This window comes from Triturus cristatus, chromosome 1_1, assembly GCF_964204655.1.
Source record: "Triturus cristatus chromosome 1_1, aTriCri1.1, whole genome shotgun sequence".
NCBI classification, from domain to species: Eukaryota; Metazoa; Chordata; class Amphibia; order Caudata; family Salamandridae; genus Triturus; species Triturus cristatus.
The window spans coordinates 400,941,427-401,013,515 of NC_140579.1; the positions used below are offsets into that span (position 1 = coordinate 400,941,427).

Consider the following 72,089-nt stretch of genomic DNA (forward strand, 5'->3'; position numbering starts at 1 on the left):
AATGGGAAAAGTATAGCGATGAAGCCACAAACTTTCATTATATTTTTCTCTAAAAGCCACATAAAACTTGAACTGCCTTCTGGTGTTTGAGCACATTGGGCGAATGTTCATACTATGAATCTGTCAAGCGACTTTTAAGTGTTCTTAGCAACTACATCTTGTCAAGAGGGGGCTCTTTATATAACTCACTGGATACCTCTTCTACGACCATGATTGGTCTGAACGTTGCAAGCTCTGCTGAACCAAATACATTGATAGTACAGTCCTTATTTGTTGCACATTGTGTGGCCTCTTAAATTGAATCGTATGTACCTCTTAATCTTCAGTCTTCTGATGTGGCAGTCTGGGTGACTGCTGCGAACTGATACTTCCATGAGTATTTTAATAGTTTCAAACCCATGTGAGATCAAAACTACTGGGACCTCATGGAACCAGGAACGTATGGAGCTATGATTAAGGTACAGAGCTGTGGTCTAGGTCAACTTGGGCAAGAAAAGCGCTGCCAATATCCATTCATAATTAGAGGGAGTAGACAAACATCCTACATACTTCCCTATCATTAAAGGCTTAGAGTCAGATGATCAGGAGCGGAATGAAATGTTACCAGACGCTCAGCAGATGCCTTCAGCCGGAGTGTCCAACTGTAGACCACACGATTAAGCCTGTGTCTCTCAGGAGAATGCTGCTAACTCTCACATGGGATAAAGAAGAACTTAAATGAAGACCTGTGCAGAAAATGCCAGCTTTTACTCCTTACATCACTACCGGGTAAACATTTGTGCACCTATAGAGTATTATGCATTGGATTAAAAGAACTACTATACATTAACAAAATAATTAGAGTACTGTCTAGTTAGATTATGATTTAGTATTCTGGGACAAAACCTATAATTGAAAAGTTTTGAATCTATTGATGTCAAAATAACATCCTCTGTCCTATATTTTGTTTAAACTCCGCTAATACTTGCCAGTATCCTATTTATGGCCACAATTATGCTGATTCATGAACTGATGCTTCGACCAACAACTAATATGCACTTCCGACATTGAAACCATTATAGATGTGCCCAAGTTTCCTCACATAATCAGCTCCGGTCTCCTACAGGTAATAGAGTGTCTTGTTCATGTGACTTGCTTTCATATAAGTGGAAGTGGGACAAGGTACAACTGTGAGTTTCCTTTTCTGAATCGCTAGTGGTTGTCATATGGCATTGCCCCGGCCAGCAACTCGTGCGGGCAAGGATATCTAGATGTAACATGCCCTCTCCTAAAAGGGCTTTATGATCAAGCATCACAATGTCTGGATGTACATTTTTCGCACCTTTAGTCATCCCTAACTCTCAGCTCAGAATATCTCTCCCCCATGTACATATTAACATACAGAAAATGTGCTTTAATGTCCTTGCACATCTCATTTGCCTTCAATAACTTCAAACTGCCTCTTCCCCGCTTCACAGACATATAAATCTACACAAGTAAGCATGTGTAAGTGTAGCTACATATCTGGCATCTATTACTACCGGAATGCAATTCAGCGCTAAGCTTTACACAACAAAACAGCATACCAGAGAAATTGCGCTATCCATCTTCCACACTGTCATGCATTCTCATGCTGTCATATATTTGCTGAGCACTGATCAGAGACTGTTCCTGGTCAGAGAAAGATGTAATGTTTTACATGTCTTATATGTATTTTAAGACAATGTTAATTTCCAAATATTGACCCATGGGGGTTTTTAGAATGTTTACAGTTGATGTGTAGTCTTAAGTAGTTGGTGAGGAGTGATTGGCGGATGCGCCTGTGTGCTCTGTATAGTTGGCACCGAGCAATAAACTGGAGAAATATTTACAAAATCAAGGCTTCTTTTCATTATCATGTGGTAGTCACTCACTACATTTATATTGGCAATGGGCGTAAAAACATTTGGGTCGATATCGCCACAACAGGATCCATCCTATGCGTGCTAAAGTGTTGCAGTAACCAGAGGTTCGCTGATGTTAACCCAGACCAATGCATGCATAAAGTTATCCTCACTGCATAGAGGGTGAGTCACTCTTCCAAGAGTGTTTGCTTTCTTAAACAGGCCTATAAATTATGTTCGTATCTTGTGACATTTGCTGTGCATTCAAAGACAGACATCAAATGTCAGGCTTTGTCTTCCAGGGAGCTTGGTGTTCATTTTTCTTTCTCTGACTTCAAACTCAGAGGATTTGTGTGTCAAACCCTGCTGGCTACCCATGTGTGAGAAAGGCCATATGATGTTATTTACTCTAGCACATAACAAAATGTAAATATCTGTAAATAAACTTTGTAAATATTTCAGAATATATCACAATTAGGATAGCACAAAAGAAACACATTTGTTTGTACTTCTGAAGTGTGGAGGAAACAAACATTTTAATACTATCAAAATAAATCAAAACACTTGGTGAAGCCATTTCCACACATCATTGTTTGTGCACTGTATAGTTTTATGAGTCAAACTGTGTCCAAATTTAATGGGCATTTCAATTGAAAGTGTGTTGTCTTGAATGACTGTGTGCTATCACACCATGCATACTTCACTCTGCGCAACTCCACTCTACTACAATCTACTCCACTACATGCCAGTTCACTCTACAACCCTACTCAATATGGAGGTGAATCAGCTCAGGATCTGGGTGGGTGCCTCCCATGCCACTGTGAGTTCAGGGCCAAAGACACAGCGACGGAAGACCGGATGTGAGAAGTTGGTCTGGTATATATTGTCCACTAGTTATAGTGGGCACCTTGTACCAGTCCAAACAACCCCTTATTGATGATAGGTTAAAGACAACCTTTATTGAAAGCTATCCTAGTAGTAGCTATGGAGAGCAGCCTTCAGGCTAGGTCTTGAAGGAATGTAAAGCAGCTTGTTTTACCAGTCTATAATCTCTTGAATGGCTAAATGAAAGGCAACCACACCACGAATATATCTAAAATATATGTATTCATTTCTAAACACACCCTACTAGTCTCTTTATGAGGCTACAGGTCTAAACACATAAGTTACACTTCAGATATTACAGTAAAATAGCACAAATACAACTTAGGCCCTAGGGGCGAGCCAAACCATATACTAAAATAGTGGTATAAGAACCACGACTTAACTAGCCACAAGGCCTAGAGCCTGTAGAATCACTGGGACCCCAAGAAACCACCCAAGGTAGTGACACAGGGGACCCATGGGGGCCGTGTGCAGTGTGAGAACACAGCCTGAGCTCCCGTTAGCTTCTATGGGGAAAGTCACGGTTAGATTTTTAAAGATTAGGGACACTTAGAGATGAGCTAGTACCAAACCCTTTTTGTCTTAGGAAGTTTTAGGGACAACACCCACGGGAGCACCGGAGTACTCAAGTTACCTCACCCAGGGAAGCCGGGTGCATAGGTGTCAAATGGTGTCGGGTCGCATCGTCGTTTTCAATGGGAGCTTGTGAAGAAGTGCTGCTGCCGGAAAGATGCAAAGTGTCCGAAGAGATCCAAGCCTGGATCGAAGTCGAGAAGAACTTGAAAGCAGAGGGGACAGAGTCTGGGTCACTAGCCAGTGACCAGGGGCACGATAGGCGAATGCCCACCGATTTCGGGTGATTTCAGGTGAAGGAGGTGAAGCTTGACTCTTCCACCACAAGGACCAGGAGGCATCAAGGATGACCAGGAGCTGGATTCAAGCTCTTCTACGAAGGATGTCGAGTGCTACAGCGTCGGTGCCCAGATTGGACACAACAAGCCATGGCAACAGCAACCTACGCAGAAAGGAGAAAGATGCTTCGTGCAGACCAGCAAGGTCTGAGGGACTCACCACACGGTGGGTAGTCAAGGCCCATCTGGAGCAACCAGGGAAGCCCAAGGAAAATCAAAGTTGCCTTCACAGGGACCCACCAGTCAACAGACCAGGGATCGCAAAGGGGCCTCGAGCTGAAATGCAAGAAGCGGGCTCACGGAACATTCGTGGAGTGTAGGCCCACAATCTTCAGGGCAGATAGTGCTCGGGGCATGGGCTACAAGTAACCCAAAGCACGACTTCAAGAAATGCCAAAAAGTCAATGCACTTGTAAATGTGCACGGTGACCAGGACTTTCGGTTCCACTTTACTCACGAGGGCTGCGGGTCTCAGCTTTACTGGGGACTCGGGTTGGCCTCTGAGAAGTCTGGAAATTCTCTTCCTGGGATGCAGATACTTCGGAGTCCGGCGGGAGCTTCAGAGATGCAGACCAGCAATTGCTTCGTTGGTGCCTGCCAAGCAGGGGAGTCACTCCTTGACCCCAAGGGAGATTTCTTCAGTCCTCTAATCTTGAGTAGAGCGTCAAAGTTCCAGGATTCAGTTGCAGAGTTTCATCCAGGGATATCTAAGGTCCTGTTGCCAGGGGTTCCTTACTTATACCTAAAAAAGGGGTTGGACTAACTCAGGGGACCCACCTATGGGAGGGTTTGGATTGAGGGGTGGCTACACCCCTTCGCTTTGTCCAGTTTTGCGCTAGAGCAGGATCTAGAAGCCCCTAAACCGGTTTGAGCTGGACTATGCACAGGGACACCAAATGTGCCCCCAATGCAGGACTTCAAAGCACTCTGAGAGTGCTCCCACCCAGCCCCAATACACATCAGCCTGTCTGGGTGGTGGTTACACCTCCCTGTGACAGGAAACCTATCATCCAGGCCTCCCCTGCCAGAGTTTCGGTCAGCAGCAGGAGGCCAGACCCGTGTTTGTGGCTGCAGCATCCAGTTTGTGATGCCAGGGCTCTTTTAAGTTGGTACCGGGTATACCGGTGCTGTCATGTCTCTCCCTCTAGAATGGTGGGATCATACTCCCACATCAGTTACTGATGTGGGGGTATGATTCCAAGGTGTTTGAAACCAAACACGACATATTTCCGTGCAGCTAGTCCAAAGTTAGCATTAACCGTTTGGTTATAATGCACTTAAGAGTATATGGTCAGGCTGCCCCACTGACAACCCCAGAGAAGAGATTCCGAAGGCTGCAGTGGGGCTCAGCTCTTGCCTGGACACCCTCTCAAATATAACCAAGCACCCCACCTTCAGGATTGATAAGGCCTGTAATAGGGGTGACTGATAGGTTTCTATGTGCAGTGATAGGGGAGATATAGTGAACCTATATCTCAGTAAGTGGTGCATGCACCACCTTACCCAGGCTGCAGTAGCAGACCTGTGGTGTCATTTTGGAGGGCTTTCCAGGGGTGGCATAATATATGCTTCAGCCCCTGGTAGGCCTCTGGGTTTCCTATACACTGGGTACATGGTATACCATATACTAGGGACTCACAAGGGTACCCCAGAATCCAATCTGGAGTGTACCTAATGTACATGGAATCAATTTAGAGAGGAAGCAGCTAGGCTGGGGTCCTGAATGGCAGGCCCCAGCCAGACTAAAGTTGAAAAACAGTGTTACAGCAGCAAAAAGTGGGGGTAACCATGTGGAGCAGATCCTACTCTCCTACAACGGAGTCATGCTATCGCTTCCAGGACTGGTAGCATACCTGGGGGTAATCGCTGCTGAACTGTGGCATAGCGCTTTGTGAGCCCGTCAAAGACAGAGATACTGAAGTGGAGTAGTCCTCCTCCTGAGATCAGCCCCACCATGGCTCACGGGGTGGCAGACCTAAAACCCACAGTGAATTGAGGAGAGGCCAGGGACACAGTCCTGCAAGAAGGACCTGTTCCGGCACTGAACGAGATTGTAGCAAAATAACAGTGAGAAAAAACAGGAATGACCTGAAGAGATATGCCTCAAGAAAACATAACAAAGCTATTAAGACAGGAACATTGGATGATACAGGCTGGGTTGGTGGACAAACAATCTCTTCCTCCTTACATTACTACTTGACTACTACCACTAAGAACTGATGAGCTCCGATGGGGTCAGTTGAAGGCATAAATAAGTGTCACACTAGATATTACCAAACATGTGAGGTAATCAGCTGCAACACAGATACAATCAGTCACTGGTATCTTAAACCATCTTTGAGATATCATTCTCACAACGGTTTGTGACAGAGGTCAGGGAACTACCCAGCCTAACTAGATAAAGATTTACTTATTAGTGACCCCATAAGGGAGGTAACTTAACAAGACACATACGGAAATAATCCCATGCAGGTGGACTTGAAAAAACAATGTAGGCTAGGGTGAACATGGCAGAGCATACTTTGGAAGAACACCCAGATTCCATAAAAGTGCTTACAACGGAGGTCATCCACCTTAAATAAATTGCCCAACGCTTATATGTCAGTGCAGAAAATGCCGAAGGAATGTCAAAAAGGAAAGACATCAATCTAGTGGGCCTCCTAGAAAAGGTGGAAAGAAGGGCTGCAGAACAGGCACCCCGAAGCACTGGGGCAGCAGGTCGTTCTAGACTAGCAGCATGAGGCAGTAGGGTGGGTTTCTAATTGGGTTTGAGGGTGGAGGTCTGGCTTCTTTGGTCATAGTAGACTGCATACGTGACAGACGGTTCACTCTAAAAATGTAGAAACTAAGAATATGGTGCCAAAAACAAGGTAGGTAAAAATAGTCCTTAGAATATTAACATTGAATGTGAATGGATTGGGTCACTAACTAAAATGAGGGGTGGCACTGAAATTCCTGGCCAGACAGGACCTTGATCTAATAGCACTACAAGAAACACACTAGAGGCCACATTACACAATAAGCACATTTTCATTGTTTGCGCCTGATGCATATTTGAAGAGGTGCACCTGGCGAAAACAATGAAAATGGGCCCTATTACGATGAATGCGCTGCCCCCAGGGCAGTCACGTACTCTGGTTAAAAACGGCACAGCTGCTTTACATTCGCTCTGTGTTTTCACAGTGCTGGCGGCAACCCGCCTGCACTTTGAAGGGGGATTAGAGATCCCCCTGCAGGCAGGTGCATGCACGGGGATGTTTGGGGGGTATCCATGGGATCCCCTTTCCCCCAACAGAGGGCTGCTCTCAGGGGGCGACAGATTATTTGCCTCTGTGACCATGCTGTAATATGGCGCGAGCGCAGAGGCAAAGTGATTCCCTCATTTGGATGGGGCACGCTTTATATGCGACAGAACAATCGGTATTATAGAAGTGGCCACAAAAGCCTTTGTGGCCCCTTCTGTAATACCAAAGTGCCCCGAAGGGGCGCAAAGCAGGCACTTTCTGTAATACAGCCCTAGGTGGACAATAACGGTAGATTCCTAAGCAAGGGTAGAGTCAAAGTCCAGGGTTACTCAGGGTTCATAACTGACTCCCATGGGGTTCATAACCTGGCACATAGATTGCTACCTCTAACATTCACACAGACATGGCCAGACCCCATGGAAAGTTATGCGGCAATATGTGAGGTATAGAACAGTGAAAGAATTATGTTTTCAAGTTCAAGTTTATTTTATTTGTTTTGGTACTCTACTGAGGACCACAAATTTTATACAATAAAATTCAGTATCATATACTTTTAGAATTTTATACTAATACAAAGCTAAAAAAGGTTTTAAAAATTTATAAAAGTTATAACAAACTAGTTCGTTCGGAGGAAATTTGCATACTGTGATCAGATCCTTTACGGTGGTGATACGGCAGTTAATGTATATAGGATACAGATGTTTTATCCTAGCTGCCACTACTTTTGGGTTAGGGCATATGAATAAAAGATGTTCTACATCCTGCTCCCCTCCGTGGCAGAAGTTACATAATGAAGATCTGTTTGGGTGCCATCTTGATGTTGTGGTTAGCACTGGTAAGATGCCGAGCCTTAACAGGGTAATTGATCTCCTTGCTCCGTGCGAGAGATTGAAGTATATGTATTGTTGCACTTGCTTAGGTGCGATTGTTTCCGTGAAACTTATATACAGAGTCAATTTCGCACAGTGTGAAAAATCAAGGTCATAACTGAGTCTGGGGGTGAAACATTTAAAAAAAAGTTCCAGTTGTGACGGAGTACACGTGAGCAACAGGTTAGCATTGATCTCAGCTAGTTTAAATGCAGTGGACATGTTGCTGAAGAATACTTGTTTCGGAGCGTCACAGTCAAAGGTCTCGATTTTAAGTAGTGAACGGAGAGTTCCAGCCTTTGCGTACAGCAGATTATATGCCCACCTGATGACGTTTGCGATAGCTCTTGAGTAGGAGCACGTGATAGAAAATTCGAGGCGAAGAGCTTGCACCGGGGTGGAGTGTGATACCTTCAGCATTTTCCTCAGTATCTTCCCTTCTTTTTGGTCCAGGAATGATCACTGTTTTATTGGAATATATTCCAAAGCAAATGATAAAACTGGAGGTATCTTTGTACTATATACTTTGAGAAGGGATGAAAAATGTCTGTTGCCTGAAGCCGCGTATAGTCTTTGAAGGGCTCCGGCATGCACCTCGGATTTCCTAGTCAGGTTATTAACCTGTAAATTGTTTTATAATGTCTTAGTGAAAATCCTGCCCAGGTATGTGTATTTCTCTGTCTCTTCTATTGTTCCAGCGCCGAGTCTCCAACAGAATTTGGTGCTTCTTTTTCTTCCTGAGAAGGAGACTATTTTTGTCTTGGTGAGATTCGGAATTAAGAAGTTTTCCTGACTATATTTGTTCAGAGTGACTAGAAGTCTTCGCAGGCCAAAGGGCGTAAGATCTAACATTACGATATCGTCTGCATATAAGAGGGCGTGAATATTCTGGGCTGCGATCTTAGGAGGCAGACTTGGCGTTTGTTGCAGGTGCTGAGACAAATCACTAAGATATAGTGAGAATAACAAGGGGGCTAGGAGACACCCCTGCTTAAGACCATTTGCTGTTGGAATTATGTTGGTCAGGCCCTTTTCACTCCCCATTTGCACTTGACACCACATGTGCGAGTGCAGTGTAATTATAATTTGTAATAATTGTTCAGGGATTCTTAACTTCCTCAGTTTTTTCCAGAGTAATGGTCTGTCTACTCGGTCAAATGCGGTAGAAAAATCGATGAATGCTGCGTATACCGGTTGGGATTTTCCTACAACGTATTTGTCGAGGATTGTTTGTAGTATCGCGATGTTATCGATAACCGAATGGTTAGGCCTGAAGCCGGCCTGATATAAGGGGATTAGATCCTGAGAAAATGCCCAATTTTTAAGTTGGTCCAACACTTCGGCGGCGAAGATTTTCCCCGTAGCATCTAGTAATGCTATTTGGCGATAGTTGCCAGCCTGATGTCTTGACCCTTTTTTGAAGATCGGTATTATGATACTCCCCTTCCAGGATTTTGGCACTGATCCTGTTATAAAGATGAAATTAAAAAGGGGAGAGAGCATCTTACTCCAACCCTTAGGATCTGCCTGTAGGACCTTGATTGGAATTTGGTCTGGGCCAGAGGCTCCTGTGGGTCTCGCCTTTCGGATATGCATTTCTATTGAGAACGGGGAGGCGGTTCCGATCAGAGCGTTGTTTCCTTCGCTGTTATTCCCGGTGTTTACCGCCTCTTCATTAGTCGTGTTTGCTCTGTACAAAGCTGTCAGGTAGATTTCCCATTCTTGAGGTGGAACTGGAATGGGGTGCAGGGCCTTTTTTGTTCCGGTTTCCTTTGTGATTAATGACCAGTATGATCGTTGGTTGCGCTGTTTTGCCGCGATTTGTAGATCGACCCAGTTTTTGTCCTGTGTTATTCTTTTTAAGCGACGCTTTTCTCGCTTGAGTTGATTTTTCAGTTTGTTAATTTCTGCCTGTTTTATGATTGAGCGGTCCACATATTGTGCTCTGATAAGTTTGTTTAGTCTTTTTGCAGTTGCAGAATTTGAGGTTTTATTTTTGTTTTTATTCGTTACTGATACGACTTGTTGCAATTTGTTTCGAAAAAATTGCTTTAAGTTCTCGATAATGGATTCAAAGTTTGTTATTACATCAGCGGAGAATTCTATAGTTAGAAGATGATTTATATCGATTAGAGTAGTTATTTTATCTAACATAGATGAATTCCAGTAGAGCCTCCTTTGGTTTGTTTTTGCCTCCACTGTGCTATGTTTATACATAATTTGACTAGGAGAGGAGGTGCTTATCTTCCATTGGGTATGTAATAGGAGGATTGCATGGTCACTCTCTTCAGTGAAGTAAATGCGGAGGTGTGAAGCGGACTCAAATGACTCCATATTACTGATCATATAGTCTAGGATTGAGAGGGTACTGTTTCCCCGTCTGGTATGCGATGCTGGAATGTCACCTTCCACGTTCCCATTCAAAATAATTCCATTTAGTATTGGAAGTGACGCTAATAGCATTTTCCCCCTTTTATCAGCCCTGCTTCTAGTCGGGAATGTCGGCACCGGTATTTCTAGAGCTTCATCTTTATACCAGTTCGCCCAGTTGGAGATTTCGTTATTTGATATTTTTCCGTTGAGATCACCCATTATCAGGAATGGCGGATAAGATTGAGCTTCGATTATTTGTTGGATGGTTTCAAAGGTTTCCTCAAGTTGGACATCGTTCTTTGGTCCGGGAGGGACGTATACGTTAAAGAGTAGTAAACCTTTTTGGGGGTCTGAGGAGTGAATCTCCAACCTGATTTTTAGACACTGGAATTGCTTAGAATTGGTGTCAACGATCTCTTGAGCCCATAGATACTCTTCCCTTAGTAGGATAGCTATCCCTCCCTTAGCGTGTCCCCGTTTAGCTTCCTGCGCAGGGGTGTCATAGACGAAGTATCCGTCCTGGTAAAAAGTTTTTATGGACCAAGTTTCCTGTAATGCCAGTATGTCCGGTCGATTTTTTGTGACTTCCGTCATTTTTTCTGTGGTTTTCCCTGCCATGTTCCAGGATTTTATCGAAAGGCCATTGCTAAACGGGTTGAGTCGGGTACTTTGCATTTTTCCTACTATTAAGTGACTCTGAAATCCATGACCATGAGTGGAACGTTTATGCTGCTTCCTTTGCTTCTACATCATGGCTCCAAACTTCTCTTTCTCCGTTCTTTACTGAGATCCTTAGCTTTTGGTCAGAATTTGGGTTTGTTTCTGAGTCTTCAATGTTGTAGGTAGTTTTGTATTGAATTTGAGGGTTTTCCCATAAGGGTCCTTTGGACAATTTTTTCGGGTGGTTAACTGTGATTTCCTGTGTAGGGACCAGATCATAGCCACATTTTTGTAAGGTCTCCTGTTCTCTTAGGATGATCCCTGGTAACACCGGTGACCGAAATGCTACCACCGCTATTTTGGTATTTTCTTTGTCAGGGAATATTACTAAGTCGATCTCATTACTTGTTAAGGTTTGTAACGGAGTTATGCGTTGAATAAGGTTAACTATTCTGCCTCGATTTAGTGGAATGCTGTCTGTAGGAAAAAGCTCTGTTATTTGTAAAAGTTTTGACGATGTTTCTTCCCCTAGAGGGGCTTTTTTGTCGTGATCAACTGGCCCTTTAAAGCGCTCCCTTGACCCTGTAGTTGTTAGATTGAGGTGAAATTCTTCAGCTCTTGGGTTTAAAGTGATATATTGTCGAGAAATTTTATTGTCTGTGTTTTCCGCCGCGTTTCGGTGTGTTCCCTTTGTGGGAGTCGGTGTTTTTGTGCTTTCTTCGTGCTCGTACTGGGATGCGGGGGAAGTTATTACTTTCTGGAATTTGAGTCTAAGCGCTTTCTTCTTTTTGATTCTACGTTGCGGTTTTCCTCTTTTTTTCCTAGCTCCTTCTTGGTTCTTCTTGATTTCTTGTGAGTCTCCCGCTTGTTCACCGTCGAGGATGATGTTTGCCTTCTTTCCTTGGTCGTTCACCGAACCGGACGTTGATGATTTATTTTTGGTGTTTGTGAAAATAGAATATAGGTTGTGGGCGTCAATGGTATCTTCTCTGAAGAGTTTCTTTAGGGAATATATAGTTGGTTCCTGGTGGTTATTCTGAGTTCCCTTATTTGGTCTTCCTTTCGTTTGAGTACCTTTCGTTTGAGTACCGGTGTCGCTTTTTCCCTGGACTTGCAGCATGTTGGTGATATTATTATTATTACCTGTTGCCTCTTGAGAGTTTACAGGCTTTTCTTGTGTTTTTGTTGACTCGGTGTGATCTTTTTTTCTTTTTTCTTCTACTAGGAATTTTAGTATTCCTATTTGAACGTCAAGGGTTTGGTCTGAATTCTCCAGAATATGGCCTAAGAGTGAGAGGACTGATTCTAGAATTTCTTGCAAGATAAGGAGTGATTTGGACACAGGAGTGTTGTAATTAGTTAGGCTGGAGGATTTAAACATGTAAAGGTCTGGTGAGTATTCGAGTTCAACTACTCGATCCGGAGATTTTTGTGGTGTACTAGTAAGTATCTCCTCTGGCCTTATTTGCGATTCGAGCTTCTTATCGTCCTCCTTTTCTTCTGGGCATAAGTTGTTGCGATCAGTACTGCGTTGGATGTTTAATAGACTCGGAGTAATTAGACCAGGTAAGTCTGATTCCAGAGGGGATTCCTCTATAACAGAAGGGCTAGAATTTTGTTCTGGGTCAAATTCAGGGTTTGTTAGGTTTTGTTCACTTGATTGGTCGTGTAATACTCCCGATATGTCTTTACCACCCTCCTTGAATTCGGGTTTAGTTCCTTTATTTTGCAGTCGACTTTCTGTTTGATCTTTGGTGGTAAGTGTGGAAAAATAATTAGTTATTGCGGGAGTCCTTGTTATCCGTCCACTTTTCACCGCTTTATTGGAGGACTTCCTGATTGCCTCTTCAGTTCCCATTCGTTTCATAAAAATGGTTCGCGACCTCAGTTTCTTAAAAGCCATATCCTTATCCTGAGGCGGTAGATTGTTCCGCCTTTCCGGGGGGGTAGTTATTTTGGGCTTCCCCACGTATTACGAGACAAAGTGCGGGCTGTGAGGAGGCGTCAAAATCCCTCTTGGCGCAAGACAAATTATTGGATGGACTCTCTTTCGAGGGCGCAGGGCGTTTTTGGGGGGGGCACTGGGGCGGGGAATGGTAGCGCTGACCGCTCAAATCACCACCACCCCCTTCCCCGAAACCCAGGCACCCCTCTCACCGTCCCTCTGCCGGAGGCCTCCACTCAAACTGACCGCCTCCTTCCTCTGAGTCCACCGGTTCCCGGGGCTCCTCACTGACGCCTCTAGCCACTCCGGTGCTGGGGCTCCGTTGGCGTCTCTGGTCCTCTGCTCACACTCTAGTCCGCCTCAGACTGTTCCCTGATCTCCTCTGCTCCGCTGGTCGACGGCAGGCCTTTAGCTGGTCAGGCCGTATTCGCCGCTGCGGCCGCCGCCATTCTGCGTTTCACTCTTGGCCTCTTAAAACCACGTACGCTCGCCCCACAACCGACTGCAACAATCGCTCGATCAGAAGAATTATGTTCATATTCTTGTAATTCTACCTAGGCTACAAATGATGATGATGGAAAAAACGGGAAAATAGATCCTACATTCACCGAACATGATTTTTATCTTGGGAGGGGACCTAAAGCTCACAATGCTGATAGACCTGGACAGAGTCACAGGGACCAATCAACCAAGCAGGGATGAAAAAAGACTTTTTGATTTTGTGAATGGCCATGACCTGGCAGATCTATGGATAAATGAGTACTCCACTGAATGACAATATTAATATGCGGCTGGTCGGATGCGCTTGCTTAGCAGATTAGATTAGTTTCTAGTACCGCTTACTCAGGGCGCCAAATATAGTGATGCACACTACATACCAAGTAGTATATTCGACCATTCTCCACTGCCCATGAGACTAGATGCAAAGGTCATCCTGCAGGAGGATGGAATGGAGGCTGGATCCTTGGGAATGGAAAAATTGGGAGACAAAATAAATACCTGATGCACACTACGGAACTGTACTTGATGGAAAAATACAGGGAAAGTAATCTCAGTGTGACCCCATTGGAAGCATATAAAATGGTCATTAGGGGTCTCATTGTAGCCACTATTCCTGGAAAGCAAAGGAAGCAGCCAAAGCAGCGACAGCCCTAGAACAGTTATGTCAATGGGAAACAGAATGTATCCAGGACCCTAGCGCAGAGCTGCCTCATAGAAGAGCATTGACCAGAGAGCAATACAGACAATTGGTGGGAAGGGGTGAGAGCACTACATCGTGCACAGCAACATAAGCTATATAAAGTTGGCAATAGAGCTGGTAAATGGCTGACTTGGCTAGCATATTGAGAGACAGGCCAGAGGTGGGTGTGTAGAATTAAAAAGACTGAAATGGAAAATTTGGTTCTGCAAATCGGATTGCAGAAGCTTTTGCAAGCCAAACAAACATAGATGCTCAACTGAGGAGGTGGTTAAATCTATGGACGATATCACAACCCCTATTCTTTCAAGGGCGGACAGGACACAAAAGAAATGAAGGACAGAGTCTACAGAATTAGTAGAGCCCATGTAACAACTAAAAATTAGGGGAACACCTAGACCCAATGGACTTCCGTCCATTTTTAAAAAATATGTTTAATAGGAAAACTAGGCGAACCCCTTACAAATCTGCTGAATGAGGCACGGAAATAGAGAAGCCTGCAACAGGATCTCAGAACATCAAGTATAGTCCTTGTACATAAAAATGGGTAAAATCATTGAGGAACGGGTATCATACAGAGCAAGTGAGCTCCCAGCAATACACTGGGGGAATTTTTACCACATCAAGGCTTCTTTTCTTCATAGTGATGTAGTCACTCACTTAGATGTCTTTGCACAACTTTTGCCTTTAATAACTTCCAGCTTCCCTTTCCTCTGACTAACACACACATAAATGTACACATAAAGCATGGGTTAATGGATCTGCATGTCTTGGGCATGCTACTATCTGAACGCGAGTAAAATTACTAAACAAAACCCAATGCAACAAAGCAAATAAGCTGTCCATCTTCCACACTGTCACATATGTGCCCAGAGATCACCAGAGACTGTGGTCAGGGGGAGACCATGGAAGCACCCCACACACACCACATGTTGCAAGAAGCATGCCAAGCGCAGAGCTCAGTGGCCTTGCGCATGGTTTTACGATTATGGTCACTGGAGGAATGATCAGTTGGAGGCATTAGTTGCTGCAGGCAATGGTGGAACTACGGAATGTGGCAGAGAATAATGGATGTAAAATTTGCTCTTCTTCCTCACATGTTTAGCTAACGTCATGATTCTGCGGGAAGAGGCATGCTCAGCCTATGAACTATTCTCCAAAGATGGTAGATTGTCCAGAGAACTCTTTTGGAGGTTCCCAATCCAAAATAAAGCTCGAATCTCTAGGACAATGGGAGTTCCTGTGTGAACAATGGGGAACAGCCATTACAACGCGGTTTTTACCACGCGCAGCTTTTACATCGCATGCGTTACAACGCATGCGATGTTACAACGCAATGCCATTACAACGCAAGTCTTTACATCGACTTGCGCTAGATGGCGTGCTAACATTACAAATAGTGTAGTTTACTATCCCAACACCTTCCCTACTGTTACGTGGACTGGAGTTGGAATAGTAAATTACACTTTTCTAATGTTAGCACGCCATCTAGTGCAAGTCGATGTAAAGACTTGCGTTGTAATGGCATAGCGTTGTAACATCGCATGCGTTGTAACGCATGCGATGTAACTGCACGCGTTGTAATGACACGCGTTGTAATGTCATACATCCGTGAACAAAATATAGAGAAGCCATTCTGAAAAGGAAAATATCATTCCCCATTTTTTAAAATCACATTTATAGTACATTTTTTCTGTGATTTTAATTTTGGAGCGGGATTCCATTTGGATTCCTCTTGTGAAATCTCTGAACTAACCCTTCCCTCTTTAGGATGTTGTGGAGAGTTTAGTGCGTGGTTTATCCAGTGCTAAATAAATCTGCATTTTCAATCAAGCATTATTTGATTACAAATGATGATTTTACCTTTGTGCTTTTTTCCATCTAACTAGGACCCTCTTATGAAGACACCTGGCACCTTTCACTTCTGTTATAATGTGTAGGGTGACAGTGTGGCAACTGAAAGGAGTTGCCCTTTCCTTGGGCAATCAAAAAGGATGCCGGTCCAATCTCTGACACATACTTACAGTGATACAACCTATCTTCTGCATTCCAGGCATTTGGAAATCATAAGAACTCTTCAACTATTTATGATACATCTCTTTGTTTTAACAGTATTTTTTAGTGGTTACGAAAGTATTCCTACCTTCTTATCATTGCCTTATTCTGCAATAACCTGTGGTTCTGGGAGCCAGTATTTCCTTTACTGGAATATTAAACTTATTACATAGCATGCAAAGCGGCAGTTTAAAAAATGCCATTTCTTATCTAATTTCTTCCCCATTAAAATCACATACCCGACTACTAGATAGAAGCCCTTTGTACCAGCATGGCTGAAAATGGATTTTTTTTTAACTTTCCACTCACAAACATGCTGCATCTTCTATTGAGTGCTCTTCATGTCACTGATAGCACTTTAAATTGTTTATAAAATGGCTGTTCTTTGTCCGCTGCAATAGGCCTCTGAAGCAACCCAGAAATTGTCTATCCAGAGTTCAGAATGACTTATTTGTATGGTGTGCGTGCGTGTGAGGGAGGGTGGGGGTTTGAGGGGCGGGGGTGGCGACCTTTGACAGGAGTCCCATGGCAGACAGAGGTAACTATCCAATCACCTTTAATAAATCATCCAGAGCATAATACTGTATATCATCAGAGGGCAGCTCAACAGGTAAAGAGTTATCAGGTAATAATGATGATCGTTACAAGACAGCCTAGGCTGGCCCATTAGAACAGACTTTGGTAATTCTAAGGGAATGACTGAGTAAAGTTCATGGGTTGCTCTTCCAGGGCCTGCTGATCCATTTTAACAGGTGGAAGTCAATTATGTCCTACTGCAAGGTCTTCCCTCAAACTCCTCTCCACATTCTCAGCTGACTCACCCCTGCATAGTACCTTTTTGTGGTGGGCTTTATCCGCAGGGAGGGCCTGTGAGTGCCAGCAACTGTTGTTTTTGCATTTGTCACCCCGAGTGGGAAGGGTATACCCAGACGTGGGTCCCGTGCTCTCCATGCCACTGGAATCAAGCTATCCTGGCTGAAGAGGGCTGAAACCCCGAAACCGGTCCTAGGATGCTTGTTTCCAGTCCGGGGAGGGCCTGGCTTGGCAGTTCGGGCTGGACTGTTCTCATGAGGCACAGGGTCAAGACTGATTTGCATATGGCTGGGTTCAAACTGGAACGGCATGGTGAGCAAAAAAACAATGGATTTAGGCCCAGATCTCTGTACTGGGGTGAATGTATTACATTCTTCTGCATTCTGTCCATCAACTGTTGTTTTTGCATTTGTCACCCCGAGTGGGAAGGGTATGCCCCGACGTGGGTCCCGTGCTCTCCATGCCACTGGAATCAAGCTATCCTGGCTGAAGAGGGGTGAAACCCCGAAACCGGTCCTAGGATGCTTGTTTCCAGTCCGGGGAGGGCCTGGCTTGGCAGTTCGGGCTGGACTGTTCCCATGAGGCACCGGGTCAAGACTGATTTGCATATGGCTTGGTTCAAACTGGAATGGCATGGTGAGCAAAAAAACAATGGATTTACGCCCAGATCTCTGTACTGGGGTGAATGTATTACATTCTTCTGCATTCTGTCCATCAACTGTTGTTTTTGCATTTGTCACCCCAAGTGGGAAGGGTATGCCCCGACGTGGGTCCCGTGCTCTCCATGCCACTGGAATCAAGCTATCCTGGCTGAAGAGGGGTGAAACCCCGAAACCGGTCCTAGGATGCTTGTTTCCAGTCCAGGGAGGACCTGGCCTGTCAGTTTGGGCTGGACTGTTCCCATGAGGCACAGGGTCAAGACTGATTCGCATATGGCTGGGATCAAACTGGAATGGAATGGTGAGCAAAAAACATGATGGATTTAGGCCAAGATCTCTGTACTGGGGTGAATGTATGACATTGTTCGGCATTCAGCCCATCAACTGTTGTTTTTGCAGGAGGCAAGCAGCATCACTCCTAGTGGTGTGCCTCCTAACATGGTCCACTGAGCCCAAGGTGACGTTGCCGCAATCGAGGTCTTCTTCCTGTTTTAGCTGAACCTAGGAAGTGTCAGAACTGTTCTTGAAGAGAAAACACTATTGTCCTACTATTTTTGTGCCGATGGGGATCTTCCTCAGGCCCAAACACAAGCCCACCACCCAAAGAAAGGGAAGAGCCCATCCTGAATCACTGCGAGGATCAAGAGGTGTAGGTAGATGCTCCCCCAATGACTGTCAGGAGTCATTTCGGCCTTGGTACAACAGTCTACCTGCGTGCTTTGGTTCTTCAGGTGAGTCCACCAACTGTGGCACAGATCCAAGCAGTCACAGGCACCATGTCTTTTCGGTGGGAAACCTGTGAATTATGTTGGTAGTTTGCCATAATCACTGGTGCTTCTAAGCCTGTTTTGGGAGTACTCAGGTACTCACCCAACAACCTAGTGATGTTGGTCTTTTTCATGTGCCACAGTGGGCAGACTCGGGGCCGACCAAACAGTCCGTATGCACAACAGTGGGCAAGCCACTCCCCCCTGCCCTTGAGCAGGACCGCCCACTCTCCCTTTTCTCTATGTAGGCTGCTGCATGCAGCAGCCAGCATAGAGAAAATGGCCCAAGTGGGGCGCGCTCAGATTCGCCTCACCAGTTTTGATTGGCGGAGGGGAGGGAGGAAGGCTGCCTTTCCTGATGACACGAGGAGAGCTGCAGCCGGCCGGCCCGGAATTGAAAAACGCACGGCGGGAGTCGGGACCCATCCAGAAGATGGGGCGGGACGATAAGCTTTATTTGATATATATTTTTCCATTAAACCCCTCCCGCCTCCCCCCCAAACCCCCCGCGGCGCGACGATCCAATTTCAAATTCCAACCCCCCACCCGCCCGTAATGCAGGCTGCGACTGTTTTAGTGTGATATGAATGATACCTTTCTTAAAGGAAAATCAGTTGTCTTGCAGTGAGGGGTTGCAATGGATCGATGGGATTGGGAACTGGAGGTTCTTCATTAAATCAAAATCCTAATTGTTGTCAAAATGTGACCTGAAACTCTGAAACAGTATTTTTCAAAGTCAGGCCGGGAGAAGGGAGCACCCGTTTATTAATGCTTGTACGTTATTCACCTATGCAGCAGCACTTGTGAAAGTCTGTTTTAATTTAATTCTCGAGATTTTGTTGAAAAGCTGTTTCATAAATTAAGGAAGTGCTCGGTTACGAGGCTGACAGATTGATTTTCCTCCCGGTGGCTGGTCACAACTGGCAAGTGAGGGCCAACCAACAGAAGGCTCAGCAAACGCTAATAGCGCACTTTCTTAAAGGTGAGGCACAGATGTCATCAGTGTGCACAGCTTCCTCGGGAGTCCATTGATGATTTAGTTCTTTACACAATTGAGCTGTGAATTGCAATTAACGTGACTTGAACGAGGAAATTGCGATTCTCCTATTAACATGACTAGAGAATCTGGATTTCATTAAAGACACGGAGGCTAACATTATGCATATCACTTTTAATCCGTCTCCAAGCAGCCGCATACATCACAGAACAAGTGTTCCAAATAGAACGTTAATAACAACAAAAGGCATGAGACCACAACATCCAGCCTCTTTTAAATCGCGAAAACAGGATAAGTTCGTTTAAAATCCTTTGAACTTTAAGGAGTGAAGAGATGCAACCATCTTGATAAAACATCAGGGAAGGCAGGAAACTGAGGATGAAGAAGGGGAAGAAGTCGAAGTCCGAGTCCGAGTCCTGAAGTCATGAGAGATTGTCTGCAAAAAGTAGAAAGTCATGTGAGTAGATATTGATAAAATAAAGGATAAAACATGAGAGCAATCAAAGAGATTAAGACAAACATAAAAGCGAAAAAGAATAAAACTGATATCAAGTCAATCAATGTAAATAATATCTCAATTCATAAATAATAGATAAGCTGTACTGAAGAGTAAGAAATTTAGTGGGAAAGAGGAGGGAGGGATAATGTTAGCCTCCGTGTCTTTAATGAAATCCAGATTCTCTGGTCATGTTAATAGGAGAATCGCAATTTCATTACAAGACCGGAGGCTACCATTATGCATGTTGGTAGCTTTGTAAGACTACGTCGGACATATGAGGAATTGGTTTGCAATAATGCTGAGCAAATGTTCTAGCATTCGACCAGTCAGCAGCTTTAAGGATATCGTCCAACTTACCTCCAGACCAGAAAGACTTACTGGCCATTGCACCTCTGATAGAGTGAGCTTTAAAAATATTAAGATCAATACCTGCTAGGTTCATAACAATTTTAACCCACCTAGAAATAGAACTAGAAGAGATAGCTTTGTGAGGTTTAACAAAGGAGATGAGTAACTGAGTCACATCAGAAGGATGAAGAGAATTCATTCTAGAATCATATTCTTTCATACAATCAACTACGCAGAGTTTAGGACAGGAATCAAAACGAGGATAAAAGATGGAATCAGACATAGTCTTGGTTCTTTTAAAGAGATGAAAGGTGACTCCGAACATGTTGTAAGATCTATTCGATATTTCAAGAGCTTTAACATCAGAGACTCTATGACAGGAAATTAAGCAGAGTAAGGTATCGAGTTTGATAGAAAGGTTTTTATTGTTTAGAAGGATATTAATAGGCCAATTAGTGAAAAGGTCAAGAATTAAATTAACATCCCAGAGGGATTGATATCTGGGTCTTGGTGGTCTCCTGAGTCTGATGCTTTTGAGGACTCTACAAATAATAGCATTTTTGCCAATTGTCTTACCATTAACGAGGGAATGACCAGCGGAGATGGCAGATCCATCACAGTTGATCGATCTATAACTAAGGCCTTGTTCAAATTGTTCTACCAGAAAATTGATTATGTCAACGATAGGTGCTTCAACGGAATCCAGATTCCTTTCCAAGCACCAACGAACCCATGATTTCCAAATGATGTTATACCGGTAGTGTGTGCCGGGAGCCCAAGACTCTCCGAGGAGAGTTGAAGGTGTTGACGAAAGTCTTGAGAGATCATTGGATCTCCTGACACTTTCCAGGCAAGAAGGTTCAGTTTCCCTGATTGAACCATGGGGTGAAGATGACCGTCTATGTCTGTAAGAAGATCCGCTAGGGAGGGAATTAGGAATGGGAGGTCGTAACTCATTTCCAAGGCAGTTGGAAACCAAGCCTGAGAAGGCTAAAAGGGAGTGATAAGGACGATCGAGCATCGATGATGTCTGACTTTCTGAAGGACCCTCTGAATCATTGAGAAGGGGGGAAAAGCGTAACCGTTGCTGCCTTGCCAAGGTTGGAGGAAGGCATTCACTGCCAGAGCATCCGGGTCTGGCATCCAGCTGTAGTAATTCTCGAGTTGGAAGGTTAGCCTGCTGGCAAAAAGGTCTATTTCCAGGGGACCCCATAAAATGTTGAGGGAATTGAATACAGAGACGTTGAGTTTCCAGTCGCTGTAGTCTAAGAGGAATCTTGAGTTCCAATCTGCACATACATTTGTTTTTCCTGGGAGATATTAGGCTCTTAGAGATATTTTGTGTTCCAAACAGAACATCCAAACTTTCTTGGCTATGTTCGAGAGGTCTGTGGATTTTGTTCCGCCTAGGCGATTTATGTAGGCAACTGCGGAGATATTGTCCATCTTTAGAATGATGGATCTGCCCTGAATGGATTGTTTGAAGCTCATCAGTGCCTAGAGCCCCACCGTCAATTCTAAGAAATTTATATGATGTGAGGATTCTTCCAGAGTCCGCCAGTGTTCTGACCTTGGAAGCAAGCACCCCAGCCATGAAGGCTGGCATCTGATTCTAAAACAAATTCTGGAGCTGATCCAAAAATTGCTTTGCCATTCCATGCCTCCAGGTTGTCTAACCACTAGTTCAGTTCTAGTCTTGCTTCTTGATCTAGTGAGATAAGGTCCCCGTACCAGAGGCCCGATTGAAGGGCTCTGGCTTTCACTCTCTGAAGGGCACGATAATTTAACGGGCCTGGAAAGAGGGCTTGTATGGAAGAGGAGAGGAGGCCTAGTAACCTGGCTAGTTCCCTTAAGGGGAACATTTGAAGTTTTATAATATGTCTTATTTCTTTCTTTATTTTTGATATTTTCTTTGGTGGGAGCAAAAGAGGCATTTTATGGTATCTACGGTAAAACCCAAGAATTCCAGTTTTCTTGAGAGAGAAAGGATTGACTTTTCTTTGTTTATGATGAAACCCAGGTTTTCTAATAGGTCCATCATGGTTTTCAGGTCTTGAAGGATTTGAGAGTGATCTTGAGAGAGGATGAGGATATCGTCTAGATATAATATCATACGAATACCTTCTTCTCTTAGGGATGAGGCGATTGATCTCATTACCTTGGTGAAACACCAAGGGGCTGAGGAGAGGCCGAAGGGAAGGGCTTTGAATTGGAAAAGATGGTTTTTCCATAAGAATTGAAGGAAGGGTTGGTGAACTTTGGCCATGGGGATGGTAAAGTAAGCGTCTAGGAGTAAGTCTCTGAGGAGGTGAATTCCCTCCATTTTGAAGTGTCTGAAAACGAGGAATTTGTTGAGATCCCTTAGATTTATGACGGGTCTCCAACCTTTCTCTTTTTTTTTGACAAGAAAGAGGGTGCTTATAAATTTTAACGTCTCTAGAGGGACTTCTACTATAGCGCCCTTCTGAAGCATGGTGGAGATTTCCTCCTCTATTATCTTTTCCTGATCTAAAGTAAGAATCAATTCTCTTGGGAAAGAAGATTAGTAAGGAGTTTGGACAAAGTCTATCATAAACCCTCTCACAGTATTTAAGACCCATGGGTCTTGGGTTATTAGTTTCCAATTGTTGAAGAAACGTTTGAGTCTCCCTCCTACTTTGGGTAAAAGGGGGGGAGGAGGTGGGGTAGGGACTATACTCACTTTGAGTGTTGTTGTCGATGGAAGCACTCCGGGATCTGAAGTTTCTTGAACGAAATCCTCTTCCTCTTTGTGGAAAGAATTGGGGAGTGTTCGAGGGAAAGAATCCCCTTCCGCCATATCCTCTTCCTCTGGGGTAGGGCCTCCGGTTGAAGCGGCCGGAAGACTGGCCCCGTCTACCGGACCTCCCGAAAAGGTTACTTGAGTTAAAGACTCTTTTCATGTTTTGGTGGGCTTTATCTAGGGCCGTAAAGGTCGAGACATATTTTCCTAAAGTTTTGATTAAGTCTTTGCCAAAGAGCAAGCCCTTGGGGTTGATGGAAGGTTCTTTGTCGGCTAAGTCGCTTAATTTGGGGCTAATTTTTGTGAGGACTACTCTTCTCCTCTCTGAGTTGAGGCTGGCATTAGCATTGCCTAAGAGGACGAGAGCTCTCTGGCTAAGTCCTCTAATAATTTCAGTGTTTAGTGGGGTTCCATTAATGTGCTACCTTCAGTGATGTCGATGATTCTTGCGAGGGGGCCTAGGATATCTAGGACTCTATCTTGACATCCTTTAAGGGATCTCTCCATCCCTTTTCTCGGGTCTCTTCCTAGCTTGAAGAGGTACTTGATGAGCTCTGGGTCAAGGTTCAGGGTTTGACAGGTTTTAGCTCCAATGAAAGGTCTGGAGAATTCTGCTCTCAAAAGGTTTCTAGAATCTCTGTCTAGAGGGTTTCTTAGCCATTTATTGATAAATTTGCTCACGTGGTCCTGCGGGATCCATTCTGAGCTCCTTGGATGTTTAATATTAAGGGGGGAGAACATTTCTTGCCCTAAAGGGTCTAGGATGTTATCTTTAGAAGAGCGAGAGAGATCCTCATCGAGAGAGTTAAATTCAAGATCGTCTTCATCGAGATCTAAAATATATTCATCGGGGGAATTAGAGGCGTCGTCATTATCAAAATCATCATCATTTTCATCGAGGTCGTCATTCTGAGCACTACGATATTTTGTGCTGCAGGGGACACCCAGATATTTTGTGCCGCTGAGGACACCTTTATGCGTTGTGCCGCTAAGGACACCTTTATGTGTTGTGCCGCTAGGGACACCCAAGGTATTTGAGGTGCGGTGACCTCCCGTGTAAGATGAGGTACTAGGACCTTCAGTGCTCTTGGGGATAAAATCGAAATTCTTGCTTTTTTTAAGTCTCTTTTCCTTTGTATGAGAGAGATCTTCTTTGAGTGTATGTTGATCTAGAGTAATATCGTCCTCTTCACATAGGAGAGATCTTTTAGAAGTCATTACTTTGGAAAGAGTTTCCAACATACACAATCTCATTTCCTCGTGGATGATGTTTTTAAAAGCCTCATTACTTATGTTAGGGGTAGCTAAGCTAGCCTCTGCTTCGTCTGAATCAAAGTCGGACATGTTAAATGAGTAAAATTAAAGGTAATAAAATGTTCTCGTTTTTTTTTTTTTTAATAATATCAGGTTTAAATAAAATGTTCTATCTCTCTTTTTTTTTTATATTATAAGGGTTTGGAGATATAAAGAATATTTCTAACTAGATTAAAGCTGGATAGGCTTAAAGTTAATATTTTGCTGGATATGTCTCTTAAAAATTTATATTTTGCTGGGTATGGCTCTTAAAAATTAATATTTTGCTGGATATAGCTATTTTTCCGATGAGGAGCGTTTCTCAACTGTCAGCTGGTGCTAGCCTCCGGGGAATCACCGGAGGCTGCTGTAGCGGTGGTTGCTAGGATACTGTTAGTGCGTAGGAGCGAAGGCCTCGTAGGCCTTGTTTATGTTGCAAAAGGATATCGAGGAATGATCCCTGGCAACGCCGCTACGGTAGCGGTACGTTGCCAAGATTCATTCCTCAAAATATTGTCGGACGAAGCGTCTCTCTGCAAAATATATCCGGGGCGGTGCGTGGGAGCGTTAAAGGCAAGGGAAGCACCGTCAATCAAAGGAGGGGGAGCACCGTCAAAGGTCCGGTTGTGTGAGGAGGAGAGCGGGCGGAGAAAGACTCTAAACCGTGAGCTCTAATTATTTTTAAAAAAATAAAACGAGAAGAGCAGGGGTAAAGGGAGAGCGCGTACTTCCGTAAATTGGAGGTAGCGGTGACATGAGAGGGGAGGGGTGTCGGGGGTGGAAGGCGCCCGAGAAAAGGAGAAAATATTTATAATCCAATCGTTGATAATAATGAAGCGCATAAGAAAATCGAAGGGCACATAGGCAATATTACATTTCTAAAAGAGAGAAGGAGAAGTCAAATAAGGTAATAAAGGTACATGAAAGTAAGAGAAGTAAGGAAATAAACTTATCTGCCTGGAGCCGCATTTAAAAGAGGCTGGATGATGTGGTCTCATGCCTTTTGTTGTTATTAACGTTCTATTTGGAACACTTGTTCTATGATGTATGCGGCTGCTTGGAGACGCATTAAAAGTGATATGCATAATGGTAGCCTCCGGTCTTGTAATGAAATCATTTGTGACCAGTTGATAAAAAAGACAAGTAACAAGACATTTAAGAACAACTGTTATCCAGTGAGGATCCTAGTTTGGAGTTATCTTTAATCATAGCGAGAAGCATCGAACTATCTGACAAGCAGCCGCGGCCCGTGGAGGGAGTTCCGTGGGGCGGTAAGGCGGGGCGGGGGAGGGGCAGGGTGGGGGCTTCTAAAAATTGGAATATGGATAATTGCAGGTAAGTAAACAATTAAATAAATAAAACGAATTTCGTAGCGCGCCTTACCGCCCCACGGAACTCCCTCCACGGGCCGCGGCTGCTGACAAGTATGAAGGAACTGGCAGTAGTCTGTCCAGAAAGGATTATAAGGAACTGAAAAGGATAACAGTGACAAATAGCATTGTCTAGTACGGAGAAGGACATTCGTTGTTTTCGTTGTGGCAGTAAGGCACATTTAGGTAACCAAAAACAGTGCCCTCCTTTGAATCAAACTTGTTTATTTATTTATTTATTTGTAGATTTTTATATAGTGCTACTAGACCCGGAGGTATCGGAGCACTTTACATAGATGTGAAGTAAATCAATAGTTACATTAGTTATCTCGGTTACAAGAGAACAAGACAACATAAAAAACAAGTCACAAGGAACATAGAGGGAGGTGGCATGTTTCAAAGGTAACAAGTTGTTTGCATATGAGTAAAAAGGACTGGAAGTGGTGGATACATTTATGGCCAAACTGGAGTTTGATAGCAATCATGTGTTTGTTGTGAAGGATGGGTTTAATGTATTAGGCTTGGATGGTCAGGGGGAACTTAATATTATTTTGGATCCCAATCATCCTGAACTAGTGATGACCAAACCCAAAATATTAGCTTCATGCTTGAATGCTGTTGCTTGGAAACAGGACGTTAAGAGGAAAAATGGATTCGTGAGAATGCTGACATATTTCGTGATCGGTCGGGCAAACTGCAAGGTTTTAAACACCGTATTGCTTTGAAGAGTAATGGTGTTCCGTCGGTACATAAACCACGCAGAGTGCCTTCATGTCTTAGGTGAGAGTTAAAGGAAGAACTAGGCAAATTGTGTTCCTTGTCTAATATTGAACCCATAGAAGGGTCTAAATGGTTATCTACAATTATGTTGGTGCATGTTAGAAATGGGATTTCTGGTTGGCTAAGGCTTGCGCCAAAGCCAGGCAGAAACCACCACTCTAGTCAGGGCTGGGGAGTTACACGCCAAAGATAACCCCTGCTCACCCCCTTGGTAGCTTGGCACGAGCAGTCAGGCTTATCCCGGAGGCAATGTGCAAAGCGTTTGCGCGCGCACCCAGCAACAACACCCAAGGCCCACCACAAAAGAAACTCCACACAAGGTATTATATAAAAATAGCCTTTGTATTATACCAAAACACATTAGATCATAATCACACGATTTACACTGTGCCAACTGGCACTGGGCAGAATTTACAGGGGACTATTTACACAAGACAGGGCAACATGGGCCACTGTCAGAATTAGCACAAATCACCAAATTGTAAACATAGAAATGTAGAACAAATAATAAATGTAGCGCACAACCAGTAACTACTGGTAACAGGTAAGTACCACCTACGCAACCCTAACCACCTTAGGAAAGTATTACGCAGGGAACCATGAATTTACTAGTTGTAACCTATACTAGGAAAAACCCTCTCCTACGCATAGGCACAGTTAGCAATAAACATAGGATAAAGGAAATGCATTTTGCGCCAACACACATAGGTAAAAACAATCATGTACCCTAGGTGAGGGCACAACGCAAGAAAACTGTCCCCAGGCCAACCTGGCCTTTCAGGGGCTCAAACGCCCTTTGTCCCGCAGAGTCAGGGCAAGACTGCGCAGGCTGCGCAAGCCAAAGCGTAAAGCAACAGGGCACAACCTAAACGTTGCAGCTGCCCACTAAGTGCTGGGCAGCTGGGGAAAGGAACCTGGCACCGGCGTGCCTCCTGAGCCCTCTCTGGGCTCTGGGATGCCCCACGACAATGGGGGGGGGGGGGGGCCTTGTGGGCTCTATACCAATGAGGGGGCCAATGTTGGAGCCTCACAGGGCTCTAAAGGAATTATGCTGGAGCCTCGCTCGGGCCCTAAAACAAATATTGTGGTCCCGTTGGAGTCCCTCTGGACTCTACACAAAGAATGCCCCCGTTTAACGTTGGAGCCTCGTGGGCTCAAAATCACCCAAAGAAACGCCCTCGCGTTGGAGTCTCGGGGCTCTAAACAAATATTTGCCCCGTCGTTGGAGCGACTTCTGCGCTCAACAATCTGCCCCCGTAACGTGGGAGACTCGGGGCTCAAAACAAATATTTGCCCCGTCGTTGGAGCGACTTCTGCGCTCAACAATCTGCCCCCGTAACGTGGGAGCCTCGGGGCTCAAAACAAACAATGCGTGACGTTGGAGTTGCAGGGGGGGAGGCACCGGCCAGGCCCTTCACACACCCCCTCCTCCGGTCTGACACGAGGCCCCACTCACCGGACTGACACGAGGCTCCTCCGGTTGGGTCTTCTCTCTTCCTGAAGACCTGCAGGGCTCCCTCCACACACGGGAGCCCTGCGCGAGGAGCCGCCGCCGCCGTCCTCACTCCCCCGGTCTTCTTCTGTTCGCAGGAGCGCGGGGTAGGCTCCCGTCTGCTTCCTGCTGTTGGGGTCAGGCTCCGCCCAAGATCAGAGCTTCCTGGACTGCTTCCGGGTCACCGCGGGCAGCGCGGCGGCCCTGGAGGCCTTGGCGCCGGCAACACGGGGTAGGCTCCCGTTCTTCAAATACACAATGCGGGGTTGGCTCCCGCACTTTAACTAAATAGATAAGCGGGTGGGCACCCGCGGCAGACACACATATGTGGGGTGGGCTCCCGCCAAATAAAGAGATCAGCGGGGTGGGCACTCCCTACGTCGGGGTTCCCTTGCAGATTGTCGTAGCGCTGCGTTGCTGGCCACAAATGCAGGGGCTTCTTCAGTAAATCAAGGTTTTAGCGCTTCCCCGGCGCTGGCAGGCAAGGTCCAGGGAAAAGCCTTTCAGGCCAGGTCTTCAGAAGCAGGGGGGCAAAGACTGGGCCCAGGGGCCAGCTCACAGGGCCCTCCAGCAGGGAGGCAGTCCCCAGTGGTGGTCTCTCCTGGCGCCCAGCAGCAGCAGGCCCCCCTCAAGTTAGGATCAGAAAGAGAACCTTTTACATGGGGTCACAGCCCCTTTTTATACACAGGTTTACCTTGGTTTCAAGGTGCAGGGGAGGGGCGAACCAGATGCAACTGGTTCTTGAGCACTTTGTTTTGCTCAGCCCCTCTCCCTATTCACAGAGCAGGCCAGGGTCATCAGTCGCACCACAGGGGGCGGAGCCAGCATTGTGTGGGGAAAGCCCAGCCCTATTCAGGTCCTAGGTGTACTCCTCACACCCATCTGGCTGCTGATCTCCCCATTCACCACTGGGGGACTCCTCCTGACTCTGGGGATTCCGCAGCCCATCACATGACCTCAGCCAGCCAATCACGCGACAGGCAGTCACTGCACATTTATGCCAGCGTCTAGAAGTGGCACGTCCATACTAGCTACAGTAACGCCGCACACATCATCGCGCAGCATTTAATCACACGAGTCCGCACATACCAAACTCGCACCTGCACTCCCCACGCATCAGGAACTACCAGGGACACATACATTCCCCCATGCATTCCTATGGGAGGGCAGGCCAACCTCACTACACGCACGCACTTTACCCTGGGACACAGCGGTAAAGTGCGTAGAAGCCAAAAATGACTAACACCAGGTCACAATTAACAGCAAAGGGTTTCAGGGGTGAACCTGCCAGAAGGGCCAAGTCCAACAGCGCATAAAGCAGACAAGTCCCTATGTTTATATGTGGATCTTTGGAACTTAAATTTCAATATTGGGTTACATCGTCAGCCACTACCCAATATCAATGAGATGTTAGCTACATTGAAAGGTGAAACTGTTTTTACATCTTTAGATATGTCTGCAGCATATCATCAAATAGAGATACATCAGAATTCAAAAAATCTTAGCTCATGTGCAACACCGGAGGGTGAAAAATGCTCCATTTGCATGCCAATTGGGTTCTGGGATCTGTGTTCCAAAGAGTGATGAATCGCTTTTTCAAAGAAATATGGGGTAGAATGTTTCCAAGAAGAGATTTTGGTTTATGCAATGGACAAAAGTAAGCATGGGGTTCATGCAGATATTGAATATATTGAAGAGGAGTGGCTTGAAACGAAGGAAAGACAAGTATAAATTTGCACAGTTGGATGTTGATTATTTAGGCCATCATGTGTCTGCTAAGGGTGTATAACCCAACCTAAAAATCTTAAGAGCCATTGAGGAGGCCCCTTCACCCAAAGACATGGTTCGGTTGTAGTCTTTTTTAGGTTTAGTTGAATTGTATTCTGAGTTTCAATCAATCAATCAGGGGCTTATAAAGCACAAATACTCACCTGTGAGTGTCTCAAGGCACTAGGTCGGAGTGGGGTGGGGCTGGGTCTGCGGTTCAGTAGAAGAGCCAGATCTGGAGGTCCTTCCTGAATTGCGGCAGTGATGGTGATTGCCTGAAGTGCAGAGGCTAGAAGTTGCAGTTCTTTGCAGCGAGGTAGGAGAAGGAGTCTTCCTCCAGCCGTGGTCTTGTTGATCAGTGGGACGGTGGCCAGGGACAGTTGGGCAGATCGAAGATGTCTGGTGTGGGTGGAGAAGGTGAGGCGGTGGTTGAGATATGCAGTTCCGGCATTGTGGAGGGCTTTGTAGGCATGCGTGAGAAGCTTGAAGGTGATTCTCTTTTTGAAAGGTAGCCAGTAAAGGTCTATCAGGTTGCCGGTGATGTGGTTGCAACGTGGGATGTTCAGGATGAGTCTGGCGGAGGCATTCTGGATTGTCAGCAGTTTCTTTTGGAGTTTCTGGGTGGTGGTGGCGTAGAGTGCGTTGCTGTAGTCAAGTCTGCTCTGACTACAAGTTTGTCACTCCAGTTGCGATTAGAGTTGCTGTTCTGCAAGAATTGTTAAAACAGAATCTGAGGTATGTGGGGATGAAGGAGTGTGATATGGTGTTTGATAAAATTAAAGAAAGTATTGTGTCTGGCCAACCATTGAAATCGTTTGACATCAAGGATGTTAATATCTTGATGACTCATGCGTGCAATGTTTTCTTGTGGGTAGTATTGATGCAGAGGCGGATTTATAGTAGTGAAGAAATCATTGCCTCTGCATCAAGAGCCCAATGAGGGGCGGAAACCATTTACTCAACTATTGAAAAGGAGGCTTTGGCCATATGTTGGGGGTGTGGAATATTTTAAAACATTTATGAGGAAGTGAATTTATCTTGCACACCGACCACAAACAATTGGTGGATTTATTTTGCACTCATAGTGGGAGAAGGGCCACTCCTTGCATTGCTAAGTGGCAATTTCGGATGCAGGAATTTCTGTAAAGATCAAAGCATGTTTCAGGAGAGATTAGATTTGCGTCAGACGGTTTGTCTAGACTATCGGTACAAGATGAGGATGCAGATTGTGGCAATAAAATGGAAGATCTGGAAATTGTTTGTATGTTGAATGATGTGAAAGAGGTGTTGAATGGTGTTTTGTGTAAGGAAGTATGGTTGCAATCATTGAGGGAAGATGAGATTTTAAGCAAAGTTATTATATTTGTTGTTCAGGGTTGGCCTAAATAAAGGATATTCAGGAAGAGTTGGTTTTGTATGCTAAAGTTCCTTTGGAGTTATCTGTGGTTGATGGTATTTCAAGACGAGGAGAATTGTTGATTGTACCTAAGTGTTTGTAAAATAAAGTACTTAATTTTGTACATTGTGGTCATGGAAGTATGAGGGCATTGAAACCTTAAAATAAGGGAAGATTTCTGGTGGCTGGGTCTAAATAGATTGGCAGAACATTTTGTTAAGGTCCGTGATGCTTGTGCTATTAGTGATAAGACTCGAATTACGGTGCCATCTCCTGTCATGCCCATGAAACTTCCATGCATGCCCTGGGTCCATTTAGTGTCTTGGGAAGTGCTCCAAAATTTGCCCTAGTTCTCATTGATTGCTTATCTAGATGGCTGGAAATAAGGATGGTTGAGAATGTTTCTACTTCTTCTGTACTGGATTTTCTTAGCAAAGTATTTTCCAGAAAGGGTTATCCGGAAGAGTCAGTCAGTGATAATGGTGCATATGTGGTTTAGATAGAGATGAAGATTTTTCTTCATAAGCATGATATTCATCACATCAGAACATCCCTCTATGATCCCAAAAGTAATCGTTTAGTGGAGAGATTCAACTGGGTATTAAAGGACCAGTTACAGTTAGATTTGATGAATAACATGAATTGGAAACAGGTGATTGTGGACCTATAGAATTACCCCCCACAATGTGACTGGAGTGTTACCTTTTACCCTCATGAAAGGAAGAATTGCTGACACTGATTTAAACACAGGATGGATAGATAGGAAAATGATGAATGGTGATGTTCTGGGAAAGGTTTTTGATGTGAAGAAGGCATTGGCTGGCAAGCCGAGTGAGCATTGTGCGAACAAGGAAGTGAGAGTACGGGTGGGAGATTGGGTAAAAAAAAGAAGCAAGTGTAATGCAAGGTCGAGATTGTCATTACCTAGAAAGGCCACTAAGGTGCAAGACCATGCAATTGTGGTTAGAGAGAAAAAGTATGGAATAAGAGCATGATTTCTGTAGTTCCTGTTGGAGAACCTCTGTGGTAGGTACCAAATTGTGCAATACTGGGGGTGAGGATGTAATCCAGAACGATGCGAGTCAGGAAGGTGGTGATGTGGTTAGTGGTGATGTGTGACAAATTAGGTGGAAGTTCATTGTGCAAGAAGAGAACCACAGCCAATGATACTTCCGTTAGAGTGAGAAAAGCACCTGTACGATTTAAAGATTATGTAAGGGGTAAATTTTCTAGCCCCTGTGCACTTTTAGTGCTCGCATTGTATTTTTTAATATTAATATTATAAAATAGCATTTATGTGTTTCTGGAAACGTATGGTAATATAAACATTTTGTTGCTATGTTACATTTGAAGTATTTCTTCTCCTTAATATTGTATTGGCGTTTTATCCTCATATTGTCCTTTTGCTTTATATAATTGCGTTAAGGGGGATATGTGTGGGTACAGGTATGTGGTTATGTCATAGTGGGCAGAATGTGGAGAAGGAACAGGATAGTTATCAGTGCGGCAGTTGCTGCCTAGGTTGGAGAGCTGATGGTTTAATAAAGAGTTGGCGTACCTCCACGTCTGTTAAAGTGGCGTCCTTTTATACACCCAGATGGCAAAGAGCCAAGTCTGGACACCCTGAATCCTAGACAGCAACCGGTAGACAGAGGAGATTCTTGTGTCATTTCTGGGGAAAGATTGGTTCATGTATCTCTCATTTTTGAAGGTAGGGTGGGTTTCGAGGAGGAACAATTGAGCATTTCTTGAATCTCGGTTGGCACCAGAATTTTTCAGTTTCTCTGAGAGGTACGAGGGTAAAGAGGAGTGGTGCAGGCAGTTTTAATTTTAACTCTTGCCTCTATGGGATGTCACTATCGCCTGGAAGCTGTCGCTAACTGCTGTTAGCGGCAGCTTGGTAATTGGGCGATAAAAAAATCGCCGCTTTGTCAGCAAAAAGTGCCGCTAATGCGGTGATGAAGCCCTTGCTAATATGCCCCACTGTTTGTAGTATTGTTCAACCAGGTTTCGGTGAGGACCAGGATGTCGATCTTGTAGTCAATGATCATGTTGTAGATCTCAAGTAAGTGTTTGACTGCAGAGCAGCAGTTGTGCTGCAGGCAAGTAAGGGGGGAAAGTGGAGTTTGTTCTCAGTTTGACTGAGAGAAAGAGTGGTAATATGGACCAAATTAGAGAATAAATTGCGATTTTGGCGGATAAAGGTATGGATCTCGCGTATGATTCAAGATAATGGTAGGGATAAGAAAGATATTTTGTATTTGGCTAGGGAACCAAATGTCGGAGGCATTGGTCTTTTTAAAGCTTTTCACAAGGTTGTGTATTTCATTCTCCTTGAGTCGGGAGTATGCATGTTTGGGTCTGGGGTAATGATTATCCCTAAGGTTCATGTTTGGAAAGGCGCTCTTGAACTGCATTGGTTGTGGTTGGTAGCATTTCTGAGAGGCAAGCAAATTGCTGAAATGAGAGAAGGCCTGGATAAAGATGTCTATTATCTTTGTGAGATAAGATATAGAGGACAGGAAAGCAGAGAAAGGGGGCCAGTGGTAAACAGGGGAGGGCTGAGGCTTATGTGGTAGGCATTGGAATGGGCTTCTGGTCCTGAGAAGTCAGATGAGAGTGGGGTGGAGTGGACAGAAGTGGAGAGAGAGAAGGTGAGAGGGTTTCGGAAGGTGACTGCTCCTGGTGGGTGTTTAAGTAAGATCAGAAAGGTTGAGAAGTGGGTTAGTTGGGAGGGGTCTGAGAAAGATACTGTCAACCAAGACCAGGATCTCGTCACGCACTTGAATCGTAATTTTCCTGTTTGTATTTTTTGTTTCATTTTTCATGTTTTTATTGTGAAGCTTCTGTTTGGCTGTGTTGTAAATAAAATATTAGAGGCCCGATTCACAGAGGAAAAACTTAGACCTCATGTCTAACTTTAGACCTGAGGTCTAAACTTAGACCTGAGGTCTACACTTAGACTTGAGGTATAAACTTAGACCTGAGGTCTAAACTTTGACTTGAGGTATAAACTTAGACCTGAGGTCTAAACTTTGACTTGAGGTCTAAACTTACTAAAATTACACTTGAGGTCTAAACTTATACTTCAAGTGTAAGTTTACCTTTGTGAATTAGGCCCTAAATTTAGTAGTCAGATTATAAAAATGAATTGAATTGGAGTGAAAGTATTGTCTTCTTTTCTGTGAGTTGAGGAAGAGGTATCCTAGCTCATGGCGTCTTCCTTGTACACAACTCAGGTTACACAAACAACATCAACCAGGCTACATTAGCTCTTGCCCCACCTTCACATGTCTGGCAAAGGCAGCCTACGCCATCCACAGACTTGAGATCACTCCCTTCAGCTACTGATTGTTGTAATTGTCATTCATTAGTCGTCAGCCAAGGACTAATTGTTCATGAAGCATGGAGTTTGACCATTACACTAAAGAACATGGGTGTCACTTTGACACAGCAGCTATCTGGATATACAGAGGGAGAGGTAGGCTTTGTGCTTCTTTTAGGTGGTAAGAATATTTGTTAACTTTGGAAAACGACCCTTCCAGCATACTAATCATTTCACGTATCCTTTAATCTGCCATCAGGTACTTTGGTGGACAAATTAGTAAGTGTGTGTGAAGCTTTGTAAATGCAATTTTACAAAGCTTTTCTGCATATTGTGCAGCGAACGGGTTTCTATAAGACTATTTAGACTATTTAGAGGGGTCTCGTTTAGCCTGCATTTTGTGTCATCTTATCTTTGCCTAATTTGGCATACATAGACAAAGAGTACGAGAATTAGCTCACACAGAACTGCGTTCCACAGTCTAGTTTAGATGATGTACTTTTTTTAAGAACTACAACTTTCTGCAGTATGAAACTATTCTTCTATTCTCCACAGCAATTAGTTTGGAAGAACTATAGTTTTACCTTTAATGTTTTCAGTTGCTGTATTGTGGTTTCACATTGCTGTACATTTTAGATGTAAGAATTACTATTTTAGTGGCAATCACTTTTTCCTGCAGGGATTGAAATCTGTAATGTGCAAATTGCACAGATATTTGAGAAGCAGGTACATTACCCCCTATGCTGTACATTGCCAGCTTAGGGACCCAAAAAGGTAAGTGGAACTTAAATTAGGAGAGTGATTTTGTGTTGGAGAAAATGCCATTTCTTTAAAAAAGTAGATATTTTAAAAGTTAAGAAATATGCTTAATACATTTGGCTACTCTATGTGGGGCTACGTGAGACATGCCTTAAATGTTCACCATTTTCTTATTTATTCAGCCACCAGAACCAGTGTTACACATGTATCGGAGGGCTGTACTATGTCTGTGTTTGTAAATTACACACAACAAATAAATGATCATTTGACAATGATGCAACTGGGTGAATGTGCGTCTGTCTGTATATTTCTTGTGGGAGTTTGTGTCCCTACAAGCATGCTCTCTCAGTGTGCCTATAGTAGCGCCTGTCTGACCTGCCCTGTAAAATAAACTCGACCTAATTCCTTTGTGTTATGGCAACTAAGAAAACTAGCATTGACCAAGTTTCCAGCCTCTCCCATACCGTTCTCTTCTTAGAACACCTTTCAGTATTAGTGCACTCTACAAACTGCAAATATATGAATCAGAAGGCTGAGCGTTGAGCATTATGGCATTCTAGGATATGCCAGCTGGTTCTCCCAACACACCTGGAGCTTGCAAAAACCTCTATAAATCCCTCGGCCTTCCACGGACACTATTAGTCTACCTGGAACCATGCATACATTTCAATACACCGTAAGTGCACCTAGTATCTCCTTCTCACCTGTTCAGCTTCTTGACTGCCACATCGAAGCACCAGTCTATGTGCTGGACGCCGGACCCTGTAGATGTTGCCAAAGTTGCCCCCGCCAATCAGCTGCCAGCCGGACAGTTTTTCTTCCGGTATTTTTTCACAGTCTGGGAGTGCCTTAGCCATTCTGATTTTGTTGCAGAGCACAGAGCGTGGTTAGGGTAACCAGATGTAATGCATGATGGATGATGGAGTGGCCTGTAGAAAAAAGCATAAGATCCAGAACTGAGGTACTGCAAATAGCTATTCAAGGTATTTCAAAATACACTCAAATGCTCGTTCAGTGAAATGTGTGAGTCTAATGGCCATGTTTGCTTTGTCGTTTATTGCAATATATACTCAGCTGTCCTGCTTCAATGTTTTTTTTTTTAATTAAATGTATATGTTAATTGTTCTGTTAAGTTAAACAGAATTTATAAAGCGTAGGATACACACACTGGTCTCTTAGTGCTAGAAAAGATGAAAAGACAAAACTGAGTAAAGTCCAGTATAGAGATTTTTCCTGAATAATGAGTATGAATGAGACACAGCCATTCGTCTGAAAGATCAGGAAGAATCAGTCTGGGTTTATGAAGATGAACACCACAAGACACTACTGCCAGCATTTCGCTCTCCTGTTTCAAATTGCAGTCACATATGACTCCTACGGATTTACCTACTGGCTTCGGAATAGGAAAAGGGCCTAAAGGAAGAAGACTACACTGGTTCCCCAATATTAGTGCCTCTATTTTAACCAAATGTATTTTCAACCAGTTGTAGTCCATCCAGTATTTGATGTCACATAGATAGTTATTAAGTTTCATGCTGGGAGCAGTCCTCATTAAGATGAATAATAAGCTGGGTCTTAAGCACAACCATAGATTCTAATCGAGCTCGACAAAGGAAGGATGTAGATATTAATGGGAAGTGGAAATGGAGCCTTGAAAGACCCCCAGAGGGAGCGTTTAATGTTTTTCAAGTTCCGTAGGTAGGACTATTGTTGCAGCAATTGTATCTGCAATAGATGTTGACCACTTCAAATAGGTAGCACAGCCTTTACTAGGATAGATGAAATCAGGAGGAGAAAATGTGGCATTCAGCATACTATCTGATACTTTGTGCCACTTTCTGAGTGTGAGTGTGGTATTAAACATGATAAATTTCTGAAAATTAATCAGATTAAAAAGCGGTCAGTCCATATTTGCAGAATTGATATGGGGGGTGGTAATTGAGTCAGGGAAAGCCCAGGTGCCATTTAAAGATTGACCTGCATGTCAGTGGTAAAATGAACAAGTAGAACAAGTCCATGGCCCAGATTAGAGTCCTGGGGCAAGATGTACAAAACATTTTTGGGGTCGCAAATGGCCCGATTGGTACAATCAGGCTGTTTGCAAGCGCAAACATGTTTTTTTAAATGTACAAACACCAAATTGTGATTCAGTAACTTCTTACCAAATCGCAAGCTAGGTTTGTGACTAAATACAGATTTAGGATTTGGAAGGGGCGTGTTTGAGGTGTTATTTCCAAGTCCCGAATTGCAGTGGTATGTATTAATGTTTTACAACCAAAATGCCGGTTCAAAATATTAATATTTTACCAACACCTCAAAGGTATCCCTCTTCCCCTTTGTAAATGATAAAAAACATTTTTTTCAAGAGTTGGTAGGGTCCAGATGGACCACTACCTACTCTTATAAATAGCAATTACACTTTTAATTTGTTTAAATGCATTCCGTTTTTAAAAAAAAGGAAAACATGGTTGCTATTAACGAAAACGTATTGCTTTATTTAAAAGCAAAATCACAGACATGGTAATTTCCTGGCCTCAGCATCCCACCATCCCTGTGATGGCTGCAATTCCTAGTGGGTCATAATTTGCAATTTTCCTCTTTAATATTCATGAGGAACGTCGGATTGCAATCCATTCCTGATTAGTAATTTACAAAACGACCTATAAGTACATAGTCCGCTTCATAAATTACTACACCGATCGCAAATTGAAACTAGTATTTTTCAACTAGTTTATATACATCTGGTAGCAGGTCCATACAGTGTCTACCGACTATCGTTCTACATGTTACCTTGCTATGGGGCATATTATGAAGCCAGGCGATAAAATGATCGCCGCTTAACGGCAGAAAACTGCCGCTAAAACGTCGATAATGGGCTTGATAATATGCTCTATGGAATTCCAATTGAAGCTCAGGTTAGACGTCCTTCACATCTAACATGGGCTTCAATTGGAATTCCATAGAGCATATTATCAAGCCCATTATCGCCGTTTTAGCGACAGTTTTCTGCGGCGATAATGTTATCGACTGGCTTGATAATATGCCCCTTTGATCGCTGGCACTGATTAGCATGCCTCTGTCTTCCTCAAGAACTAGAACACTAACTTATTGCCATTATTGTCCCAAACCTAATCATAAAGTTACTGCACCTGCTAGGTCTCATTTTGCTCAGCTTTGTAGGAAGATGTCCTTAAAATGCAGCAATCTTGAATAGGCTGAACAAAGCAAGCTTTTGTTTTAGGAGGGTACACCTGTTGGAATGGGTTACACATTGGGTTGTAGAGCATTAAAAGTATCTAGACTTCAATCAATTTGCCTTTAAGAGGCTGGTAGAGGTGAGCCGCCTCTCTGAAGCCACCCAAGTTGGGTTCCTTAAAGGGATCATAGGTCATTCAACTTGCTAGTCAGTGTATACTTTATATATTATCTTTATGTTTAATAGTGAAGATATTGGTGTAGATGGAGATCCTGGCAATAGTATTTGGTGCCAAACCTTAACTTCACCAAACGTCAGTGCACAGAGAAATTTTATTTTCAACTTCTGCAAGGTGTAAGTAAGAAAGCACTCTATAATTAGCAATACAATTTAATGATTGGCCATATCCAGATTCGCCCCTGTAGTCTCCTACTAGAGGTGGTAAATCTTCGAAATTGTTCCTTAAGTGAAGCAAACAGAACATGTTCTAAAATGTCTCGGATTATGTTTACTTTGATTTAGCGACGTACTCTCTATTGGTGTTTATGTCACGATCTTCCATTTGAAAATGAATCACTTGTTTGGCAAGTCAAGCACTCTGCATCTTCTAAGAATTTGCAAGAAATATGTTGAAAGATACAACACCTTATTTTTTCATTGATTTATTAGATTAGTACACTTTCAGATTATTCAGGAATCTCACATGATTGGCCAAGTGCCCAAGTTATTGTGGTTGCCCAGCCAATTAGATGCCTGATTTTTGTTGGTTACAAATATTAACAGCTCATATGTCCATGCTCACAAAGTGGTGCTCTTGTTTTTCAAAGCACAAGTGTGAAAATGTTAAAACCTGTTTATGGCTGTAGCACACAAGCTCAAAGGAGACATCTGTGGAGGCTGTTGTGGCACTAAATTCAATGGGTTTGTGGTCGTGCACAAAATAGTCAGTTTTTCAAGTGTAGTGTTCTTTCTTGTGGCATCGCTTATGTCGTTTTTTGTTAAGTCATCCATTTTGCTCTGCCATTATTCGTTACGTTTTTCCTGTAAAGAGTTTTTCATGTTTATTGTGATACATACCTGTAACCCTTCAAAACGTGCCCTTATGAGCATAATATTGTTGATTTCACCAAGTGGTCATTCATTCCGACTCATGTCTGTTCAATGTATCCAATTGTTTATTTTGTCTGTTTATAATTTACTTGCAATGTGGTTCTATTCACGTAGCCATGACTGACTTCCTTTAATGTTCATTGACAGAAGTTATTCTGTGTTGCCGTCATTCACCTTGCCTCATCTGAGAGTTGAATATAAATCCTTGGTAGCTGTGGTTTAAGAAATTGCACAACCCCACATACCTAGGGTCAAAGTGTCTATAACTTTCTTAAGTATCAATCCAGGTGCTCACATGACATCCCACACCCAGCAATCACTATGGTGTGCGTTAATCATGAACCATAAGGTTTACAATCAATAAACAAAGAACAAGTGATACCGACGCACGGCACACACAGCATTAAGTCCTTTATGCAGGAATTCGTGGATGTTTTATTCGAAAGTTCCAGAAGTGTTTATTCCATAACAATCTAAAGTTTCACCTAGACCTCGATTGTGAACTCGTATACAACAAAGGGCAGCCGGAAGACGTTTAATCACAAAGCAACTTTTCCAAGGCTGCAATAGTTATGCAAATATGAAAATGTGTATCTTGGAAACCTTGAGTTCATAATGATCATAGCTTGTCGGAAGAAAAAGAGAAAAGAAAAGGGGAGGCCCGAATGTGCATGTGCTCGTACCAGGAGAAAATGTTTCGAAACAACTAATATGGAAAGCAAAAGACAAAGACCAAATACCCAATGTGAATGAGGAAAAAAAATATTTACAATGCATGAAGGCATAAGTCCAAGTGGAACATGAATAACACAGAATGAAGCAAAAAAATGAGTTAGAACCCTCTCACCAAGTGGGGCCCCTGCATAGTGGATATGGTGCACTTGGTTACCTGCAGTGGTCAGTTTATTGCTGGATGTTGGTGCTTAACATTTTTTGGGGCAGATTTACGTTTCCTGGCGTATCCCTGCAAATCAGCAGGGATGCGCCAGGAAACTTGCGACATGCATCTCAATCCTTGCGCCACCACGGATGTGCCGTATTTACAATGCGGTGCATCATGGCGCAAGGAAATGCAGATGCGAGTCGCATCTGCTGCCGTAAGGTTGGCGCAGTGCTGGAGTTGTGTTGCGGGCGCGACGCAACTCCAGCACTGTGCCAACCCTGCCTATGTCTAACATGGTGCGTCAAGCCTTACGCCTGCTTCAAGCAGGTGCAAGGTTTTGACGCAGGGGGGTCGGAAAAGTGACTGAGTGATATCTTGTAGATTTCACTCAGCCACTATTCAGAGGCGTTCCTGCGCCGGAACGCCCCCCCTGCGCCAAAACGCCCACATGAAACCTGACGCAGGTTTCATGTGGCGCAGGGCTTTACAACGTGACGCATCTCCCTAGATGCATCACGTTGTAAATACCCCGCAGCATGGCACTGGCTTTACGCCGCCACTGCGTCACATAAATGACGCAACAGCGGCGCAAAAGTGGCGTACGGGGCTTGTAAATCTGCCCCTTTGTGCTTTAAGTCATCCTGCGCTACGTAAACTTTATGTTTTTTCAAATGGCATGTTTCAGTATTGTTCATGCCACATGTGATTACACTCCTGAATAGGGGGTACTGTGAACTAAGTGCATGCAGTAGTCAAGCTGAGAGTCAGTCTTTGTCATTGGGCACTAAATGTCATGCTTTACGTCATCAAGCATTCTCTAAAACGTTTGCTTTAATCCATGTGGTGTGTTTCAGTACGGTTTATGAAACCCATGTATTGTGGCTACTGTGAGCTAAGTATCTCAGGTTCTGATGAAGGGGCATAATTTCAGAGCTCTGGAGTCGAGACGTAAGGTAGTGCGAGTTTCTCACTGTGCCTGTCACTGTCATAAATATTATTTAGACTATCTGCTAATCACATTTTTGGCCTCAATGAGCAAAGGCTGGATATGTGCCAATTTCTTTTTTTTTTAAACGTATTTTATTTGTCAAAAGCACATAGAGCGGAGCTCTGTAACCCAGAGGTGTCCGTAGCATCAACATACAGTATCATGACTTTGACACTTTTGCTTATATATGGAAAGAATATTGTAAAGACTTGCAATTAAATCAAAACAAAAGAACATAAAGAACATACAACACGCCCACCCCCTACCCCCTCGCACTGGTAACCAAGCATGATCGGAATTTACAGTCAGAGCAACAATCCTACGCTCACCACAGTTTATTTCTAAAAAGGCTCTATCATACCAGATGTACACAAAGAAGAAATATAAACACACCCAATGACCGGGGGGAGAAGGTTAGAGCCGGTCCGAGCCCTGTGCTGGAACAGGCTCCAATTCCAGTCTCCGATAGTCTGCCCAGCGCTTCCAAATTTTGTAATATTTCCGAGGGAACCCCTCGCCACAAAGATGGGTGCCTCCAAGCCCATACAGAAGTCCAGACCTGTCTTCCAAACCGAAACAGAGGGCGCCACTGTCGCTTTTCAAGCTTTAGCAATGTCGCGCTTGGCCAGGGTAAAACCCAGGAGCATAAGACGACGTTTGTAAATATTGCCCCCAATATCGTCCATGACGTGCAGAAGAACCAGCTTAGGTGAACGAGGGAGGTCCCAACGCAAAACCTCCAACAGGCTGGTTATCACTCCCTGCCAAAACCGTGCCAGTGCGGAGCAATCCCATATGGTGTGAAGCCAAGGTACCCTCTTCATGCATGCAGCAAAGACACACCGGGGAGTCTACTAAACCCGCACTGTACAGCCTGACTCTAGTAAAATACACCCTATGGAGGTATTTAAACTGGATAAGCCGGAGGCTTATCGCAATGGCCGCCACACGAGCGGAGGCAAGGGCCTCCGTCCAGTCCTCCTCTTCTATCGAGCCCACATCACTCTCCCAGGCCTCCCGGAGATGCTGCAGAGAAGGGGAACTATGTATGACCAGGGATTGATACATTTGAGAGATCTTAAGGTCTTGGAAATCACCCATGACACTTTCGCCTCCACCAGACTGAAGTCGTCCAGCGCCTCCAATCCCGCTAAACTAGGGGAAATAGCATGTCGAAATTGCAGATATTTAAAAAATTGGGTACGTAGCATTAGAACATCTTTCTGCAAGTCCTGAAATGACTTCAAAATGGGCCCCCGCATAACACCACCCAAGGTGGAGATCCCAATCGCGTCCCAGTCACGGAATCTAGGCAAGGCCGCCAACTGCGGCAGACGTCCATTGTGCCACAGCGGGGTCTCCAGGGTCAAACGGTTCCACCAACCCATCCTCCTCAACGCCTGCCTCCAGATCCGGAAAACAAGCTGTGTGGCAGACAGCAAAGAAAGCTGCAAGGGCGCAGAATATAGGAGCATGTGCAGCGAGTGATTGCTCATAAACCATCGTTCTACGGCATAAGCCGCATCCAACCTATCCCCTTACCATCATTCATTAAGGACCAACAAGTGCGAATCCATATAGTACGAAAGAATGTCGGAAGTCACAAGCCCCACACAATAAGTGGACTAAAAACAGGTACGGAGAGCCACCCTGACCTCCCCACCCCCCCCATAAAAACTGGCCCAAGACTGTATTGACCCGGCGGAACCATCCTGGAGGTATAGGATATGGATGATTTTGTTGCTGATATAATTGACGAGGAAGAGAGACCATCTTAAAGATGGCCAAGCGACCATATATAGACAGGGGCATATGGGACCAAGACTTAATATCCTCACGCACCCTGTTCCACACTGGCACCATGTTCCTTTCCCATGAGGGCGGCTGTGAATCGGAAACTCAACACACACAGATATTTCAGCCCCACGGTGCACAACCCATACCGTGGAGGCCCATTCACCAAGATCATCCCCTCCGCCCAAGACCCAAAGGGTGGACTTTATCTCATTCATATAGAGGCCGGAGGTCTCGCTGAACACCTGCATGATGCGCAGCAGCCGCAGGCCAGTCCTGTCCAAATTGGTAAGAAGAAACAACACGTCTTCGGCGTAAAGGGCTATGCGATCCGACAACCCATCGGACCATTCGAGACCAGCCACTTGTGCATCTATGCGCACCCAGGCAACCAGGGGCACCATGGCCAAGGCGAACAGATATGGAGACAATGGGCAACCTTGCCTGGTGCCTCGACCAATAGTAAAGACCGACGAGATAGAGCCCGCCACGCGTACAGACGCCGCTATGTTGGTATAGAGTAGGGTTAAATAAGACAAGAAGCGAGGCCCCAAATTCAACCTGCACAGGAGTGCAAATAGATACTCCCAGCTCAATGAATCAAAGGCACAGTCCCTGTCCGCGAGCAACAAAGCCGCACGCACCCCAAGGCCCCTAGCTGCCGCAATAGCTGCATGCGCTCTGCGAATATTGTGGCGGGTCACCCGCTGGAGCATAAACCCGGCTTGATCCGAATGAATTAGGGAAGAGATATGGGTCCGGAGACGGTTGGCCAATGCCTTGGCCAGGACCTTGGCGTCAGCGTTGAGGAGGGAAATGGGGCGATAGGACACGTGGTGTTCGGGAGGTCTACCGGGTTTATGAAAGACCACCACCTCCGCATGCCGCCAGTCACTGGGCAGAAGACCGTGCTCCCTGGCTTCCTCCACCACTTGCGGTAATGAGGGCCGAGTTGTAGGAAATAACGTTTAAAAAATACATTCGGGAAACCGTTGGGACATTGGGCCCTCCCAGGGTGCAACTCCCAGAGGGCGGAGCCCAGTTTGTCCTCTGTGAGTGGACGGTCCAGTTCCGCGCTAACCTCATCTGACAGGGCCCTAGGCGGGAGATCATCCAAAAAATGGCCTATCACCTCTGCCGGCAGACATTTCATAGGAGTATACAGGTCCGCATAGTACGCCGCAAAGCTCTCTGCAATGGCCGACGGGTCCAAGATTGGCATCCCATTTGGTCTGATAATGCCGGTGGGAACCTGGGAGCCCGACGCACCTTGACACAATCTGTGTAATAACTTGCTTGACTTGTCTCCCCACTGGTATAACCTGCTCCGGGTCGCCAACCAAGCCTGGCGGGCTTCGTCTAGCAAGAGAGATGAGTAGTCTTGTTGCGCAAGCAACAGTTGGCGGCAGACCAGCCGCCCCCCGTTCCTGCTACGCCGCTCCAGATCCATAATTGTAGCTTCAGCCCGAATGAGAGACTCCCGACGGACGCTGCGAAGAGTGGGCTTCATTGCCTCCCAAAGAGATTCCGCTGCAGGTACCGACCCTACATTATATGATAGGTATCGATCAATGACCTCCTCCATACGCTCCCTGTAATCTGCATTCTGAAGATTCCATGTCGAAAGGCGCCACTGGAATGGCCCCCGTGCCAGACCCGCGCACAACGTAATGGCCACTGGCGAATGATCCGAGAGCCCACGGGGGAGGATATCCGCTTCAACCACCCGGGAAACAAAAATGCAGTCAACGCGGGAGAAGGAGTGGTGGACCGCTGAGAGATAAGTGTATCCCTGGGTCGTACCATGCAACCAGCGCCACGGGTCAACCCAATCCTGGGCCACCACCAAGGAGTGGAGCTTGGTGGGATGGCGAGCCACATTCCAGCTCAGCACGCGCAGGGACCCCAAAGAATCTAGTGGTCTACCCGACAGAGCAACCATGGAAGGGCTTCATGCATATGGAGAACACTGGTGGCCCCAGAAGGGTAGCGTAGCAAAGCTCCGACATGCAATGGATCAGTGCGATTAAGAAAAACAACTCACCTGAACAACCCAACAAACTCACCTCCCCCCACCCTACACCTCAATAACAGTGAAGTATCTGTCACGGCAGGCAGAGCAGGCTGACCCCAACAGGAGGTACCACATCTCACCCGCCAATGGATCCCCACATTACAGCCCATTGTCCTCTGGCCCCTATCACTGTCTGTGAATGTCCAGCAGAGATACCGGCCATCTTCGGTCTCCTCCGGCCAAGTCTAAGCTCCTGAGGACTTTAAGTGTATGAACACAAATACCGATCAATCAGCTGGTGCCACTTATCTTGAGGCAGAACCCACACATGACGGGGCATAGCCGGACTTGGACCGCCGTCTGGATCTTAAGCGTCGAGACCCCTTCCCCTTAACAAACGGCAGATTTCGAGTCGCCCCACTCGAGGATGAGTCAGAGCCTCTCCCGGGTGGCGAATGAGGGCGCAGCCGCACCATCTCATCCATCCACTGGAACAACTCCCCTGGGGAGTCAAAAAAGTGAGTACGAGAGCGATAAACGACCCGCAATTGGGCCGGATAGAGCAATGCATAAGGAAGCTTGAGTTCTCGAAGGTAGGCCTTGGCCGCCAGGAATGATTACCGCTGCTGTTGGACCAGTTTAGTATAGTCAGAAAATATCAGGATACGGGCATTGTCATACAGCAAGGGTTCTTTGGCCCTGGCCTGTTTCAGGATAGCGTCCTGGTCATGATAATTAAGCAGTTTCGCAATCACTGGCCTTGGGCGAGCCCCCGGCGGGGGTTTCTGCATCAGGGCCCTGTGGGCACGCTCAACGACAAAGCATTTGGATACGGAGTCTGGGGGTAGCCAACTCTCCAGCCACTGGGTAAGGAACCGCTCCATTTCTCCAGACTCACACCCCACCGGAAAGCCAACAAAGCGGAGATTGTTGCGTCGGGCCCGCCCTTCGGCCTCCTCCACCCTGGATGCCAGGCCCTACTGGGTACTCTCCAAGGACGTCACTCATTGTTGCAGGGTGGCCACCACGTCCTCCACCCCCGAGATTCTCGTTTCGGTCTCAGTGATACGTGCCACAGCATTCCGCAGGTCCTGGCGCAGCAACATAACATCGGATCCCACCGCCCCAATTTTTGCATCAAGGGCGTCCCTGGACTGTGTGATGGCTGCCAGGAGGGTGGCATTGTCCGGCACATCGCCATGGGCCCCTCCCAATGCCGCCGCGGGGGCACCAGAGCCAGCAAATGTATCCAATGTGCTCTGCTTGGACGAGCCCCCACCGGTCTTGTCTCTCGTCATGAAGGGCCAAGTGTGCTCTTGCAATACCAAGTGGTCAGACACCGGAGCGCCCGTCCCTCGTCAACAGGTCAATACAAACGCTGCACAGACTGCGATGGTGCTGGGCAGCGGCCCGATCTGGCCGCCAAAATTACCACCGTGAAGACAGGGCTCAGGGCACACACCACGGGGCCACCACCAAACAAGCAAGCGGCACCGTCCACACCCAAAAGGGAACCCCCGCGGCCCGACCGGTCTCTAATGTGGGGGAGGGGAAGACCCGCCAGCCCCCACGCCAGCAGAGAGACGTGCAGGTCAGCACGCACGTTTGTCCGGGCCTCAATATGCCAGACGTCTTAACTCCACACCCCCAGACAGTGTCCTCCAAGCAGGCGAGCCAACCGCACGGGAGGGGTATGGGGGAGCCCCGAAAAGTCAAGAAGCAAGGTACAGGACCAGAATATCAGGCCGCTCCGCACAGTGGCCGCTGACTGCAGGCTCAATAGTGGGACACAGGGAATTCACCCCAACAACTGCAGGCCCACCTAGAGGCGCCCCCAAGGCCACCAGGGGAGGCAGGATACTTGTCTCACAAAGGTCGCCAAACAACACCCCCACGCAGCCCAAAAATGCCGCCGAACCCCCGCACAAACCTGTGGAGAGGGGGGGAGACAGAATGAGACCCACACCAGGCGTTAGTCCGCACAACATTTCAAGCTCCCAAAGGGCCCCAACGCCCCAGCAGGGCCAAGGCCATCAAAGGAGAAAAATCACACCGGAGGGAGGCCACTCACTCCGCTCCCGAGGGCATCATGGACATGGTGGCGACCCGCAAAGCATCCACAAGCCGCCAAGGCACCTCTCCCCTGCGGCCCGAACTGACTGCCGAATGGGGAGGATCAGCCCAGTGATATAGAAGGCGGGGGACAAAGGATGAGCTCCAGTGGTTATGTAGTGTCCCGTACAGCACACCCCACAAGGCAGACCAAACGCCACAGCTCCACTCACCCCGGGACACGCCAGGGGGGCAGCACGCAAGGTCGTGTTCTCCTCGCCGTCTTCAGGCCTCCGCGGCGGACATCACTGCAACGCCGCCCCAAAACACCGCTCAGGGCGCGTGCTGGTGCACGCAATGGTGCACGTCCTCGAGGTCTCCAAACAACCCCGGGCAGGGCCGCCGGGAGGCCAAGAACTCCGCAGCCGGGGCATCGCAAAGTGGCGGCGTCTTTACCAAGTGTCTCCTGGTCTCCTGCACACTCCCCCCGCGGTCCGATCTGACCACCGAGCGCGGGGGGGTCCACCCTGCGGGGAGACAAGCACGCAGCACTGAACAGGCTCCGGCGAGGATACGAAGATCCCGCACAGCGCCACTCAAAAGGGTAGACCAGCCCACGCAGTTCCGCCCACACCTGAGATCGCCAACAGGGCCATACGCAAGGCGGTCACAGCACCGTCTCCAGGCCCCAGGGGCAATCACTGCCACCACGCCGCCTCAGGATATGGTGCTGGTCCGAAATCACCCAGGCAAGCAGCACCGAGTCCCCACACCTCCAAAATAGCTGAGCTGAGGATATTTATGGCCGGAGGAGCAGGATCAATGAAGGATGATGTATAGGGCTGGACGGAGCTTACTTAGCACACGTCCGCCATGCTGGCTTGCTAAGCCACGCCCCCGATATGTGCCAATTTTATTACAGATTTGTGTAAAAGTCTGTGAAGGTGGGCTCAGCTTTTGAAATAGTTACTGCAGCTTAGCTTGTACGTCTAGAGTGTTCTTCATGTTACTGACATTCCTACTGTCTATAAGGTGATAGATAGATAGATAGATAGATAGATAGATAGATAGATAGATAGATAGATAGATAGATAGATAGATAGATAGATAGATAGATAGATAGATAGATAGATAGATAGATAGATAGATTTCCACTGGAAATAAACAAAGGTTTAATGGGCGGCATGGTTAGGGGAAAATGCCAGTTAAAACATACCATTTTAAACAAACAAAATTTGATCCCAAGTATATATTGTGCCCCAAACTACAATTTGCGCCACCCCCTTGCACAATGCTGTCATCAATGAGGTCACATCAGATGTTGCAGTGATGCTATTAATGACGTCAAAGAACATACCATGAGTGATGCAATATAGGAGGTAATTAACAGTGCATGGCGAAGGGTTGAGTTATAGTTACTTTAGGGTACAATATATAGACTTTCCATTCCATTTTTCTTCAAAAAACAAACTTTTGCAATATATAGTGTATTTTATGGGGATATCCACAAACCCTGGGTATCTTTAGAATGCCCAGGATGTTGGGAAAAAATGATTAAAGCTTGGCAAGGACATTGTTTGTGGAAATAAAACTTGTAAAGGTTTAAGTACGAACTACTGCGAATAGCCAAAAAAGGCTTAGCACTGGGGTTATGGCAGCAGAGTGGCAAGGCTTAGCAGCTGTACAGCAATTTCAGAAGGTGCTAGCAAAGCCAACACGTTCCCAAAGGTGACACCTACTGGCTTTCCCAATTCTTATTATTTTTCTGTTCATGGTTCTGTATCTGGATGCACCTCTTTTCATAGATTCAATCATTGCAGATATATTAGAAACTATAGTCCTGTTCAATGTCAGGTATTTGCTTCACAAATGGTACAAACTGTGATCTCCTTCATGTTCTCTATTGCTTCTTGTTTAATACATATGAACCAAAACTTTTCTTGCAAACTGTGTTACTCGGACGATGATTTATTTGTTTTGAGTGACTGACAATATTGCCCTCTTTCTGATCATTTTGTATAACATGTGTTGTCCGAAGTGTCATCTCTGTTTAAATAAAAAGCGTGTTGTGTCATATTCTTGTGTTTTGTCATAGAAAGCGATAATGTTAATCTATATTCCAAGTGGCACACTCTTAACCCTTTCCGTGCTTGTGACGGAGCGGTTCCGTCATGCGCGACGGTCGCTCTGTGCGCATGACGGAACCGCTCCGTCACGGCCCCGCCCGCGCACGGAACCTTCAGCGTGGCGCGGAAATCCGCGCCGTGCTGAAGGGGTTAAACAGTGTAGAAGCCACCGGTTCAGTTTACTAACTTGTGGCCAGATGTAAGACCGCTTTTAGAGGTTGCAAACAGAGAATCAGGTTTTAGCATGTACTAACGCTATTTTGCGAATCTGTAACCTTTTACCGACTTCCAAATTGGGGTTTGCGAGTCGGTATTAGGAAGTAGCGTGGCATGGGCATCCCTTCTTAATAGTGAGTCGTAGGGGCATGTATGAATGTTTTGCGACGGGAATGCGGTCACAGAACATTCATATTTTACAGACTCCGTGAAGGAGGTGGTAACCCATTTACAAACAGGAAGGGGTCCTTCCCCTTTGTGAATGTAGGCACCAACATTTTTTAAGAGCAGGCAGTAGTCTCACAGACCACTGCCTACTCTTAAAAAATTCAAAAGTAGGTTTTAATTTCTATCATTGAAATGCAGCCCGTTTTCCTTCAAGGAAAACGGGCTGCATTTCAATGAAAAAATATAGCTTAAGCAGCGTGACAAGGTCTGCTAACCCCAGTAGGCCACCATCCCTGTGATTACATGCCATTCCCTATGGGTCGCAAATTGCGACCTGTCGCATGAATATTAATGAGGCAGGTCAATTGAGCCCCGTTGGGAATTGCTAAATGTGTCTGAAACACATTAGTACATCGCATTTTGTGACTTCCTAATTACAAATCACAAAAAGTCGCAATTAGAAAGTCACAAAATGCATCAGTCATAAATCTGGCCATAAATTCCATTAATTTCAATCTAAAAAAATATAGTAGCTATCGTGTTTCTAGAGCCATTACAGAGTGTAGAACCATAAGCACTATGCGTTTCACAAAATACCCCTTAATCAGGGCATTGTTATGTAAAACGTATATCGAAAATCGAATAATATCCTATGTTAACCTCTGCAACCACACAGCATACATTTATTTTGTAATTAACAAACAATCTGCACTGATACACACTCTGCATGGCTGTCCTTGCGTGATCAACCAATTCGAGTACCTATAGCAAAATGTAGTCCATAGGGAATCTCAGTTCAAATATTTGTCCTACTGTAATGTAAACTTACGGGTCCCATAATGGTAGTAGTGAGATAGTAAACTATTGGACCCAAAATGTTTCATACATACAGTTAATCATCTGGCTTAAGTGGGGTTAAGGTAAGAGCTTTTCTTGGACCTTCTTACTACAAATATTTAGAATGAGGTAGACCTCACAATTTCACACTGAAGCCACTGTAGTTACATATATATTGTGGACACTGATTGCAAGGACAGAACAGCTCAAAGAAAATATGTTTGTAAACTGTAAAATGTAATGACAGAAATAGAAGTTAAGTCCTTACGAACTGCTGGCCTCGATAAGACATGTAGTATTGTACACTCCATTCGTCATGTGATAAAAAGCACGTCTGCAGGTACCTTGTAAACGCTCACGAGATCACGGGTGCCATGATTGCTGAACACTGCTGATGGCGAGAAACAATACAGTGAGCATGGAGAGATCAGCAATATGTTCTTGGATATACAACAGACCACCTCACACTTCCTGGCTCGAGGCACACACTCCTGGCATAGCGGCAATTTATTGCCTAAACATTGCCTAAACACAGTGCTAATGTGAACACATTTGAGTCACATGGGCTGTGCCGGCATCAAGATGTCAATGATGCTGATGGGCTACAGACATAGTTCACACAACAAAGAAAGGGGGAGAAGGAAAAAAGCCCTACCTCATCCTCCTCAGAAATAGTATGTAAACACAAACAAAGAGGCAGAGCAACCGATAATCGGCCTATGTATGTTTGCAAATGTAATAGATTCAAGAGAGCACACTAATGTTGTAAAAACTGCCCTCACCCACAACAAGTTGTGGCATGCTTCATCATAGGGCTGCTACTGACGCCTCTGCGCAAAACCAACGCTAGAGGCGGAGCAATAGGGAGGGGTAAACAATACAACAGTGATAAAGACAGAAGGAAAAGACAGGATCCTAAAGTGCAGATAAATCGTGAGTTTAAAACAGGCTATGGGATATCTCTATAATAATTTTATTCCTAGACTCCCTAGTCAGAGTTAAAAAGGTATATAAAAATACCTCTTTGTTTGTGTTTACGGGCTACAGACATGCCAACGTGATTTAAGCCTTAGCAAGCCAAGCTTCACTTGTGGCCCAGTGACAGCCGTGCATGCACGCACTGCGGTGCTGGGCAACAGAATATCAACCATGAGCCTAGCCCTGGGGAGCAGGGCCACTTGTGTGAAATCTTTACCTGAGAGCCCATTCAGGTTGCTGAAAATGACACCAGCCCCTAGAACACCACAGCATGAGAGAGACGTTTCTCTGTGTCTCATTCCTTGTAAGGAAAGAGTTGTATCGTCTGTGTTCATATAATGCAGGAAGTGTGTCCTAGCCTGATGGCTACCCTGGTCTTGCTATAGGAAGAGTGCCTTGGTTCATTAGAAATTGAGGGGTCAAGAAAGTTCTGTGTTACACAGTTAACTGTGGTTAGTGGCTGATGATAAGAGATAAAGCAGGCCAACACCTAGTAAGCCAGCGCCTTTATCATCTTACGAGCATGTGTGTTCTGTATCTAAAACTATTAAAATCACACTCCTTGCACAAAGGCTTACAGGTCTTCAACAAAGCCTTCCAGGCCAACAAAAACCTTCTTGCCTACAAAATTTTGTCTCACCCATCTGAGACTCTAAAGAACAAAAACGCAGGCGTCAAGAAGAGAAATTCTCTTCAGCATTGTGCCCATATGGCATGACTTGCCCATGCACATTCATCTTCCATCTACTTCTGGTACTACCATCATCTGCATAAGAACCCTCCACCATTTTCATATTAGCTTCTTTGCCCACAAAATGTACACTCAATTTAAGATATCAGGAAGGTTTTCTACCCAGGTTATGACAGAAGTGGTCCTGTGTGCTCGGTAGGAACCCCCATTATGACCTCAATAGGTATCCCCTTTGTGATCCCAATAGGTACCCCCTTTATAATCTGTAACCCACCCACATATCAACTGATTAAGAAACACAAACACCAAATAACTGAGCACTAAATTCTGCAACAATAAAGATATTGTGTAACTCATCATCCTTTATGGATGCATTAAGCTACACAACTGAACTGTAAATTGTAATTTGTGCTTTAAAGAATTATGGCGTCTACATAAACCTTAGCAATTGGACGCTGCTTATTCATCTTCTATAGTAACCACACATCTACTGAGCCCTGTAAATAAAATATGTCTCAATATTTCCAAATTTAATAGTACTCAATTTACCAATATTAGTAAGATGGAATGCTAAATCTGCCTTATAGGATTAGGCATCTTATGAACTCAGTAACTCTCTATTTTCCCCTTGAGATATATATATATATATATATTCACTTAAAAAACCATAGGTTTCACACAAGTTATAGTTAGCTGTACATTTCACTCGTAAAAAAACAATGAAATTCCACGTTATAGTTAGATCAGGTAACTATAACTTGCGCGACCGCAATGCACTGCTGATGACGTCACATATTACATCACTTATGACATGGTCAGTGACATCACTCATGACATCAATGATGACATCTGAAATAACACATTGTGCATTGCGGTCGCGCAAGTTATAGTTACCTGATCTAACTATAACGTGGAATTTCATTGTTTTTTTACGAGTGAAATGTACAGCTAACTATAACTTGTGTGAAACCTATGGTTTTTTAAGTGAATTTGCAAGGTTTTTTAAATGCTAATTCCTAACTATAACGTGTGTGAAACCTATGGTTTTTTCAGTGAATTTGTACGGTTTTTTAAATGCTAAGTTATGTATTTATTTTTAATTTTTGCGCGCACGTTGCGCATCGCGGACCGTGCGCGCGCTGTGGGCACTCGGTGCGCTTCGCGCACCGAGCGCCCACGTTGCGCATTTCGTACCGTGCACGCCTCTCCATTTTTTACAAAATATCAATTGTTTTTTTCTCCCTTGGGGGTCCTTAGATTTATATATTAAATGTGATTGTTAATTCTATTTCTTTTCTTTTTTTTTTTTTACCGTACGCGTACGGTAAGCTTACCGTACGCGCACTCCGCGATTTTTTGTTAAAATTATTTAAAAAAAATTTCATACTTTTTGGTCCTTCGTGAACCCCCTGACGAACGCTAGGGGGTCTGCAACTCTCTTCGTTGCCCCCTTTTCATGTTATCAACCTTTGTTTTTCAGTGCGAGAGACAGAAAATGGCGGCCGATACTTTCTGATTTCGACCGATTCGAATGTTTAGTCATGTAACCACCAATCAGAATTGAGCTCGCGCACGGCACCGTACGCGTACGGTAAGCTTACCGTAAGCGCACGGAGCGCGCTTACAGATATATATATTGATTTAAATGCTATTTTCTCAGGACCTACTGAACAGATTTACACCAGACCTGCAAAAGGCACATCCCTGACCTGAGGACTACCTCTCTGCCCAATTTCAAGTAATTCTGTTCAGCCGTTCGGGCTGTAGCTCGGACTAAAGGTCGCCAGTAGGTAGTTATAGTTAGGACCTATTTTCCTTAGAAAATCTGCAACATTCTATTTGGAATAACGTTGGCGCCGATTGACGAATCTTCGCAAAATTTTCCAAACTTTTGGAAAGCTCCGGTCTGCTCCTATCCTGAAGATTTCATGGTGATTCGTCAAGCGGGGGCCGAGAAAAAAGGGGTGTCCCAAAACGCATTTTCCCCATGCATTTTCCCATAGGACCTGTTGACGCAGCTACAGCCCGAACTGCTGAACGGAATTACACCAAATTTGGCAAAGAGGTAGTCCTCAGTTCAGACTCGTGACTTTTGCTTAAATGGTGTAAATCCGTTCAGTAGTTCCTGAGAAAATTAGAGTTAAAAAGATAGATATATCTGGGCGGAGCCTAACCACACATCTCATTGTGAGATCTGATTGGCTGTCAGTACTTCATCCAAGAAGTGTTGGCAGCCATCTTGGGACCAATATACATGATAGCACCTCATTAAAAAGCATTGCAGTTAATAGAAGGTTTTAAGACTTTAGTTACATTATAAATCATTTGTTGATGGTACCATACTCATTTTAGGAATTGTGGTGTGTTCTAAGGTGATTTTACCATGTGAAAAAGCCTTCTGCTGTGATATCATGAATCATGTTTGAGAGAAAACTACTTTCTCATGCTTTTCCCACAGAGGTTTGGAAGGTGATCTATAAGCTAAACTGAGAGCATATTATCTGTAAATTCACATTATCTTTCTCAGTCATGTGAGAATGAAGTCTGACATTCTCAGTAAAACATGTACATCCAACAAGGGCAGAGACTGTCAGTTGATTCCTTTGTGTTCTACTGCAGCTTCCCAGAGTGTTCTAAAGAACAACTAGAGCGCTAATGCTCCAGCGTGGAGTGCAAAATCCCTCCCTCCGTCACAGACCAAAGATCTCACATACACACATTATCCATACGTTCGCTGGTGGGGCCCATAACACCAACATTCACTCACCATTAATCCGAGTTTCTTGGGAGGCGATTATCTTCCAAACGCTGGCATGAGAAGGAAATACCACTTTACCCTAATGAGTGACAAATCTACACAACCTTCCGATACTCATTAGGCCCTGAACTTCACCTTTAGTATTCTTCTCATAAATCGGGATGGATCAGTTAGTTGCTGATTTAGCTTAATTTCTAATTCTCTAATTAACCCTTTCGTTAACACATTTCAATGAATAAACAACCCAACTCATTTCTGTAGATATTCAATTTCAATCTTTATATTAATATTGCAAATTAAATCATTCATTTGATCAAGTTGCCATTCATATTTACCTATTCTGGCTAAATGTCGTCCTCTATGTCAAATCTGGCAGTCTCGTAAATCTATGCCCATCAAATTTAGTAAGTTCAGTTCATCAGGAGTTTGAGCATTAACTCAGTCCGTCAAAGATTCAGGCAAACAGCTGTCCTGCAGTGTCACCGTCCTCTCCGTCAGCATAATGTCAGGAAATCGAGAAAGGCCAGAAACTAACCCGCACCAACCTCTCTATTCTACCATAATTTTTAGTAAAACTCATTGACAAATTGTATCGAAAACGGGTCTTCAAATGTTCTGATTGGTCAATTGAAATCGTCTGACAGGATTCCCACCAAAATAAAGTCTCTGAGGTCATTATACTTGATTGTTCTGGTTTTTAGAAGCACATTATTGTTCTTTCAGAAAATCTGGCTTGTGTCCCAGGGCAACCTTGAAGGGTACAGTCTGGTTAGGGTCATGACGAGGCCACTGTAGCTGGCCTTAGCGCAGGCACACTTCACGCAAGCCTTGGTCGGCATCGGCAGTCGGGTTAGGCACCAAAGGCAGCCATCTTTCGATAGGCCCAAATGGTCAACTTAAGCAAAAGAAACACAAAACGTAATTAATACATAGAAATGACTGAATAAATGTTATTCCCTCACTAATACCCATATGTGTATGTATTTATCTAGCATTAAGCAACACTCAAGCGGGTTTATACTTACAAAGTAAAGCACAAATCACAAATACATCACAAAAGCGACATATATCATGCAATATTCTAATTGTCTATCATTAGTATGCGTACATATTTTAGTTTATGAATTAATAAAGTCATGCAAAGCAATCCCACGTGTATTTCAGTCATTAATAAGGTAGATTAGTTAATTCCACTTCAATCCATTAATTCGATTACGATTAATTAATTAACCTAATTAGTAAACATGCAAAATGGGGTGGGTATACAAAATTTTTGCGTAACCCGCTCCAGCAATCCCCCCTTTGGAGATTTTATCACAATGCCACCCAAAAATGTTGTTCTGTCTTACGGAATCTTTAAAATGTTTTCTTGCTCTTAATCATAATTCAGTTTCACCTACGTCTTCTCTTTTTGCTGATTCGTACATACTCTCCTTCCACTCCTCCAATTCTATCTCCTCAATCTCCCTTTCTTGTTTCTTATCTTTTCTTTTTGATTTTTCGCTTTTTACTCTTTTCTTGTTTTTATTATTCTTACAACAAATACAACCTAATCTTATCACTAAAATTATGCAAATTACACATGTTAATGGAAACAATATTTTAAGCTTTACTAAGAAATTTTTAATAGCAGCTATTTTCTTTCCAATCTTTTCCCAAACACCTTCAACCTCCAGTGGTACTATTTCATCATGCAATTCAGTAATATTCTTAATCTAAATTTCCAGATCTTTGCTTTCGTCAGGAATGTAAGTACAACAATGTTGAACCTTCAGCATTCCACAGACTCCACCCTCTTTTGCCAATAATATATCAAGGGCAAGTCGATTTTGCATTACCATAGCACGCATGGCAACCATTTCAGTGTTTACCAATTAAAAATCCTCGAACGGTGCTTGTTGACAAGCGATCCACTACTATTGATAATTTTCTAATTTTGTTTGCATTCAGAGTTATTCCCACTGCTGGTATCAATGCTTCAAAAATGTCACCTACAATTTCTGCCCAGGATTCTCTTTTACTCCGCGCTAAATGATTACTTAAACTATGTACACCATTTTCGCCCCTATATATATATATGAAAATTTTTCGGAAAGACCAGGCCTACGTAACATGTGCCATACCAATGGTCTGGCAAACGATAATATGCCCTGTTCCCACAAATAAAATATAATCCAGGAAAGACTGGATCTTTACCACCTTTAAATCCCCATCCACCCATGATTCGATATGTGTCATGGCACTCACTACTACCTAGAAAATAATTATCATACACGGTTTGATTCCTTCGAATGCAAAATTTCCCTTTCTGAGGCCAATCTAAAGCTATAGTTGGACTAGCTTCTCCTTTCAAATGTTTTTCTTTCTCTATATCCCTTCTGCTTGCATTTTCAATCTCCTTTCTTCAACCATGTCTAAGAATGTATTTTCCTCCTTCTTCAAACTGCATGTCAAATTGTTTCTAAAAATATACTCTAATGTTAGTTCTTAAGTTTCTAAGAAAAATTCACCTAATACCCTAGCAGCTTTTACTTTGTTTAATTTATTATAAGAAGGCACTTGCGCAAAAAGTTATCTACATCTGAAAAATAATATTCTAATTTCCGTGTCTGATAAAATAAACTAGCTATTACACTACATGGTATTCCATACGTTGCCGGGAGGTGATGATAAGTCACTCCTTCAGAAACAGATGCAGGTAACTGCATACATACGTAGCAGTCCCGTACGTCCATTGTCTTTACATATTCATATAACAATTTTGAAAACACATTATTAGAAAAATCTGTTATTGACCTGTCTTTATGCAAATAATTATTATCTATTCTAGTTGGAAATACTTTTGGAATTCTCCCTATATTTTGTTTTGTCCTCACTATGTCCTTCTAATGTATCTATAGTGACCTTAAAAGAAATGGCAAGAGCAAGGATGCTCCATAAAAGCATTAATAATCCTGTACAACAACAACACATTTTACACCATCTTTTCATGAATGTACATCTACCTTTGCTATTATCTATATTAGCCATCTTTGTTAAAATGGACTGTGTCTTTTGACTTAGCCTCTTTCACTTCACAACTAGTTTTCTAACCTAAGGCTCTAACACCTATTTGGTTCTACCAGTATCTATCTTTTGATTTAATTTCTTGTTCTCTTCATCAACAGTTTTCTTGATTTATTCAGTTTGGCATCTCATCATTCTTCACTTTCCTCTCGTTATTCAAATACAGAATTTCCTGAACTTCTGTTTCTTCTTCTCCAATGTCAGACAAGAGAACTCTCAGGATTTCCGATTCTACTTCTTCAACCACTTTCAGTACAGCCTCCTCTGGATTTCCTTGACTATCTGCCTCTTCTCCCTTTTCAGGCAGAGCCACGTACGTCCATTCCGGTGACTTATACTTCTGGTTAGGTTTCCTTGTTCTTTTACTCTCTTTATCCTCAGTTATTTCGTCTTCTTTTGATTTTTCTTGACTTGTCACTTCATTCACCTGTTCAGCTCTTGGTGAATTCACTCGTGTCTGTCGATATCTCAGTTTCCTTATCTTATTAGGCCAAACGTCATCTCTTGCAACTCTTTTTACTTTACTTCCTTTGTCATTCTTTTCATTCCTCCAAGCTCTCTTTCTTAGAACTCGACCTTCAGGTATTTCATTTTCACTCTCTTCAGACTCTGTCTCAACTTGCTTTGTCTTTTCAACGACTTCTTCTTCCACCGCTTGTTTTATTTTCCCTACTTCTGTCCCTCCTCGGATCTCCGACACGCAATCTTCCTGCTGGCTACTTGTCCCTTCGCCTAACTGGATGTTGCAGTTGCCTACACCTCCTCAGGGGTCTTCCGCAGAAATCTGTCCCTCTCTCTCTGTACCTGTCCCTTGTTCACTTAAATTTGTTATTTCTGGTGGAATTTCTCTCAGTCTCTCATTTGGTACTTCCTTTTCACGAATTTCTCTTATTGTTTCTTCAGTACTCTTTCCTCTTTTCTTTCTGTGTTCTTTTTTAGAACCCTGCGCTTCTTGCTCGTTTCCAGAATCGCTGGATTCAGAAATCTGCAATCTTCTTCTCAGAGAGCTGCTTCTGGGGACCAAAGCTAGACTTGGTTCTGTTTCCCCCCTTTCAGAGTTTTCTCGTGTCTTTGACCCTTCGTCATCTGACTCAGTACTTGATTCTGATTCATCAAAATATTCTTTTCCTGTGCTGTCCACCGGATTCGGAATTCTCAAAGTGTGACTTGCATGGATCCAGTTTTTCAGTCCAGCACACTTCACAGCTGTTGTGGTGGTCAGAATGACTTTTCGTGGTTTTCCCCACATTGGAACCAAACAATTTCTTCTTCTGTGGACCTTTATCCTTACCCAGTCACCTGGGCTCAGATCATGGGCTGGCTTCTTTTCAAGTGTGGTGGCATCTGCTCCAACCTGATAAAACACAGAATGAACTGCATCAGCCAGGCCTTTACAGTATTCCAACACCATGTCATCAGTTATAGTCATCAGCTTGTTGACTGGTATAAACACATGTCTCATCGCACGTCCCATGATTATTTCATGAGGACTCAATCCTGTAGTTCTGTCTGGAATTGATCTAATAGTCATGAGTACCAGAGGCAAGACATCAGGCCATTTCATACCTGTGGCCAAACACATTTTCCCTATTCTATTTTTGATAGTACCATTCATCTGTTCAACCACACCAGAAGCCTCTGGTCGGTAGGCACAATGTAGTTTTTGTTGTACATTCAATGCTTCACAAATTAATCCTACAATCTCATTATGGAAATGTCCTCCTCGGTCTGACTCAATTGTCACTGGGAACCCAAACCTAGGGATGAACTCTCTCAGCAGTAGCTTGGTTACTGTCATCCCATCATTTCTTCTTGTTGGGAATGCTTCCACCCACCTAGAGAATAGGCAGACCACAACCAAAATATACCTCAGTCTGTTACAGGGAGGCATCTCAATGAAATCTACTTGCATTCTGGTGAAAGGCCCTCCTTCTCGACCTATTGTTCCCAGACTCACTACTGTCTTCCTTCCAGTATTGTATTGCTGACATATTAGGCATCTTTGACAAAGACTTGCTGCTACAAGTCTGAATTTTGCATTATACCAGGTCTGCTTAAATGACCTGATCATGGAATCTCTCCCTATATGTCCCTGGCCATTATACATCCGTGCCATGGTAGACATCATGCTATCAGGCATAACTGGTCTTCCATCTGATAGACCCACACATGATCCTTTTCCCTTGGGGCACATCCTGCTTTTACCCACTGTCTCATTTCCTCATCTCCTGCCTCTTCTTGCAACTGCCTTACCTCTTCCCAAGTCCCTACAATGTTAGTAAACATTAATGAGCAAGACATTTCTCTTTCCTTAGCCCGATTGACCGAATTCTGATTTCGTGCACAATACTGAGCCATGTCATTGGCGTACCTGTTTCCTGTGGCGATATAATCACCACCTTGACTATGAGCATCACATTTTACAACAGCCAATTGTCTAGGCAGCTGTATCGCCTCAAGCAACTTTCCAACCACTTCTGGATTCTTAATAGGAGTTCCACTCGAGGTCAAGAAACCTCTTTGTAGCCATAGTTGGCCAAAGTCATGGACCACTCCAAAGCCATACTGGCTGCCAGTTATCACAGTCACTCTCACACTCTTCCCAATCTTGCATGCTTTAGTCAAAGCCACGAGTTCTGCTACTTGGGCTGATTTTACTCCTTTCAGATAGGACACTTTTATTACTGCTGCGACTGTGCATACTGCATACCCTGCACTCAGCACTCCTTCATCTGTTCTCAAACATGACCCATCAACAAACATTACAAAATCACTTTCTGGCAAAGGTACATCTTTTATATCTGGTCGTGGTTTTGTACAAAAATCAAGTACATCCAAACAATCATGATCTACTTCATCTCTTACTTCCACAATCTCAGCATCAGGCAACAAAGTTGCAGGATTCACATTCAAACATCTTGCAAGACTCACATTAGTTGGACCTAATATGACCTTCTCATACTTAGTCAGCCGACTGTGTGTCATATACTGAGTACGACTCCTTGTTAACAGAATCGCTACATCATGAGGTACAAACACTTTCAATGGATATCCCATCACAATCCCTTCACTCTGCTCCAAACTTCGACATGTTGCAGCCACCGCTTTCAAACATCCAGGTAAAGCTACAGCTACTGGATCAAGCATCGATGAAAAATATGCAATTGGTCTTCTCAGTTTTCCATGCTTCTGGATCAACACAGAAAGTGCACATCCATTTCTCTCACTGCAATACAACTCGAATTCTTTCTCATAGTCAGGCATACCTAATGCAGGTGCTTCACACGAACCATCTCTCAATTTTCTGAACGCTGCCAATTCCTCTTTATTCAATTCAATGGGATCTTTCACATCACTTCTCGTTAATCGCACTAAAGGTTTGGCGATCAAGGAGAAGTTGCTGATCCACTGACGACAGTATCCAACCATTCCCAAAAACATTCTCACTTCGCTTTGAGTCATGGGAGCTCTCATTCCTTTTATTATTCTGATTCTGTCTATGGTTATTTTCCTTAGTCCTTTCTCAATGTTATGTCCCAAATACTGCACTTCCTTCTTACAAAACTATAATTTCGATGGTGACACTTTAAGTCCTCCATCTGCCAAATGATTCAGCAAGGCTATTGTGTCTACCTCACAAGCTTCACGTGTTTTTTTTTTTATAACTCTTTTTATTAAAGAAACATCGACTACAAGGCATAGTTTCATAGGAACACCGCATAGGTAGTTGCAAGCACAAGGATTCAGCAATGCATAACATACTTGTTCAGTTGGAGTTACGGGGACGGGGAGACATCTGCGTCGTAGAGTCTGGGGGAGGGTACATATTTCACCTCGGTATAAGTTCCAGGGGGTCCAAATTTTGGACCATTTTCGGGGGCAGCCCCTTGCAATGTAGACAGATTTTTCTCGTTGCATGCACCAATCAAGGTCTTTTTTCCAGTCTTTTATTGCAGGTGCCTGTGAAGCCCCCCAGTGCTGCGCAATGTTCCTCTTGGCAATCATGCAGGCAAGTGTCACCCAGTGTATGGCATAGGCATTGAGGTCCGTGGGCTCCCAGATATTTAGGAGGCATCAAGGGGCTTCCGGCCGGATGTCAATCTCAAGGGTTTCACTCATGATGGCATGTATCTTGTGCCAGTACTCCTGAATGAACCTGCAGTGCCAGAGGATGTGTATGAAAATACCTGGCTGGGAACACCCACGTCTACAAGACCCATCCGTGTGTCCCCCCATATGTACCAATTGGGGCCCCGTTATATATGTTCTGTGTAGGATTTTTAGTTGCACCAGGCGGAGCCGGGCCGAGATTGCTACTGTTTTGGGGGACGAAATTGCTGTCTGCCACCCTTCGTCATCTAGTTCTATTCCGTCCTCTGTCCATTTTTCCCGCAGTAGGGTCAGGGGGTCATGCATGTTATTAATTATCTTCCTGTACGTCAGGGATATGGCACGCTCCGGAAGGTATCCATCAAGGAGTCTGTCTTCCAGCGGGGAGTTAGTTGGTAGGGAGGCGCCCCTTGGCAATGGGGCCTGTAGCGCGTGGCGGACCTGAAGGTATCTGAACAACTCTGAGTCAGCCATTGAGTGTTGCGTCTGGAGCGTGCTAAACGACTTCACTCCCTCCGCCGTCCAAAGATCTCCAATAGTGGAAATACCGATGAGGTCCCACTTATCAATACCTTTTGAGTCGCCCGGGTATCCTAACTTTTGTGAGTCCCAGAGCGGGGTAGCTAGCGTTAGTTTGTTTGCCCAGCCCAGTGATTTTGTCGCAGCGTGCCATACCTTAACCATGTGGTTGGTGGGCCCCGTCAGCGGGATCTTGCCAGGTACGGAGTATAGTGCTCGGTTGTACGTCCCGCCGGGGAGTAGCCAGCAGTCCATACGGAATCCAGGGGCATCAGGGGGGCCGTAAGTGCCATGGTTAATGGCTGTGAGATGAGCCGCCCAATAGTATTTTTTAATGTCAGGCAGCCCAATTCCACCGTCGTACCACCCAAGTGTGAGCTTTGTTAAGGCTATACGTGGCCGTCCACCCCAGAGTAGGTCCCTCTGTAGGCCCTCTATCTCCCCAAAATAGGAATTGGGCACAGGGTCCGCGGCGTTCTGAAGTGCATATAGAAAGCGTGGTAGGGACATCATTTTGAATAATGCTGCCTTGCCCAATAAGGAGATAGGGAGTGTTTTCCAGTGTATAATGTCATTTTTAAGGCGTTGCAAGGGTGGGCCCAAATTGCGGGAATATCGGAGTGTCGGATCTAGGGAGATAAATATGCCCAGGTACGTGAAACCGTCTGTGGCCACCGATATCGGGCAGTTCCGAGGCAACTGAGGGGAGTCCCCACTTAGAACATATATGAGAGACTTCTGCCAATTGATCCGGAACCCAGAGTATCGCCCGAAGACGTTTAGAATTTCAAACAGTACAATAAGGGATCTCTTAGGGGAGGCGAGAAACAGGAGGAGATCGTCTGCGTAGAGAGAAATACGGTCCTCCCATCCCGGCGCCCATTGTAGTCCGCGAATGACCACGTCGTTGCGTATCCACGCTGCTAGGGGTTCGAGGGCCAGAGCGAATAGGAGAGGGGAGAGGGGGCAGCCCTGTCTGGTGCCACGACCCAGCACAAAGGGGGCGGATTGTCTGTTATTTACGACCACCTGCGCCATGGGGTGAGCGTAGAGGAGTTTTACCCAACTGATAAAGACCGGGCCAAATCCAAGTTTTGCTAGTACTGCAAACAGGTAATTCCATTCGATGGTGTCAAAAGCCATAGTAGCGTCTAAGGACGCGACAATGGCGTCCTCACGTATGGTTGGGGCCCTGCCCAGTACCCCGTGCACCCTGCGGAGGTTAAGTGCAGTATTGCACCGAGGCATGAATCCGGATTGATCTGGATGGACAAGGTCCCCTATGACCTTGATCAGCCTGTTAGAGAGTACTTTAGCTAGGATTTTAGGCTCGGCGTTAAGTAGGGAGATGGGCCTATAGGAGGAGCAATCAGTCTTGGGTTTCCCTTCTTTGTATATGGTGACGATGGTGGCCAGGCACTGGTCTAACGGTAGTATTCCCGTCTCAAGGCTGGAGTTATACATGGACTGGAGATAGTGTCCCAGTTTGTCAGGGTGGAGCTTGTAAAGCTCGATAGGGATACCATTGGGGCCGAGAGCTTTACCAGGTCGAAGCGTCCGAATTGCCAGCGCGATTTCGTCCGTAGAGAGGGAGATATCTAGAAATTGGCGACTCGTATCTGGCAGGGTAGGGAGGGAGATGTCTCTGAGTAGGTCGATAGAATCCTCAAGTGTGTGAGGGGCCACCGAAGTATACACCTTTTGGTAATGGGCTGCAAATTGGGTAGCTATGGCTTGGGGGTCTGTCACAGGGTTACCGTCGGTCCCTTGGAGTTCAGGCACCAGACGACTAGCACGCTCTCTCTTGTCTAGCCAGGCTAGCAATTTCCCCGCCTTGTCACCCCAGTCGTATATACGGCCCAGTTTTTCTTGTCCCATTATTTTGGCGCGCTCTGTGACTAGGGCTCTATACTCGTCCTGGCAGAGTCTTAGTTCGTGTAGCGCATCGGGTGTGGGGTTTGAGTTGACAGTCTGCTCCAGGCGGTGAACCCTATGTTCGACATCGGAGATGTCTTTCAGTCTGTCTTTCTTTGCACCCACTATTAGGGAAAGGGCCTGCCCTCGGACCACAGTTTTGAACGCTTCCTAGAGTGTTTGGGGGGAGTCAACCGTATGCTCGTTTTCTGTGAAGTAGTCATCCATGGATTTGATCAGATCCTTTCGTATCTTGGGGTTTTTGAAGTGCCATGGGTTGAGGGGGGCAATGCGTCCGACTTGCGCGTGGTCCAGGACTATATGAGTCCAGAGGGGGGAGTGATCAGAGATACCCCTGGGCAGATGTCTGATCTCGTGAACATTGGCAATCTGGGATGCGGGGGCAAGAATATAGTCTAAGCGGGAGAGGCTGCGATGCGCATGAGAATAAAAGGTGTGTTGTATTTTATCCGGGTGGTAAGCTCGCCATACATCTATTAGACCCAGTGCGTCCAGAAAGCTAGAGAGCGAGTGTGCCGCTGCGGGCAAGAGGCGCGGCGGGTGCCTGTCCAACTCGCCGGAGACGACAGAGTTAAAGTCCCCGCCCATGACAAGGTGACCCACTGGCAGTGTGAGTAGTAAAGCACTAAGGTCGGTAAAAGTCGTCGATTGCAACCCAGGGGGTGCATAAACAGAGAGAAAGGTTATAGTATGGCCCTCCCACGTGCCTGTTAAACCCACGTATCGCCCAAGGTCATCTGTGAATGTGGAGACAATCGACAATGGGAAGGATTTCCTAACCATGATGCCCACACCTCTCGAGCCAGACGTGAAGCCCGCATGTGCCGCCATCGAATATCCCCACCTGTTCAGTGCCCCACATTTGTTACCCAGCAGATGCGTTTCTTGGAGTAAAACTATGTCCGGGGAAAGTCGTTTGATGTGTTGGGTCACTACACTGCGCTTGATCTTGTCTCCCAGCCCGTTAACGTTCCAACTTAAGATTTTGACCTCCTTGTTGCGTTGCGTACCCATTTGTGTGTCGGTGGTGCATACGTTTGCGGTGTACAGTTAGAGACCATGCCGTCGAACACATAAACATAAATACTAACCAAGAAAAAATACATTCCCTCCCAACTTCCCCCCTCCCTGCTTCCCTGCACTCTGGGCCTCAAACTGCCCATCTGAACAAAAAATGCAGAGTGCCTGTCGCCCATCAAACAAAGTGAGAAAAAAGAAAAAGAAACAGCTAAAGAAAGAACGTGGGGGGGAGGCTTCAACCGTTCCCCGATCCTCACTCCCAATTTTAATCACATCGGAATCAGTGTTCAGGAGGGCCAGACTGAGCAATGTCTTGTAATGTCACAAGGAAGCACATGTCCCCGCATTAGGCGCCACAGGGGAGTCTCCCCGGTCAACGCCACACACACCGGGGAACAGCGACATCAAGATCACATCATTGTTTCAACGCCCCCGCCTCCCGCAATTCAGCTGCCCGAGGGGCCGCTCCTCCCTCGGTCTCCTCGGCTGTCCAGCCAGTCCGATGCGGCCTCAGGATGGTCGAAAAAGTGCGTTTCTCCCTCCGCCTCGACACGCAGTCTCGCCGGAAAGAGCATGGCATATTTGAGGTCAATGGACCGGAGGCGTTTTTTGACATCTTGGAACGTGCGGCGACGCATCTGCACCCCGCGGGTAAAGTCAGGGAAAAAGGTAATAGTAGCATTATCCAGGCGGAGCGGGGGGCAACTCTGGCAGTCTGGAGGATAGTATCCCTGTCGCGGTAGTTTAGCAGACGGGCCAGTATGGGGCGGGGTGGCGACCCTGGCCTCAGGCGCCCCCCCGGTATCCTGTGCTCCCTCTCCACAACAAAGAGCTTGGAGAGTCCCTTAGGTTGTAGTTTAGTCGTGATTAAGTTCTCGATGAATAGGTCAACGGCAGGGCCTTCCATTTTTTCCGGCACCCCCAGGACGCGGACGTTGTTACGCCTCATCCTTCCCTCATAATCATCGAGCTTGTCTTCAGCGAATTTACGGAAGGCCTGCAGCTCTGCAACGTCGGTTTGAAGCTGAGAGGTATCGCCCATGAGGCTTGTGGTTTCAAGCTGCTGCACTTTCTCTCGATAATTGGCGAGGTCGGCCCTGATGAGCGTCATCTCTGAGGAGAGAGTGTCTATGGACGTGCGAATTTCCCGCAATGGCTGTCATGAGGTCCTTCATAGTGGGCTCAGAAGGCGTCTGGTCTGCGCCACTCTTGGGCATGTCTCCCTGTGCCCTCTTGTCGGGTAGGTCCGTCTTTGTGCAGGCGTAGCAGTCTAGTTTGCTTTGCTGAGATGCCCTGGCCCCCTTAACTCCAGACATCTCGATGCCCCCAGCTAGCCCCGCGGAGGTGGATAGGCAGTTATTAACCAGGGTGTTGCTAGAGGTGAGCGAGCGTGGCTAAGGTCTCTCCACAGGGGTCACTCCACTCTGCCCACGTGGGAATGGCGGCTAAAAAAGGCGTCTGTCAATTATCTCTGCCGCTCACCCCCGACCAGGAGAGGCCCATCCACACTTGCAGGAGTTCGTGAAGGGTATTGCCAGGTTTTGGAGAGCTCGCCCACCCCTCAGACTCTATGTGCTCGTTGTGTGAACTTCAGGGCCAGCAGGGAGTCGCAGCGCGCCGGGTCGCCAGAGCCCCAGGGAGCCATGTCGCTCAAGTTCCAGGAATAGGCCACTCTCGGCGCCGAGTTCGAAGGCGCGCCTCCGATAGCTCCCGTGCGGGGCACACAAGCACTCCGCAACAGGCAGCAGGGAGCACAGGAGGGAGCGCCCCAGTCCGCAATCCCCCCGCAGGCGCACACCAACGCTGTACCTCTGTGCAGGGATCGTCACTTTCTGCCCGCGGGGCACACTCTACTCCGGCGATCCCCGGCAGTCCTCAGCTGTCGAAACGAGTGGTGAGAGGAGAAGTCACCTCCTCGATGTAGCGGGCGAAGTCCCCTCAGCAAGGCTCGGCTCCTGCGAAATGTCCCCAGTGGGTGTCGCGGGGGGGGGGGGGGCGGCGCCAAGGAGCGATGCAAGGCGCGCCCCTCACCCTCGAGAGGAGGTCCAAGAGTTGGCGCCGAAGCGCCGCCGTCCTCCAGTCGCTGCCCCGGCCGCTTCCGGTGAGTCGCGGCCGCACGCACAGCCACGCAATGCCGATGTCCGGGCCCACCTCAGTCCCAGCAGCGGGAGCTGTAGCTCCGGGACGGAGGCAGCGCCGGGGCTCCACCAAGCAGCGGCAGGGATCGTCAGCCTCGGAGAGTCTGTTTTCGGTGCAAGATGTCAGGATAGATTGCAGGATGATGTGTTGAGAGGAGGTTATCGGCGGAGCCGAGGCACTACGCGTCCATCTTGCCTCGCAGTCAGGCCACCGCTTCACGTGTTTTTGACCCCACCAAGAGGTCGTCAATGTATTGGACTAATACAGAGCTTTCGGGCATTTCTAGACTCTCCAAAGACTTCTTTAATAGCTGATTGAATTTTGAGGGGCATTCTGTATACCCCTGTGGGATTCGGCACCATGCCAAAATACGCTCACCAAAACGAAATGCAAACATTTGCTGACTGTCGTGGTGCAATGGGATGGAAAAGAAAGCATGACACAGATCAATCACTGTATACCATTCTGCATCTTGGGGAATCTGATATAAAATCACTGATGGATATGGTACAATGGGACAACATGATACCACAATTTTATTCACCTTTCTCAGATCTTGCACTATCCTGAATTTCCCATTAGGCTTTTTCAGTCCCATTATCGGTGAATTACATGGACTACTCATTATTTCTCTCAAAATTCCTTGCCTGATCATTTTCTCTATTACTGGAGTTACACCTTCAATTATTTCAGGTGTCAATTTGTATTGCGGAACATTTGGATATGTTACTCCTTCCTTTACTGTTATTTAAATTGGATCTACATTTCTCATTAGCCCTACATCTTCTCCAGTGAATTCCCAAACTTCTGCTTTTACAGATTGTCTCAATTCTTTAGGTAATTCATCAGGGTTGAATACAGCATATGTTTCAGTAACTTCATTTTCTCTGTGAGCTATGGTCATCTTATACAATACATCATCATCCGGTGTTTCAAAAGCTATTCCATCCGGAGTACAAAATATAGTGCAATTCGTTTTGCACAACAGGTCCCTACCTAATAAATTCACAGGACTGGTGTCACATACCACAAAGCGGTGCATTTCTGAAAATTTAACTATGCTAACTTTCACTGGGTCTGTAAGATATGTTTAATCTGTCTGTTGGACACACCAACTACTTGGATCGTTTCATCCGAGAGAGGAAGATTCTTAACATCAGCTGATCTAACAGTTGATTGAGTAGCACCAGTATCCACTAGGAAAGTAATATTTTCATCATTAACCTTCCCATCTACAAAAGGTCCTGTCTGGTCTACTTCTAGAGTTGCGCCAAGTACGCACTCTCCTTCCTCCCTTCGGCACCGTCAATAGCTCTCTTCTGAGTCACTCTCATCGCGTTGCAGCCAATACTGCGAGACAGCGCTAGTGCGTGGCAGCTTACTTACCTGTTCTTCATTGTAGAATCCCGATTCACTACTATACTTCTGTGTGTTTCTGCTCTGTGGAAAGGCGGTTTTGGCACCTGATTCTGTGGGGGAACCACTTGCTGCTGTTGCTGCAGTTGACCACTCACCTCATGCTGCACCTGTGGGTTCAATGATTCATTTTCATTGTTAGTACTCGGGGGAAACTTACACTCGGATTTCCAATGCCCTATCCTGCCGCAATTATGACACGGAAATTTCTTTTTAGCTTCTTCAATATTCCCTTTATACTACTAAATTTCGGCTTTGACCCTGCTTGTTCCACTAATTGTGCTTCTTGTCTCTCCGCTACCTTTACCTGTGCCCACATTGCCTTCTCTTTTAGTTTCCGCTGTTTTGCTTCAATTTCATCACTGAAGTATTTAGCATGTCTCAATACTTCATCTATTTTCTTGTTTTGCCAATCTACCCTATGCTGTTTAATCACCTCACCAATTTCTGGACGTAAACCATATACAAATCTGTATACAAAATGACTCAAATCCTTTTCACTCAGATTCTCATCTCCTCTAAACTGCTTAAAAGCTAGTATTAGCCTCTCGTAATATGCATGTACTGACTCTTTACTTTCCTGGAGTGTTCGATCAATCTTCACCCAATCTGTCTCTTTAGGGGGCACTTTGTTTTTCAAAAATACCATAACCTGCTCATATTTCTTCATTACCTCGGGATCTGGAGCTCCTGTTTTAGGATCCCTAGGATATTCCTGGGTTGGCCAATTAATCATAAGTTTGCACTCTGTCCATCAATCTGCTGGTACAATTATGACAAACAGACTATTCAAGTCAATCCATAATACTTTCGACAATTTCACAAATCTGTCTACCTGCCTGTACCACTCAACGGGCTTCTCACGTAGTCGAGGGAAATTATTCGTAAAAGACAAAATATCCTGTCTTGTCCATGGGACATGTACATATCCTCCTCCTTGAATCTCTCTCATAGGGCATTCTGTCACTACCTTCTCCTTTTCTCTTACAGGAAATGCTGAAAATGTCTTATCTCAGGCATCATCACGTTTTCTATACCACCTGCTTCTCCATTTATCCACGTCTCCCCATTTTCTCAGCAAAATGATTATGTCCTTAATTTGTCCTATTCGTCCTGTTGTGTTCATATTCTCAATGTCCTTTTCAGTGAAATCTACTCGATATGGTTTCTGTAAGGCTTTTACCTTTTCAATATAATTTGCTACTTCTTCTAACCTTTCATGTAAGTTTTTTGCTCTCCAGGTCACACTTTTACACAAAAATAATAATTCTTCATCCTGATAGGTTTTCAATTTTTCTGTTGGGATAGTCCCTACTATTAATTCTTCCAATGCCATTCGTAACTTGGCCACATCAATTGATTGGGATTCTTTGTCTTTCCTCTGCAAGCTTCTTCACCATTCACTTAGCTCTTCTGTCGATGGTCCTACTGGTTTTTCTACACTTCCGTGTCCAAAATCTTTTTGTGTTTCTGACACTGTCTCTATCATTGTCATACGTCTCTCTGCACAATTCTGATCTATAAATGGATTATTTGTAAAATTCGGTTCCATTACACTCATAGTCTGCCTCCATGGATTCTCATTCTGACTCACTCTTGGACCTATTGTTACTGGAACAGTTACCGCTTCTAGATTCTTAGTCAATTCTCTTATTTTCTCAGTTAATTCCAGGATCGTTTTTGCTAATTCTACAGAATTTTCTCCATCTGTTTTTTCTTCCTACCTCTTTTCTACTTCTCTAGTAGCACTATTTTTACTCAAACTTAGGGATTCTGGTTCTGATTTTATAATTCGCATTGTTTATCTCATTGGGGCACTTGGAGTTAATATTTCTGGTTCTGGTCGATACGGTGGTGGATTTTTATAGAACATATCATCAAGAACATCATCCTCGGACTCATTCACTCCAGACCCTCTCGACTCCACATTATGCCTCTTTTCTACACACTTTCGTCCTTCATTCTCTCCTACAGTTCTTACAGGGAACACACCCTCAGTCATACTTGCATCCCGCCATCTTCTTATTCGATCATTATGCGTTTCATGTCCGTATGGCTTCCAAACAGGTACCTATATCCTCTACCATTTCTTTGTCTCTCTCATTCATGCATTTCGTCTTCCCATTCCGTCGAAGCCTCAAACTGCGTCGGTCTAGGTCTTGGTTCTAAATTCATCATTTTCTCTCTCAAATTTCTCAAAACAGCCAAATTAAATGAAACATGCTCTGGAAAAGCTAATACTCCGTCGTCTTTCGTATATATCACCCAGTTATCTAACCAAATACAAATATGATACCCATATCTCGCAATCATAAAGGATGCGGGGTTTTTCGGTGGAGGAAGTAACTGTCCTTCCCTACTTTTAACTGGTTTGTCCTTCTTAAACCACTTCTTGATTCTTCCTAACCATGTTTTTCTCTCTTTTTCTGGTGGACCGTAATAAATTTTCTTGCCTTTCGCATATCCCTAGTCTCTCTTTACAACTGTACCGCTAATCTATCCAATCACAGCGCGACTCACACTAACGCACCAATTCAGAGCGTCTACGTCACTGTCACAATCCTCAAATCCCAGCGCGACTTACTCTATAACGCACCAATAAGGAGCGTCTACGTCACCCTGTATTTCTCCACTCCTAGCGCGGCATACACTAACGCACCAATCTGGAGCGTTTCACAGTTCTGACCGATTGGCCAATCCCAGCGCGATGGTTCTGACGTCAACAGCCGCTGCGGCAGCTCCTGCTCCTGACTACCCCTCCTTTACAAATCTGCTCCGTAAGTTTTTGTTTCAATTTCTACACTTCTGTTAGTAACAACATAGAAACATCTCCATTGTCCGCTTCGCTAACCAAAGAACAGCAAAAGACCTTTCTCACGAGAATTCCGTCTTTCCCGAGAGCAGCGCTTACCTCTGCCCTACTACGGAATCATTACTTCCGTTGATAAAGTAGCACATCCCTCTACTTCACCCTTCTAACAAGCATTAGCTAATTGTTTCTCTAGTATTTAAGACACATAGTTGGAGGCCCAATGCTCCTGAGA

The 72,089-nt window shown here is 45.0% G+C and overlaps 1 long non-coding RNA gene across 1 annotated transcript; it reads right to left on the reverse strand.

Annotated features, from left to right (window-relative positions):
• Positions 1-19,430: 19,430 nt before the first annotated feature.
• LOC146870308 (uncharacterized) lies at positions 19,431-47,668 on the reverse strand. The gene is made up of 3 exons (XR_014959374.1): positions 47,300-47,668; positions 35,734-35,958; positions 19,431-19,675 (listed from the first exon to the last, which is right to left on the reverse strand). It is a non-coding gene; the product is annotated as an uncharacterized LOC146870308 (long non-coding RNA).
• Between the last annotated feature and the right edge of the window lie 24,421 nt (positions 47,669-72,089).